Consider the following 72,089-nt stretch of genomic DNA (forward strand, 5'->3'; position numbering starts at 1 on the left):
TGAAAGGTGAAAAAATGATCAAATATTTAGAAATTGTGAAGGAATTAGCAAAATCCTTCGAGTTGTTTAGTATCATACAGGTACCAAGAGAAGAAAATGTTGGGGCTGATGCCTTAGCAAATTTAGCCTCATCCTTGAAAATTCCAAAAGATACGAAGATCCCAATCATCCATATACTCTCGCCAGCAATAGGAGAACAAGAAGTTGGAGAGATAACAATGATTGTGGTAATCACACTGGAGGAAGAGCCCCATTTTCTAGGATTCTTAGAACAGGATACCTCTAGCCAAAAATGAAGAGAGATGCCATGGAATACTCAAAGAAATGTGATGCTTGTCAAAGGCATGCAAACATCCTACATCAACCAGCAGAACCTATGTATCCTATATCCTCATCATGGCCTTTTATGAAGTGGGGCATGGATATTGTGGGTAAACTGCCTAAGGAACCAGGAGGAAAAGTATTCATGCTTGCAATGACTGACTACTTTTCAAAGTGGATGGAAGCAGAAGCTTTTGTTCAAGTTCGCGAAAAAGAGGTGATATCCTTCATTAAATGAAATATTATTACTATATTTGGCATTCCTTCTGAAATTATTTGTGACAATAGTTCCTAGTTTATCGGGAAAAGAACCACTAACTTTTGTAACAGTTGGGGCATCAAGATGATTACATCTACTCCAGTATATCCTCAAGCTAATGGCCAAGCAGAGTCAAGCAACAAGATCATCATCAAGAACCTAAAAAAGAAGCTAGGATCCAGGAAAGGAAAGTGGGCTAAAGAACTTCCTTATGTTCTTTGTGCTAACAAGACAACACCCAAGAATGCAACTGGCCAAACACCCATCTCATTAGTGTTTGGATCAGAAGCGGTAATCCCTACATAGATGGTGGTTCCTACAGCCAGAACAAACATTCGTGATCCTGAGGCCAATGAAGAAATCCTTCTTAAAGACTTGGATACTGTTGAAGAGCTCAGAAACCAAGCCAAGATCAGAATGGCGGCATATCAAAAAAGGGTAGCTGGGTTATAAAAGAAAAGCATAAGGATCAGAAGATTTAAAGAATGAGATCTAGTCTTGAGAAAAGCCTTCCAGAATACAACCAATCCGGCAGATGGGAAGCTAGCACCCAAGTGGGAAGGTCCTTATCTGATCGAGTCGGAGGCAGGAAAGGGGGCATATCACTTGCTCACTATAGAGGGCAACAGGTTACCAAGAGCATGGAATGCTATCCACCTCAAGAAATAATTTTTTCTGATCAGGATCAAGTATCCTCTGAGGATCAAATATCCTAGAAGGATCAAGGATCCTAAAATCGGTAATATTTATCTAATCACTTATTCATTGTTGATTTTTGCTTATTTAAAGATAACATATTCTTAACATTTGTATTTTCCAAGTTTTAAGTAACAATGCAGGATATTAATGAGATATTCAATGATCAAAAGGTTGGCCACCTCTCCTTTACATTTAAGGTACTAAGATATTTCCATTGGCCTAGCCCATGATTGGGTATGACCCCCGATGGTCATATCCCCTAAGGTTTAAAGGTTTTCACCTTTCTTATAAATTAGAGTTTCTACACTCTCTCCTGTAGCGCACGATATCCAACGTATAGTCCGGGGCAGCGGGGCCCGTACACGCTTAGTGGCTGACAATTTCATTGTCTTCGGCTATACGGAGGATCCTACGATTTATGGTAGACGTACCATACCACCGGTTTATAACATTTTCATGTAATATCACATTTGGACTAAATCCCAGTTTGGACGAGTCCTCATTTGACATCCGTATCACTGGGCCAATCCCTAGTTTGGGCTTGTCCCCAGTATTTGGGCATGTCCCCGTTTGACACTAGTTTGGGCTTGTCCCCAGTTCACGGGCTTGTCCCCAGTTCACGAACTTGTCCCCAGTTGTATGGGCTTGTCCCCAGTTTATTATTTGGGCTTGTCCCCAACTTAATGGGTCTAATCCCGATTAATCTTATAAGTTGCTTGCAACAGATATTCTAAGTTCGTTACGAAGATCAAGTCTCATGGATTCAAAATCCTTAAATTACTCCTGCAAAGATCACAGAAGATTCTGCACTTATGGTAACTAAGGTCCATTTAGACCTTGTGGTACAATTCGTACTTATAACTTTATTATAAGTATTTTTTGTTTAAAGACTTGACAGTTTTTGAATTATTCCTCTAAGGATATTGAATCCTAAAAATTTCTCCTTATTTTTAAGGATATTCTATCTTAAAGTTTGGGCTTAAGAATGTTTTTTCCTAAAGTTTTCTTTTTATTAATTCTAAGGATATTCTATTTTAAAATTTTTTAAGAATATTCTATCATGAACACTTCTCTCAATCAAGAACAATTTTTAAAATTTTCAATAAAGCTAAATCTATATTAAACAAACTTTCACAATAACAAGCAAATAGTTAAAAGTTTTATTTTATTAAACATAAGTCACGAAGACTTATCCAAAATCCTTAACCCGGATTTCTCCATACGAAAGATGAACCATCTACCCGGGTTAAGCAAGTGTTACTAATTGTTCTTAAGGTGCAGGAAAACAAAAGTCAGAGATACCAAAGGCTTCATCCCCACAAACAGAGGATCCATCCACCTTCGGTACCCCTGAGAATTGTCTTGAGGATCAGTGATCCTTAAATCCTAATTACTATTGTCTATTACAACCGAATTATCCATCAAAACATCAACATAAAAAAAATTGGCTCGGGCCTTGTCTTCAATATCATTCATCGCCCATTAAAGCTTCTTCCTCGCCCTCCGCAGCACCCGCTCCTTCATCAGCTTCCGCCACATCCTTGACTACACTAGTCCCAGCTTCATTCTTCTCAGCCATCTCCATATCCTCATCGCCACCGAGAGCTGTCAGAGTAGTTTTCCACTTCTGCACATTCCAGGTTGCCCTATCAAAAGCATGATCACCAGCCTCCATTGCCATCCCAATCCTTACCTGCAGCACCGACCTGGCAGCCCACATCTTAGCCTTTTCTGTAGCCTGCTTAACTTCCTCTTGGCGCTGGGCATCCGCTGTGGATACTTGATCCTCTAGTGCCTCTTGAGCTAATATAAGGCTTTATCCTTGTTGACCACCGCATTCCCTAACCCAGACATCTTATCACTCATTTGGCTCACAATCTTTTCATAATGCTCTTTAAAAGCATTCACAGCCTGTAACCAACAGTTAAGCAAAGGTTAAAAGGATATTGGATCCTCAGATTCATAATTGCAGGATACAGGATACTTACAGTAAGGATCACGTCAAAGTGGGTTTCGGGCTCAGAGGACCTCTTTCTCTTGGAAGCAGCTGACTTGGCTCTGATAGTTGCAGTCTTAGGCTTGGAACTAGTTGCTGCCTTCAAAGCTTCTCTCTTGGCATCTTGGGGAGTAATCATACTGTCGATATCCTCCAAGGAGAATTTTCTAGCAGACTTTTGAGACTTCTTGGCGCCTACAAGAATAAACTAACAGATAAGTATTCTATCTAATTTTATTTACTTTGAAATTATTATACTAAACAAACTTGACATATTGGAATCTGAGGAGATCTCACAAAAAGCTTCGATGAAACGGGCTTGGAAAGTTCTGACCTCGGTATCCAGTGCAAGGAACCGTTTTTTTTCTCTTCTGTACCAGGTAACTTAGGCAACGGAGCGAAATTCTCAACTGCAAACAAAAAGAGGATGCAAAGTTAGATTAGTCATCAAAGATCCTATCGTTACTAAGGATCCAGGATCCTACCCTTTCTGACCCATTTTGAAGGAGGGTCAGCCCCTCTGGGTATGGAGTCACGTTTCACGAAGAAGAATTGATTTCTCCAGAAGGAATCATTCAAAGTGACTTTTAAAATCGGATGGGGTTGTCGAGTTTTGGATTTCAAAAAGAATCGGGCTGGACCATGGATAGTGAGAGTATACAGATAGGACAACTCTGGAAAACTGAAGTCGATTTTTTCGTCCACAATAATTCTTTCGATGCTGCCTAACACTCTCCAAAGCATCGGCATATCTTGGATGTAGGATATGCCAGTGGATTCAAAGAAGCTTTGTGTGAAAGAAGGGAACGGATAACGATAGACAATCAGGAAAGGACAAGCCGGAAAACACACCCAAGCTTGTGAATATATGTCGCAACGGACGCCGGAGTTGTACGGTCGGAACACGGTTTTTGGCGGAAACAAGGGATAGAACTCATCGACTTCGGGATCTATGAGTTTGTAGATTTTGATAGATGGATTGGCGATTAGATTCTGTGGTTGCATCTTCGTCAACTCAGAGTCGTCAGAGGATTGGTCGGGAGGCTTAGAGGGAGGTGAAGAAGACGAAGCGACTGACATTATTATCAAAACAAAAAAAGTAAAGAGAAAAGAATGGATACCTGATGTGTTGTCTGGATATGTGGTTATAAAAGAGATATAACGACGGCATATATAGGCAGTTATGATTAATATCAAGGGCTGGATAGTAAATATTTCTGGCAACCGTCTAATCACTCAGTTTTCGCAGAAGATTCAAATTTCAAAACTAAGGATATTTTATCCTTGAAGATGTGTCTGGATCAGTTATCCTCTTGAAGAATTCCAAAGCCTTGTCAAAGATTAAGGATCCTCAGAGGTTGGTATTATTAACAATTATCTCATGTGTGTAGGTTAATATTCAACAGAAAGTAACGACTCTATGACTGAGTCTACCTTAAAATTCGCTACTAGAAGCTCCCAACACGTGGTCAATGAACGTTGGAGGAGTCGTGGAAGAGTGGCGGGTAGATAGGGATTATTGTTAATTGTAATTTCCATTATAAACATTGAGATAACGATCGATTAGAAGACACTTGTATTTACACACACTCAGAGCAGAACTCATAATTCTCTCTACACATTAGCATTCGTTGTAACCTCGATCGTAATCTCCAAAACACTTGTAACTTTTTTTTATTAATAAATTGGTGATTGACAAGTTGTCTTGACCCGAGGTTTTTTTCCTTTGATCCAAATAAGATCAAAGGGTTTTTCCTCGTAACAAATCACGTTGTTCATTCCATTTTTATTCATTCAATCGTTATTATTAGCATAACACTATACCTCACTTTTACTGATTTGGATACATTATCCTTAGCAGATTTTTATCCAAAACAGGTACCACCTGATTCGTTAACCTATTCGTCAACCTAATTCATTACTTTGACTTAATTCATTGACCTAGTTCGTTATAACGTATTCCATGTGACACTGTTCCAGATTCGTTAAACTTCAAGATTCGTTAAAGCTATTCCTGATTCGTTACTATCAACTGGTTATCTCAATTCGTTAGAATTACTGTTCACAATTCGTTAAAGTTACTGTTCACAGTTCGTTAAAATATTTTCAAGTTTAACCCTTGAAGTTTGATTATCTTGTTATTTCTCAAAATGGCCGGTATGTATGCATTAGCTTCCCAAAATACGCTAATGCAACAAATGTTACAACTGGGTACCAAGATCGGATCACATTCCAAGTGTCCACATTTAATGAAATTTAGCGATGTTTCTAAGTGGGAACCCCGTTTCCGTTCTCATCTAGGGTCGGTTCATCCCGATTTTTCGTATTGATTGGATGAGGTATATACCATTCCGATGATTGGAGATGAGACAATCGGCTTCACACCTAAAGCCATCTCACAATACTCTTAAGAAGAAAAGAAATCGTTGGTAATTGAAACGAAAGCATACTCTACTCTTACAATGGTGTTACCTGAAAACATCTTTCATCAAGTTGGTAGCATCAATATTTGTGCTTTGCTATTTCATCATATTCGTATGAGGATTATGGGTAACACCGCTGAAAGAAAGAAGGTGATGTTAAAGTTTCAGTTCAGAAACTTTAATTTACTTAAAGGTGAGAATGTCGAAGAGATGACCACACGGTTTAATCATCTGATAGCCGAAATGGACAAGATGAAGTTGGAACCTACTGAGATTGATAAGATTGATACACTCAATAGTGCATTACCCAGTTCTTATTCCACCTTCCTGATGGTTTTGAAGGAATAAAAACTACTTCAGTAATGAAGATCTGACCGCAACTGAATTCATACAAAAGATCGAAGCTTGTGAGTATGATCTTAGGTGTTAGAAATCATCCAAGGATAGCCAAGATCCGGCTTTTTATGGTGGGAGTATGCCATTGAGTTCAACCATTTATCCAATCACCGCACTTCTTTCACAACATTCAAGTGATAATGCTTCAACTATCTATAGTGATCCATGAGCATGTTTCTACACTGCTGGAAGTTCTGGGTCACCTGCTGCTTCTGGTTCTTCTAGTGGATCTGAATATTCTTCCACTGCAAATCCATTCTCATCTTGATCGAATGTAAACATGAAGGAAGCTGAACAAAACTTTGCTTTCTTGTCTGCTTTCATGACCTTATATGAGAATCTGGTAAGTAGTAAGATTGTTACGAGTGATCTGACTGATGAAGACTATGATCAAATTGATCCAGATGAGTTAGAGCTTATGGATTTGAAATGGAAAATGGTTATGATTGTCTGAAAGGTAAAAAGATTTATGCAAAGAACCGGAAAAGATCTTCCTGCTTTAAACAAGAAGGTTGGATTCGATAAACTGAAGGTTAAATGTTATAATTGCCAAGAGTTTGGTCATTTTGCAAAAGAATGTGATAAACCGAAGAAGGAGTATACTGGTTGTGACATCCGTGGCAAAACCGAGTACACCTTAGTACTTAAAAACTCGAATAAGCGTTTAACCGCTTATTGCGTAACGAACAAACGAATAACCAAACGGGTCTGGTTATGGTCTGGATATCCCAGGGTGCTATCTATAAGCGATATATGTGACATTCGTGACAAAACGAGGTATACTATATTCATTACGTAACAAGTAAACGATAAATCGGTTAATTCGTAGTGCTTAATCGAGTAACCGAACGATACTAATTATGACCCGTATATATACTGAGGGGTCATATACGAGTTATATATATATTATAGAGGCTAACATATTGAAAATTTAGGCCCCAGTACGTTTAAAACTCTTTAAACGAAAAAGGTTTCGTTTATCGATACGCTATAAGCTTAAACGCAATCGTTAATATCAAAACGAGCATTGTAGCATCCGTTAAGCCGAAAAAGATTTATAAAACACTTATATGACATGTTCTAAGCAATCCGTGAAAATATTTTGGAATTTTACAACGAGTCAGTACGTTTTTCTTATTTTACAAAACGAAGCTGAAAAACACTCGTTTTTGCGTTGGTTTTCGCACTCGAACTAGTTTTCTTGCGAAAAACCAAACCCGAACTAAATTTTGGACCGACTTTTACGTGTGGCACGAAAACCGAGACACCATTGGGCCAAAAAGAGGCCCAATGGGCCCTTATTAGTTGCGACCGCAAGTTGGGGGGGTGGACCCCTTTGTATAGCTTGTTACATAAGCCACACTTTAAAGATATTTTTCACATTCCAAACTATCCAAGAACAATCTCAGCTGACTTCTTCATATTTTTCAGCCCAAACCCTAAAGGTAAACCTCTAAATACATGAGATTACATGCTTGATTAGTAAGGTTTAATCATGGAAAATTAGTCCTTGATTAGTTTTAAACATGTTTAGCCATCCAAAAACCATAAAAATCAAGTAAAACCATGTTTTGATGTTAAACATGTTTACAAACCAGGAACATATACTTTTTTGGTCAAAAACGCGGATTAGAACATGAATACAACGTTTTTACGGTTTGAAAGTTCGGTTTGAACCCAAAACCGAAACCCTAATTATCAAGGCTGTCACATGGATGATTTATGCTTTTTTTGATGTTATATGATATGTAGATACACTGAGTTTTCAACCCGAGACCCGGAAAGTCGTTTAAGCTAGCAAAACTCATCGAAAACCGACAAGGTAAACCCGTAACACTCGTTTAAGGGCTGTTTAGTATTAGGTTATGACGTGCTTGTTGTTAGCTTGTGAAAATTTTCAGGGACATTAGGGATTATTTAAATGAGTCCCTGTTCAAATTTGGTAATTTTTCGATAAACGAAGAATATTTGGTGAATTTATTTCCGTTTATGAGCGTTTATTTGGGAAAAATAGCTAAACATATTGAAATATTATTAAACTTGGTTTTGGAGATTAATATGTGATGGTAAGATCATTGGTAAAGTTTGGGGATCATTGGAAATGCCTAAGTATGGTTTGTGCAATTATGAATTAACCGAATTTTAACAACGGAAAAACGCACAAAAAGGCATTTTGTCAAAAGGGTTAGGTTCTAGGGATTTTGCAGAGGCTATGTAATAACATTGAGGCCATTTGCAAAAATTATCGGATTTTTCTGAGGTCGTTTGATATAAACGGGCCATTTATTACACGACTATAACCTATTAAATGAATTTTTATAAATAAATAATTAATCATAAAATTTCTGAAAATATTTTATAAAATTCTCCATATTTTAATGTATTTTTACAAAAATTTACATAATTTATATATAAGCACATATTTAGTTATGATTAATCGAAGATTAAAATTATAATTGTTTTAACGAAACCGGCAGTTTTGTGTTTAACGGACTGACTGGTATGTCAAAATGTCAAAAGTGGTCAAATATCGTATTTTTTTAATGAAATTGATAAAAACGAACATTTTACGAGAATTCCGGACAATTCGGGTGGATTGTACGTGTTTTGGTATAATCAAACCCGTGTGAAAACGGAAACGAACCCTGCGATCAAACCAGATACCGAAACCCTAAAATTCTTTCATAAATCAAAACATTTTATCAATCAATATATTTACTTAAATTTTTATGATCTTACCTATTCCCGAAACGCATAAACGATCAACTTGGCTAGGCTCGGGAAACGGCGAAACTGAGCCAAGTCTGATTTTAATCATTTCATAGTATACAACGTCACAATCTAAGACTATGGTCATGTTCTGGGCCTAACAGCTATAACCAAACTAGTTATACATCCCGATTTGGTTTAAACACTGTACTAGTATTAACAGTACGATACCGTTTATAGGAATCAGGCTATAAGCGAGGCACCTGACCTATTGATACATAATTTCTGTGCGAACTACGATAAGGTGAGTTTCATGACCCCACTCTTTAAACTATTTTACGAACTTTTGGGGTGGAAAGCATGTTTATACACGTTATTTATCTAAACACGGATCAGGATATAAAATATCTGAACATTTATATATGAAAAGTCCCTACAAACATAATGACTGACTACGTGCTGATGAAAGATGATTATTATCGTTGATTGATATATTGAGTGGAGATAATACGAATTGCAAAACATAATGAAATTACACGTGACAGCATGTTTATACAAACACGTTATGTAATGTTAAACATAACTAATTTGGGAGACAACGTGGTCTGTAATGGCCATGGGGATAACGTGGTCTGTGATGATTATGAAGCTGTTGTGGGCAGAAGGGGGGCCACAATAGTAACAAACTAAAGTTGAGTATGGCCTATGAGCCAAGTTTTGCTGCAACTTATAAACTAAAGTTGAGTATGGCCTATGAGCCATGTTCTGCTGCAACTTACTAAACTAAAGTTGAGTATGGCCTATGAGCCAAGTTCTGCTACAACTTATTAAACGAACTAACTTGATTATGATATGAATGTTAAGAAAATAATGTGATTATGCGTATTGTGGGCGGATGGGGAGCCACAGTATTTGGTGATACGTGATAAATACTCTATGTCTATATGTGTCTATATACATGCTAGGTGATTAGCCGTAGGAAATACTATGTGTAGAATATACTAATTATTTGCGTGTATACTATATAATGTTTGAGTTTACATGGAATCATTGTGGGTGGAAGGGGGACCACAGTGGTTGATGTTAACGCGGAACCATTGTGGGCGGAAGGGGGGCCTCAGTGGTTGAGTTTATGTGGGACCGTTGTGGGAGAAAGGGGGTCCACAGTGGTTGGTTAAACACGGAAATTGGAAACAGGTAGTACGAACAAACAATCACGATTTTACCGAAATTTCGAATTTATATTATAAACCTACATGTGTGCATATGCACACACAAGGATATGGCTGTACATATTTATACAACCGTAAATACATATTTTTACATACGCGCGTACATACAAACTATGACTGTATGGTGCGTAGAACTGATTTCGTTAAAACTTAAGAAACTCACCAACTATTCGTAGTTGACCTGTTTTAACATGCTTTTCAGGTAATCAGATATGAGAAGTAATTTCCTGTGCGTTACGTGTCTGATTGGTGATTGATGTCGTGGGCATTTGAGTTAGAAGTAAAGTGATTGAAGAACAGGTTAAATTGTATCACCTAGTTTGTAAAAGATGTTAGAACGATGTAATAAATTGTAAATTAGTTAGTAATGTTTCTTTATGAACAATGTATTTGATACCAGTTGTATCTGTTGCATTTCCATTTTACGCTTCCGCAATTCGCTTAACGGGGTGTGACAGAAGTTGGTATCAGAGTCATTGGTTATAAAGAATTAGGTTATCCCATAGGATACCTATAATATAACCGTAGGTTCGATTATCACTGGGAAAGTTAATAATGAGTAACGATAGATATTGATGGATGCCGGGATGAACTCGATGGGCAAGTGAGTTATTATGGTCCGGAACGTAATAACAGACTTGCTTGTACGAGGGAATTCAGGGAGAAGTCGCGGAACATATTGATAGGTAAAAATGGCAACATACATGCATAAAGGTGATGTGAAGTATATATGCCATGTGCATCGTGCTTATCTGAGACGAGGTATAGGGATACGTGTACGTACGGTACTACGGATGACATTGAATCTTATCATAACCAATATTATATTCGGTTATAATCACTATTAATTCCTATTCTAATCAAAATTATATCTTACCAAAATTAATATTATATTTTATTGTAATTAATATTATATCTGTTCATAACAAATAAAATATTTATTTATGCCCTAATTAATAATATCTTTTGTGCGGATCTAAACTATCGAAAAACATTCTCTTCTGATTAGCGATTGCACCGAAAGATGTGAGTAGTTTTACAATTGATGAAGAACCGGTGTTGCCCGTGAGTGAGAATACAAGAATGCTTCAACAAGTTTAAACTAAATCTGGTGTTGTGACCGAACCACAAAAGGGGCTTAATATATAAGGCCCGAGAACAAACCGTTGGAGGTGTGACTTACAGATAATAATTTCAAGAAGACATATATATATATATATAATACTCCACAGTTTGAATCCAATCCTATCTTATAAACTAGTTCCTTTGACATTAATCTAAACTATTTTCCGGTCATCCTTCCAATTCTGTTTTTCAGAAACAAACACCATCCCTAGGGTAAATACCTAGTGATGAGCCCGATTTATCAAATTATAAATATGATAATTACCAAAACTGCGTTTTCAATTATAATATGAGAAATCGTTACTACCGGTACATATAATGTACTAATAATATTTCAAAAAAGAAATATTAATAATAGTAATTTCCTTTACATATCACCAGTACAACTAACTCTGATGAACCTCCCTAACTAGCAAACTCTTCGAACCATCTATGAAAGACAACCTCCAACCTCTCCTATATTTTGCTATTCCAATTGGTTATTATAGGAGAGAAATCTCATGCTCACGAAATGATGACGTGCCCCGACTGGAATGGAACCTACTTACCTCCAACTAGTAAACTGCTACTTTTATTAAGTCCGACATGCCTACGAAAACCGAATGACCTGGCGAAAGAATATATTTTACGATTATAGTTAACAAACATTCAGAAGTTAGGTGGAATGTACACGTGCATTCCCATTATAACGTACTGATTAAACTCGTAATGAGCAAATATCTACCTACAGGAGAGACCGAACAAAAACAACTTCCCAATAATGGGATCGTATAGGAACAATTGTCGTATAAGTTGTGAACTATTTATAATTGTTATAACGCGTGCTTTGATAGATAAGGATAGTATGGTATTGTTGTGTATAGCTTCTGATACTCCATACAAGCATATGGTGGTGCGCTATGCTAATATGGAGGACGATTTGGGCATTTTTAATACAAACATTGACCCCTATTGGGTTAAAAATTCTTGTCATGAGATGACAACTTTTAATATATAAGCAAACTTTGGTGTTTGCTAGGCTAATTTTACATACTATCCTTAGTATTCAGACTCGAGAATAAACCAGTGTGATATATACGTGTTAATTGAAATACCTGATTACTTGTTATTGTAATTCCTTTTGTGATCATTAGTGTATGTGAATTTTGTTAATTGTTGGATAACTGGTTATTGTTATAGAATGGCCCCGAAGAAAGTAAACATGTTGTCTGAGGCAGATATAGCCGAGATGATCGCTCGACAATTACAAACAGTACTTCCGACAATAGCAGCACAATTCGCTGCTGGTATACATACAACTATGAATACAAATCAAGTGCCGAACGCTAACGCGGCAGTAAATACTAATCCCCCAACAAATACTAATACAACCACAAATGCTCCCCCGATAAATACTGATACTATCACAACTAATACTCCCCCGTTGAATACCAATATTACTTTCAATAATGATAATCTCCCACCGAACTTGAACAATAGTTGTAACAATCAAAATCCCCCGCAACACGGATATCAACTTAAGAACTTCATGCTATATAAACCTATGGAATTTAGCGGTACTGAAGGACCAAATAGACCGGTAAAGTGGATCGAAAAGGCTGAATCCATCATTAATATCACTAACTGTCCACCAGATTGTATTGTCAAATTTGCTACTTCTACATTTGTAGACCACGCGCTAATGTGGTGGAATACTGTTGTGCAAATTAGTGGACAAGAGGCAACCAATCGTATGTCTTGGACATAACTTAAAAATCTTATGATAAAACACTTTTGTCCAATAAACGAAATTCAGAAATTAGAGCAAGAACTTTGGAATCTAGAAATGAAGGGTGCAGATCACTTGGAGTATACCCATCGCTTTAACGAACTGGCTCGTCTAGTCTCATGGTTAGCTACTCCAGAATCTAAACGTACTGAACGCTACATTTGGGGTTTAACCCCCGAAGTCAGGAGTTTGGTTAATTCAACTGGCCCTGTAACTTTCGAAAATGCCGTGTTACAAGCTGGCATTGTAACTTCTGATTTGATTAGAAGTGGTGCGTTATGAATGCCCGGGGAATCATCTGGTACAAAACGAACCAATTATGGAGCGGGAATACAAGAAAGACAACAGAATAAATGTGCGCGCCTTGCAATACAAAATTACACTATGATCAGTTCTGATGTGAAGCAAGATAAGTATAACGGGCCTTTGCCTAGATGTGGAAAATGTGGTTATCATCATGTTGGTGAATGTCGGACCAATGCGTGTCATAAATGTGGGAAAGTGGGACACTATGCCCGAAATTGTAGAAGCGTTATGAATACTATAAATCCACCAACCCAACTCCAGGACTCACAACTACCCCAACCGCAACCAACACGACAACAACCAGGATACCAAAACCAAACCATAATAAACCGTAATGCCTGTTATGAGTGTGGTAGTGTGAAGCACATCAAGAAAGACTGCCCTAGATTGAACCCAATTGCGACGGGAAGACAAAGGCAAGGACCGACATCGACGTCTAACTCGACTAGGGGTCAAGTATTGTGAATAAACCGGATAGAACAAATGTAGTAACAGGTACGTTCCTCGTAATACCTAATATACTTTAGTTTATTTATTACGGACACTAATAGACGTTTTGTTCCTACAAGTTATTACCTTGGAAAATATACCATCTAGTAAAATAACAATTCTGTATACTATAGAAACCACCAAAAGTAAGACTATAAATACTAACCATATTACTCGAAAAACTACCCTCTTAACCTAAATAACTAGCTATTCCCTATCGATGCACTCCCGGTGGAAGTGAGGAGTCATTGTGTAATAGTCAGTATGGACTAGTTGGTTGAGTTCAAATGAAGGTTATATATAGAAATAGAACTGTTATACTGCCTCTTCTAGATAAAGAAGTGATCCCGTACACGGATTACAACCTAGTACCTCAATGATGAAACACGGATGAGGAAAACTATACTATCCGTAACCGAAACTTGAACTTTAAACTTTTATAGCCTTAATAACTGAGTGATGAACAAGGAAAAGTCAGGCCATATGTTTGGATAAACTGAGTACTAGTATAAAGATGCAAGCGAAATCTATGAAGGAATCATAGGCTCATGTGTTGTAAAGTGTGCACTATTATAAGTTCTGGGGGAATACAAAAGATCCTCGGAGATGCTACAACAATTCGAGATACCCCATTGGAAGTGGGAAACAAACTAAAAAAGAACCTTTAATATGTGTTCCTTAAACATCCCAAGAAAGCAATTCAAGCTGAATGATAGTTCCCTGACTAATCCACTCCAAATACCTTCTTCTGATTTGTAACAACTATCCAACTGAAAAACTCGCCTTAACAAATTCTTACTCTTGGTGAATTGTGTATGAAATTTTAGATCCCTAATTGGCCTAAGCACGGTCTATAATCCTCTATAAACCAATCAAATCAAATAAACTATTCAAACAATAGAGGGAAGTGAGACCAGTAATTTCAATCCTCGTACATTAACAGTCATCATAATATTATACAAGTGGTAATATACTATATTATACGAGCAAGAATGTAACTCGCCATCTTATTAAAATTGAAAAAAATTGGTGACATCCAAAATACAAAATCCGATCCGATTTCGAGAATCATAAATAAAGCTCGTAATATTAATAACAAACCGAAAGCCGCCTAAGGCTAACAAGAGGGCTATATTGAGAAATACGAGAAGTTGTTAGTTGAGTTGAGGAACGGTGAGTTGATTCTAAAATATATAGCACTGTACAAAATTGCATTGAAAGTTAACCCCATAACGTATTAAACAAAATTATTTCACTCCCGATATTTCATATATCGAATCAAAACGAGTGCCTTACTGACAGGGCAGAATTAGTATTATTTGAAAACTTTTATACAACTAAACTCTATAAAGAGACTCGTGAAAATTCTGAGCGGGGAAAATCAAACAGTTGCGACACAATAAAATCTCATTGAATAAAATTCAGTGGAATCCACAACGGGGAATCAAACGTGTTCGGAAACAGAAAAACGAATTCCGAAAAAAATGATTATAAAATTTTCCCTAAAAAGAGCATATTTGGCATATTGAATTTCGGGAACGAAATTTCTTAACTGGGGGAGAATGTGACATCCGTGGCAAAATCGAGTACACCTTAGTACTTACAAACTAGAATAAGCGTTTAACCGCTTATTGCGTAACGAACAAACGAATAACCAAACGGGTCTGGTTATGGTCCGGATATCCCAGGGTGCTATCTATAAGCGATATATGTGACATTCGTGACAAAACGAGGTATACTATATTCATTACGTAACAAGTAAACGATAAATCGGTTAATTCGTAGTGCTTAAACGAGTAACCGAACGATACTAATTATGACCCGTATATATACTGAGGGGTCATATACGAGTTATATATATATTATAGAGGCTAACATATTGAAAATTTAGGTCCCAATACGTTTAAAACTATTTAAACGAAAAAGGTTTCGTTTATCGATACGCTATAAGCTTAAACGCAATCGTTAATATCAAAACGAGCATTGTAGCATCCGTTAAGCCGAAAAAGATTTATAAAACACTTATATGACATGTTCTAAGCAATCTGTGAAAATATTTTGGAATTTTACAACGAGTCAGTACGTTTTTCTTATTTTACAAAACGAAGCTGAAAAACACTCGTTTTTGCGTTGGTTTTCGCACTCGAACTAGTTTTCTTGCGAAAAACCAAACCCGAACTAAATTTTGGACCGACTTTTACGTGTGGCACGAAAACCGAGGCACCATTGGGCCAAAAAGAGGCCCAATGGGCCCTTATTAGTTGCGACCGCAAGTTGGGGGGTGGACCCCTTTGTATAGCTTGTTACATAAGCCACACTTTAAAGATATTTTTCACATTCCAAACTATCCAAGAACAATCTCAGCTGACTTCTTCATATTTTTCAGCCCAAACCCTAAAGGTAAACCTCTAAATACATGAGATTACATGCTTGATTAGTAAGGTTTAATCATGGAAAATTAGTCCTTGATTAGTTTTAAACATGTTTAGCCATCCAAAAACCATAAAAATCAAGTAAAACCATGTTTTGATGTTAAACATGTTTACAAACTAGGAACATATACTTTTTTGGTCAAAAACGCGGATTAGAACATGAATACAACGTTTTTACGGTTTGAAAGTTCGGTTTGAACCCAAAACCGAAACCCTAATTATCAAGGCTGTCACATGGATGATTTATGCTTTTTTTGATGTTATATGATATGTAGATACACTGAGTTTTCAACCCGAGACCCGGAAAGTCGTTTAAGCTTGCAAAATCATCGAAAACCGACAAGGTAAACCCGTAACACTCGTTTAAGGGCTGTTTAGTATTAGGTTATGACGTGCTTGTTGTTAGCTCGTGAAAATTTTCAGGGACATTAGGGATTATTTAAATGAGTCCCTGTTAAAATTTGGTAATTTTTCGATAAACGAAGAATATTTGGTGAATTTATTTCCGTTTATGAGCGTTTATTTGGGAAAAATAGCTAAACATATTGAAATATTATTAAACTTGGTTTTGGAGATTAATATGTGATGGTAAGATCACTGGTAAAGTTTGGGGATCATTGGAAATGCCTAAGTATGGTTTGTGCAATTATGAATTAACCGAATTTTAACAACCGAAAAACGCACAAAAAGGCATTTTGTCAAAAGGGTTAGGTTCTAGGGATTTTGCAGAGGCTATGTAATAACATTGAGGCCATTTGCAAAAATTATCGGATTTTTCTGAGGTCGTTTGATATAAACGGGCCATTTATTACACGATTATAACCTATTAAATGAATTTTTATAAATAAATAATTAATCATAAAATTTCTGAAAATATTTTTATAAAATTCTCCATATTTTAATGTATTTTTACAAAAATATACATAATTTATATATAAGCACATATTTAGTTATGATTAATCGAAGATTAAAATTATAATTGTTTTAACGAAACCGGCAGTTTTGTGTTTAACGGACTGACTGGTATGTCAAAATGTCAAAAGTGGTCAAATATCGTATTTTTTTAATGAAATTGATAAAAACGAACATTTTACGAGAATTCCGGACAATTCGGGTGGATTGTACGTGTTTTGGTATAATCAAACCCGTGTGAAAACGGAAACGAACCCTGCGATCAAACCAGATACCGAAACCCTAAAATTCTTTCATAAATCAAAACATTTTATCAATCAATATATTTACTTAAATTTTTATGATCTTACCTATTCCCGAAACGCATAAACGATCAACTTGGCTAGGCTCGGGAAACGGCGAAACTGAGCCAAGTCTGATTTTAATCATTTCATAGTATACAACGTCACAATCTAAGACTATGGTCATGTTCTGGGCCTAACAGCTATAACCAAACTAGTTATACATCCCGATTTGGTTTAAACACTGTACTAGTATTAACAGTACGATACCGTTTATAGGAATCAGGCTATAAGCGAGGCACCTGACCTATTGATACATAATTTCTGTGCGAACTACGATAAGGTGAGTTTCATGACCCCACTCTTTAAACTATTTTACGAACTTTTGGGGTGGAAAGCATGTTTATACACGTTATTTATCTAAACACGGATCAGGATATAAAATATCTGAACATTTATATATGAAAAGTCCCTACAAACATAATGACTGACTACGTGCTGATGAAAGATGATTATTATCGTTGATTGATATATTGAGTGGAGATAATACGAATTGCAAAACATAATGAAATTACACGTGACAGCATGTTTATACAAACACGTTATGTAATGTTAAACATAACTAATTTGGGAGACAACGTGGTCTGTAATGGCCATGGGGATTACGTGGTCTGTGATGATTATGAAGCTGTTGTGGGAAGAAGGGGGGCCACAATAGTAACAAACTAAAGTTGAGTATGGCCTATGAGCCAAGTTCTGCTGCAACTTATAAACTAAAGTTGAGTATGGCCTATGAGCCAAGTTCTGCTGCAACTTACTAAACTAAAGTTGAGTATGGCCTATGAGCCAAGTTCTGCTGCAACTTATTAAACGAACTAACTTGATTATGAAATGAATGTTAAGAAAATAATGTGATTATGCGTATTGTGGGCGGATGGGGAGCCACAGTATTTGGTGATACGTGATAAATACTCTATGTCTATATGTGTCTATATACATGCTAGGTGATTAGCCGTAGGAAATACTATGTGTAGAATATACTAATTATTTGCGTGTATACTATATAATGTTTGAGTTTACATGGAATCATTGTGGGTGGAAGGGGGACCACAGTGGTTGATGTTAACGCGGAACCGTTGTGGGCGGAAGGGGGGCCACAGTGGTTGAGTTTATGTGGGACCGTTGTGGGAGAAAGGGCGTCCACAGTGGTTGGTTAAACACGGAAATTGGAAACAGGTATTACGAACAAACAATCACGATTTTACCGAAATTTCGAATTTATATTATAAACCTACATGTGTGCATATGCACACACAAGGATATAGCTGTACATATTTATACAACCGTAAATACATATTTTTACATACGCGCGTACATACAAACTATGACTGTATGGTGCGTAGAACTGATTTCGTTAAACTTATGAAACTCACCAACTATTCGTAGTTGACATGTTTTAACATGCTTTTCAGGTAATCAGATATGAGAAGTAATTTCCTGTGCGTTACGTGTCTGATTGGTGATTGATGTCGTGGGCATTTGTGTTAGAAGTAAAGTGATTGAAGAACAGGTTAAATTGTATCACCTAGTTTGTAAAAGATGTTAGAACGATGTAATAAATTGTAAATTAGTTAGTAATGTTTCTTTATGAACAATGTATTTGATACCAGTTGTATCTGTTGCATTTCCGTTTTACGCTTCCGCAATTCGCTTAACGGGGTGTGACACTGGTCCTAGAAATCAAGATCCAAATTCATCGAGTAATGAATATTCTTCCACTGCAAATCCAATCTCATCTTCATCGAATGTAAACATGAAGGAAGCTGAATAAAACTTTGCTTTCTTGTCTGCTTTCATGACCTCATATGAGAATCTGGTAAGTAGTAAGATTGTTACGAGTGATCTGACAGATGAAGACTATGATCAAATTGAACCGGATGAGTTAGAGCTTATGGATTTGAAATGGAACATGGCTATGATTGTCTGAAAGGTTAAAAGATTTATGCAAAGAACCGAATAAGATCTTCCTGCTTTAAACAAGAAGGTTGGATTCGATAAACTGAAGGTTAAATGTTATAATTGCCAAGAGTTCGGTCATTTTGCAAAAGAATGTGATAAACCGAAGGAGTATACTGGTCCTAGAAATCAAGATCGAAATTTATCGAGTAAAAGTGGAAATGATGATGTTAAAACTTCTGGAACCACGTCATCTTCTTCTGGGTCACAAGCTATGCTGACTAACTTGGATGGAACTGATTGGTCCCAAAGACTTTTGTGTAATGATAATCAAGCCTATTTGGTTATGTTCAAGACAAATTAAGTTTTTCAAGATGCAAGCGGAAGTGAGCTTTCGTCTGATAATGATACTGAATTGGATTCTGATGATTCATGTGACAAGTTTCCAACCACTTTTGCTTGCATGGCTAAGATCAATGAGGTTAGTTCTTCTGTTCCTATCTCTACTAATGCGTTTGCTAAAGTAACTTGTGTTGAATGTGAGAAAACAAACCTAAGTTAGAGTCTTTGAAAAATCACAATGATTGTTTAGTGAGAGAAATTGCTTTACTAAAATATACTTATCAACAATCTTTAGAGTCTCAAATGAGATATAGGGAGAAAATTGAAGCATTGTCGATAAGTAATCATGATCTCAAAGCTGAGTTATCTATTAAAATGACAATCAATGATCAAAAGTTTCAAGAAATTTTGAAACATCGTTCGAAGATAACCGAGCTTGAGAATGAGGTTCTTGAGTTGAAGAACAAGTTGGGCAAGTTTAGAAATTCTTCATTTTTGCTAAATGAAATAATCGAAATATCTGGTAAGCAAAAAGATTCAAAAAAGGGTATAGGTTTTATTGAAATACCACCATTTCAAAATGATTATATAGCAAATCCTTTTGCTAGGAAAGAAGAAGATGTGATTGTGAATGAACCAATTGTTGCTGACAAACCTAAACCAGTAAAGTCTGAAAATGTTAAAGCCTAACCACCAACTCAAAAACATCATGTCGAAAGCAATAAAGTATTTGTAGAAAATGTTGAGAAGGTGATCATTGAGGATGTGTTTGAACCCGAGGTTATACACAAAAACCAGAACATTCCAAGTTCTAATCATATTTTATGTAAACCTCATGAATTTGAAGAGGCTGTGTATGGTTCACACACAACTCAAGTGAAAAAGGAAGAACAAGTTAAGGTTAAACTGGTGAAGGCTAAGAAATCAGGAAAACCCAAAGTTTCTTATGCGGATTTGATGCGCTTTATCAATCCTACTGTTTCTAAGCCATCAACTGGTCATGTGTTTATGTTGAAAGGGATAGAGAAGATGTTCACTGAGAAAGACATTCCGATTAGCATTATCAAACCATAACTGATCGAAAGTGTCTTTCACAATGAAACATTCAAGATACAAGATCTTGAACGTCAATATGCTTGTGCCAAAGCATCAAACACATCAGACCCATTGATTTAAGCTAAGCAATTGTTAAAAACTGCTAAAAAGGTTCATTTTGTGAAATCAACTGGAACTGACACATTGCAAAGTTTTTCCAACTGTTCTAATCTCGATTTCTATAAGAAAAAGAAATATGTGTCGTCTGATGGGTTGGCCAAGAGTTTTACTTAGAATGTGAGTCATCAACCTTCTGTGGCATCTGTTTTTTGCTAAATCTCAACATGATCGTATGGACATGAGAAGTTGTTTTCTGTGTGGACAACAAGGTCATGTGGTGAGAAACTATGGACAGAAGAAATCTCAGAACCTTCATCCATTTGTCAAGGACCAATCGAAACCGGTTCCTGTGATAAAGGAGATTCTGAAACGACCTTTGTCGTGTGATGATAACACTCACATCATGTTTTCAAATGTGAATCCATGTAAGGTCATTCATGTGAATGAAACATATGGTCAAGTAAAACCAAAGTTTGTTCCAACTGAGCCAATCTGCAAAAACGTGAACTCAAATGTCGTTCAAGCTGCTTATCTAAGACGAAAGTCTAAGAAGCCTGTCACATATTCTCAAGTTGCTGAACAACAATTGAATTCTGTTAAAGTTATTCTTCCAAGAGAAACTTAAAAGGTACCCAAGACCGAGGCCTGGGCTTCCTTTTTGAACTAATCATTTTCATTTGTGTTTAGGGTACGTCCAAGACCGTGTCTAGTGAAAACTGGATAATGGACAGCGGATGTTCTCGTCTTATTACTGGAAATCTCAACCTCTTAACAAATGTGAGAAATATTCAAGGGGGTTATGTGGCTTTTGCTGGGTGAAGTTTCAAATGGTCACATTACGTTTGAGAAAGTCAATTATTGTGACAAAGTTGATCATAATTTATTGAGTGTGTCGCAAATCTGTGACAAGAAGTACGCAACCATATTTACTGATAAAGAATGTCTGATTTTAAAACCGGGATACGTCCTTCGCGAAGACATGGTTGTCATGCGATCCCCTCAATCAAATGATATTTATGTCTTGAATATGTCTTCTAAGGCGTCAACTTCCGTGGAAACGTGTTTCGTTACTAAGCCAACTGAAAAAGACTCTATTATATCGCATCGTAGGATGGCTCATATTCATGTGAGGAAGATGAATTATTTAATGTCGAATGACTTGGTTGAAGGTGTTTCTTTGAAGAATATTAAATTATCTGACCATTGTGTTGCTTGAAAGAAAGGCAAACAGAAGAAAAAGTCACATCCATCTAAGTTATTGAATTCCATTGATACTCCTCTTGAACGACTTCATATGGATCTTTTTGGTCAAGTGAATCGTGCTAGTATCTCTGGATATTGGTATTGTCTTGTTGTTACCGATCATTATTCAAGATATTCATGGGTTTTATTTACGAGTTCAAAAGATCAAACACCTGTTCAGGTACAAAACTTAATCACTAAGATCGAATCGCTATACAAGCAAAGAGTGAGGAGAATTCAAAGTGATAATGGTACTGAATTTAAAAACACTGTATTGGATTTATTTTGCATTCAAAAAGGAATTCACCGAGAATATAGTGCCCCTTATGTACCACAATAGAACGGTGTTGCTGAAAGGAAAAACAGAAGTTTGATTGAAGCCCCTAGAACTATGCTTGCCGATTCTAAGCTTCCGGTCCAATTTTGGAACGAGATTGTGAATACTGCTTGTTATACGCTTAATCGAGTTCACTGTTAAGAGAATCCAAAAGACAAGTTATGAACTCTTGAACAAACGAAAGCCTAACTTAAAGTACTTGGAACCATTTGGGTGTCTATGTACTATGTTGAAAAGAGATGTGGGTAAATTTGAATAAAAATCCGCTAAGGGTTATTTCTTGGGTTATGCTTCTCCAAAAAAAAGGGTATTTAACGTTACTTCTGGTTGTGTGGAGGAATGGTACCATGTGGATTGTCAAAAGTACACCACACCTCCTCAAGGGAAAGGTCTGCACTGGATGTTTGATTATGATGGTTTATTTAACTCGTTTACTCCATCAACTGAACAACCAGATGAAGACCTAGTTCGTGCATATTTTGAAAATCAGTTGGTAATTCCGAGGTTTTCAAGTTCTAATGATGTTGAAGCTCCAACCGTTGCTCCAACTTAAGATCCATGTGATGATCCTCCAACTTCTTCTGATAATGTCTCTACTTCTTCTGAGGATAATCCTGATGTTGCTGATGCAGTTGAAAGTGATGACTCATATCAGCTGGGAGAACATTACACTAATTTATTCGACAATGTTGTTGTTCCTTAGAATCCCACTCTTAGGATTCATAATTATCATCCAAAGGAAAACATCATTGGAGAACTTGATGTGGGAGTTCAAACACGTCATCAAGTTGCTTCTTCGGGTGAGAATAATGTATTGTGTGCTTATCCAGATTTACATTCTTCTGGAATTGTAAATGTTGCCAAATTCACTTGCTTTCTATCCCAAGTTGAGCCGACGACGACTCGTATGGCACTTCAAGATCCCTCTTGGGTAGAAGCCATGCAAGAGGAATTGCAGCAGTTTGCACGTTTGGGTGTTTGGGATCTTATCGACAAACCCGCTAGAGTCAATAAGGCTATTCTGACTAAGTGGGTATTTAAATGTAAAAAAGACGATCGTAGTGTGATCGTGTGAAACAAAGCACGATTAGTGGTGCAAGGTTTCTATAAGAAAGAGGGTATAGACTACACTGAAGTATATGCTCTGGTTGCAAGATTGGAGTCTATACGAATCTTTCTGGCATGTGCAGCTTACAAGAATATAAAGGTCTATCAAATGTATGTGAAAAGTGCTTTTCTCAATGGTAAATTACACGAGGAAGTGTTTGTTTTACAGCCTCCTGGCTTCGAAAACCCTGATAATCCGGACCGAGTTTACCGCTTAAACAAGGCCCTGTATGGTCTCAAGCCGTGAGAGCTTGGTATGGCACGCTTGCTGACCATCTGATTGATTACGGTTTCAAGCTAGGAACTGTCGACTGCACTTTATTTTATAAGAATATTGGTGATGATCTTCTCCTTGTTCATATATATGTCGAAGACATTATCTTTGGGTCTACAAACGACACGTTATGTAAGGATTCCGAGAAGTCAATGCAAACAAAGTTGGAGATAAGCTCGATGGGAGAGATGAAATTCTTTCTAGGGTTGCAAGTTCACCAATCTGCAAAAGGAATCTTTATTCACCAGACTAAGTATGTGAACGATGTCTTGAGCCAATTCATGATATCTGCCGGAAAAATCCCTTCAACTCCTCTCCCAGTGGGTCACAATTTGTCACCAGATGAATTAGAGGACATCGTCGATCCGACCCTCTATCGTGCTATGATCGGATCTTTAATGTATCTTATGGCTTCTCGCCCTAACATTATGTTTGCAGTTTGTCTTTGTGCTAGGTATCAAGTTGGTCCCCGAGTGACTCACCTGGCAGCGGTCAAGCGTATTTTTCAGTATCTGAGGGGCAATCCAGATATCGGGTTATGGTACCCCAAGGACGATAACTTTGAACTTACCGCCTTTTCAAACTCAGACTACAGAGGTTGCAAGATTAACTTCAAATTAACTACGACAGGGTGTTAATTCTTAGGAAACCGGCTTGTTTCCTGGCAGTGTAAGAAGCAGACGACGGTCTCCACTTCAACCGCTGAGGCAGAATATGTTGCAGCTTCGAGTTGCTGTTCCCAGGTTTTGTGGATCCAACAACATCTGCGCTTACGGTTTGAAGTTTCTTACTACTCCAATTTAATTGATAACTCTGCCGCCATTAGCATCACCAAAAATCCCATACAAAATTCTAAAACGAAACATATCGAAATTCGATATCATTTCATACGGGATTATTTTTAATAGAAATTAATTGACCTTGAGAAAGTACATACTAATTTTCAAAAAGCCGATCTATTTACCAAAGCCTTTGACAAAACTCGATTTAAATTTTTGCTTGGTTTAAATGGATTGAAGACCCTTGCTGATATCATGAAACAAGAATAACTATCTTTATTTTCTGTTTAAATTTTGTTTTCAATTTTGTTTTGGTTTTGGATTTTAGGGGGTGATGTAAGGCCCCGTTACCGGTAGCCCTACTTTCGTGTTGGATTTACTCATAAACGCAGTTCTAAATATCAGAGTTAATTAAAACATTCGCGAAATATAAAAGCTTTCATAAAAAATTTCATAACAAAACACCTCTTGTCTTAAAACAACATCTTGTCTTTCAAAATAAACAAAACATTAAACTTAAACATCTTGAGTCTTCCGATGCCAGCCCCTTATTCAGTGCCACGTGTCTCCTCAAGCATGCTACCTCATCCTACTCACCTGCGTGCATACTAAAAGTCAGCTACGCTGAGTGAGTTCTAGTTAATCACATAATCATACAATACCTTCTTACATTTCATACTTAACCTCTTAACTTTCTTACATACACACATAAGTGCATATACTTACATTCTTACCTTCATACTTCCTTTACATACATAATCATACATTTTAAAGAGCCTTTCGCCCTATAACCTCACAGATATTATAAGGGTCTGGTCCCTAACATCACAGATATTATAAGGGTCTGGTCCCTAACATCACAGATATTATTAGGGTCTGGTCCCTAACATCACAGATATTATTAGGGTCTGGTCCCTAACATCACAGATATTATTAGGGTCTGGTCCCTAAAATCACAGATATTATTAGGGTCTGGTCCCTAACATCACAGATATTATTAGGGTCTGGTCCCTTTGTTTCGTGTAACTGTACCGTACCTGTTCATACATACTTTCCTTGACAATACGTGCAATCTCCGAAGAGCGTTCACGTACCATCATCATAACATACATACATTATGCATACATCATATATTCATACATACATCCTATCTTTCATCATACTTATCAATCATATCTTAACTACCACCTGACGGTACATGCAATATCCGAAGATCGTTCACGCACCGTCAAACAATCATCATACATAAATCATACAAGGCATACACTTACCACTTAAGATAAGTGTATTAACTATCACATCGAGTATGCACACAGCCCCGAAAACATAACAAGGAAGTGGGGCTAGAAACTCACCTCAATGCGGTTGCGTTCACCGTTTACGGTTATTCCCTTCTTGAGCTGTGCACGACTAACTATATAATAATTATATGTTTCAGTAAACTATCATTACACATATCGCCTTTCTAGTTTAATCATTACACTCAACGAATGGGGGTCCGGGGGCAGCGCCCCTGGCAGCGGGGTTCTAGGGGCGACAGCCCCTAGCGGGGTCCAAGGGGCAGAGCCCCTGGCTGGGTCGAAACACATTTTCCATTAACTGTCGTAACACATTTTCCATTAACATTTTGAATCGTTAATTAATTTGCTACTTAAAAGTTCAAGGGCCTAATTGTAATTAAATCATTCTTTTCTAAGTCCAGGGACTGTTCTGTCATTCTTTCAAAGTTCTGATTCATTAAGATGCTCTTTAGCGAATTGGTGTTCATTCGTTACTTCTGTCCTTCATAACAAACTAGCTAATTTGTTACTTCATAACGAATTCGCCTGTTTAGCGAATTGGACCCTCATAGCGAACCAGTCCTCATAACGAATTAAACCTTATAACGAACTGGTTGACATACGAATCGGACTTAACGAACTGAAGCTAGTTCGTCAGTTTTTCCTTAACGAATTAGTACACGAATCAAAGCTAGTTCGTTATATTCCCTTAAACGAATCAACTAGCGAATCGCTTCTAATTCGTCAATTACTCCCTAGCGAACTAGGGTTAGGTCAGGGGATGTCAGAATATTCCCTGACACCCGTAACCTCGTATTAACTTTTCCGGCGCCGCCATTGCCGGAAAGCCGCCGGAAAAACGCGAACTCACCGGAAAAACGAGTTTTAACGCGTTTTTTCGCCGTTTTTCGCCCTGTTCGATCCAGATATGAGCTAGGGTGATCCCTAAGCTCATCATAGGTTCGGTTTATACCCGATTCCACCCAGATCTCGTGATTTAAACGGTTAAACGGTGTCGGCTCGTCGTTTCGCAACTATATCTAACGGGTTAAGCTCATACAATATAATACTATCATTACCTCGGGTCGGTTCTCGGTTTCCTTCTTGATATCGGTTTAGAGAGAGAGAACTAGAGAGAGAATCTTAAGTGTGTTTTTTGGATGGTGTAAGGGATTTGTGTAAGTGAATTAAATGGAGGATTAAGGGTATATATATTTTTGATCATGGGCTTAAGCCCATGGTCTTTCCTTCATTCCTCCATAACCCAAGTCCATAACCCATATCCATTTACCCAACACAAGTCCATCTAGTATTTTATTCAACTAAACCGATAACGACCCGCTATAAAATAAACGAACTTTATTTTATTAATATAACCGAAAGTAGGATGTTACAGGTGAAAAATAGAAAATACAACAATATTGTGCTTTTCGTTTGTATAGATAAAACCCAAAAACATTAAAAACCTGAAAAATAAAAAATATTTTTATTTCTTGTTTTTAATGTCTTTAAAATATTTTGAAAAATCCAAAAACATTGAAAATTTTTGAAAAAGACAAAAAGATTGTATTTTCAGTTTGTATAGAAAAATCCAAAAATTCAAAAAGATTGGGAAGTTTTTATGTTTATAAGAATTCAAAAATTGAAAAAGACAAAAAGATTGTGTTTTAAGTATTGAAAGAGAAAATCAAAAAGATTTTTGCATATGTTCGCTGAAAAGTATGTCAATTACTCATATTTGAAAGACATATACTTGTATATGTTTGGTGCTAAAATTTACTTGTAAATGTTTGGGATAGCCATTCACCTGATAATGGAAGTAGTTGGGGCGTTTGTTATGTGTTTTACTTTATTTTCTCGCTGAAAATTATGTCGGTTATTTAAGTTTGTGGAGCATGTTTGCATGTCTTGGTCCTATTATTCACTTGTGAATCGATAGAATAGCCATTAACTATAGACTGAAAGTAACTGGGGCGATTAAATTCATTTTGTTTTATGCTTCTCAAAATTTTTAGTTTTGAAGCAAAAAGAGAAAATGATAGTACATTGATTGTTTTGATGTCACACCCTCAAATCCACTAACGGAGTTTTACCGTCAGAGGGTGTGAACTAACAGGATCGGAATCATTAGTTATAATCAAACCATAAGTAAAGTTTTCAAACCACGAAAACATTTAAGTGTAAATAAGTGCGAAAGCGTAAAACCATAAACCAAGTGTTGCGTCAAGCAGGACGACTTAAAAACCCAATAATAATAGTTTAAAACAAGTTTGCATAAACGGTAACGTTCAAAGTAATGCATGATCCTATACCGCGCGCCCGCCTCGGCTACCTGAGAATGACATACTAAAAGTGTCAACAAGGGGTTGGTGAGTTCACAAGTGTATATACAATAAAGCGTTTGCGTTTACGTTTGCGTTAGCGTTTTGCGTTTAGCGTTTTGCGTTTCCAGATAGTGTTAAATTAATTATATATCTATAGGTAGCTAGCCTATAAAGCAAGTATTACTAAGTGTTTGACACCGAAGCTGACTGTTTATCATGTGCCTTGCCACCAGGTCTATCCCGACCATGGTAATGTGTTAGCCAAAATTACACCCACTCGACCTCCAGTCGAGCTTAGCGTTGGGTGGGGTTTGTCAAACCCAGTAGTACTACTCAACAGTGACTCGCTATTATCCAATACTAAACGGTTCGATGTGTAGGACTTCAGTTGTTTCGTTTGCCACTTAGCCTTTACAAGTGATATATAATCTAATAACAAAATCTAAAAGCGTTTCGGAGTATGTATTCTCCCCCAAGTGAAAAACGCTTAAAAGAGTTAAAAGGGGAAACGTGAAACTCACTGTTTGCGAAGAATTCCAAAAACAAGTCACCCAAGTGATGCGCGTCACAGAAAACCCTCACTAGCATTCTAAAACAACAAGGAGATTTTCTAAGTGTTGGAACTATTATCGAGTCTCTAGACTCGGCACATAATACCTATGCACAAGATACGTTTCGTGTTTCGTTTGTGAATTGTGTGTGTCTCAACAAACACATTTGTGATACGTTACATGTGTGAACAACTACTTACATATCATGTATTAATATTGTACATTACTAGAAATTATTCCCCGCAAGGGCAATTTGGTCAAAACATAACAATTATCTAGTACTTAGCACGTTTCATGTATTTTCACAAAGTTCAGCAGCTAGTTTCATCAAGACAGAATTATACTTGAAAGATTACTCTATTCAACAGATCATAACATCTCAATTAATTCACCAAAAATCGTCACAAAAGCATACATAAGTTAGGTTTCCAGAACATATTATATTGTATTTTTATTCCACGTATATTTCTCACAATGATCAAAACATTACAGCAAACTCACAGCAGTCAAAATCATGCGCAACAGAATGTTATTTGTTATTCCCGGTAAATGAAAAATCCAACCAACGCAAGACCAATTGGGTTAGGTTCTTAACTCAACAAGTTAACTTCCAGAAGTGGAACCAACCCATTTGGTCTTGTAGTTCATGAGATATGATAATTACAAAACAACCTAACAGCAGGTCTCACAATTCAGAATTGCACTTCAGTTTTGTAAAATAATAAAAGTTAACTTTTACTCGTCCAAAAATTACAATTTTGGACTTAATAGAAACTAGACTCAACATAGCACCTTGTAGTGTTAACAACCTCGACCAATTTCCACATTAACATTTAGTTAGAGTTGTCTAAACATAACTCACAATCTGTCCAGTACCAGTTTTGACCTTTAATCACATTTAAATCGTTTGAACAACCAAAACAACTCCAAATTAGGCGTGGTTGGGTTTTCTGGAAACTAGACTCAGAGTACTACCGTTTAGACTCATAATTAGCTCAGTTTGCTTTTATATTTGACAAGTTACATGTTGTTCAAGTTTAACAATCTCTGCTGTCAAAACTCAGCAAGCCCAAACAATCGTCTAACATGCATCCTAAGCATACGACATATCTCCAACATGCAATTAAACATCATTAATCATAAAAATCAGTAGTAACCCTCTAGGGTTTACAAATAATCAATGATTTAACAATCTTTCACCGTTCAAAATCGCATATGATTATCTAAACCAATAACCAAAGCATAATCAATCATCCTCTAATCAAAATCAAACATATAAGCACTTAATACATGATTTACCAAGTTAGGGTTTCATGTTTATACCTTAAAAACGCAGAAACAACCAAGAGAAAGATGAGAGATGCTTAGAAACGAGTGTGGGATGCTCTGATTACGAAGAACAAGTTCAAACGGGTATGATATGAGGGTGGGTGTTGGCTGCCGTCGCAAGGAGAGAGGGGAGGGGGGCTGTCCTATCGGGTATAGAGAGAGGGAGGGAGGGTTAGGGTTTATTAATATTATTTAATAATAATATGTTACACATAGGTCCCTCAACTTTTAAATATTACTTTTCTAGTCTAAAGTAACTTGTTTGCATCTTGAGTTAGTGTTTTAAATGATATTATCAAATAACACATAAGCCTAACACATAATTATCACATAATTATTGTTTGGATGTTTTTCTTTTATTCACCAATGGTTTGCGTCAACTCGTTTGCGTTTCAGTGCAATCCCGAAAGACTACACATGTAGTAATTATCAAGCGTCATTTAAAACTCTATTTTAAATGTAATGAGATGTGCGTTATAGATCAAGTGATCTTATGTTTGAATTGACGGAGTTTGGATTAACGGAGTTAACCTGAAATTGACGAGTGTCACATCATTCCCATGTTAAAGAATTTTCGTCCCGAAAATTTGAGGCAAGTCGCGATGAGTGTCTGAAAAAGCAAGAAAAAATTTTCAGTTTGTCATATCATTCCCTAGTAGAAAGAAATTTCGTCCCGAAATTTAATTCATACCTCTGGTGATTTCTGACGGTTTGACGGGTTTCGCGGTTTTCGGTGTTTGGTCAACCCTTCAAAAAGGTGAGGATACTTTTTCATCATTTGATCCTCGCGTTCCCACGTGAACTCCGGTCCACGTCTCGAGTTCCAACGAACCTTAACGATTGTAATCTTGCTGTGCTTGAGTGTTTTGGTTTCCTAATCCAAAACTTCGACTGGTTCTTCAATGAAGTGTAGTTGTTCATCAACTTGCAATTCGTCCAAAGGGACTGCTTGGGTTTCATCGGAATGGCATTTCATCAAGTTGGATACATGGAATACATTGTGTACGCCACTGAGTTTTGTTGGTAAAACCAGTCGGTACGCCACCGGACCAATGCGCTCAGTTATCCGGTAGGGACCAACATATCGTGGGTTGAGTTTGTTTCGCTTCCCGAAGAGAACCACACCTTTCCAAGGTGAGACTTTGAGTAATACTTGGTCGTTCACTTGAAATTCAAGAGGCTTTCGACGCTTGTCGGCGTAACTCTTTTGGCGATCTCGTGCTGTTGCCATACGGTTGCGGATTTGAACAATCTTTTCAGAGGTTTCGAGTACTAGTTCCGGACCAGTTATTTGGCTATCACCCGCCTCTGCCCAGCAGAGAGGTGATCGACACTTCCGTCCGTACAACGCTTCAAACGGCGCTGCCTTAATGCTTGCGTGGTAGCTGTTATTATACGAAAACTCTACCAAAGGTAAGTGAGGTTCCCAACTTTTTCCGAAATCCAATACGCATGCACGCAACATGTCCTCCAAGTTCTGAATAGTGCGCTCACTTTGCCCTAGTGCCCTCTGCAGTGACTTCCAGAAATGCGAAGTGAAACGGGAATCTCGATAAGATATGATTGAGACGGGCACTCCGTGTCTATACACTACTTCTTTCATGTAGATGCGAGTCAATCTTTCCATTTTGTCCGATTCTTTGATTGCTAAGAAGTGTGCAGACTTAGTGAACCGGTCAACGATCACCCAGATGGTATCGCATCCCATCGGTGTTTTGGGTAATCCCGTGATGAAATCCATTGAAATGTATTCCCATTTCCACGTTGAAAGTTCCGGTTGTTGTAGCAGACCAGATGGTTTCTGATATTCTATTTTGACTCTTGCACAAGTCAAGCATTTGCTCACGTTGGTGGCAATGTCGGCTTTCATGTTTGGCCACCAGTAAAGTGCCTTTAAGTCATGATACATTTTATCTGAACCAGGGTGGATGGAATATCGGGACTTGTGTGCTTCGTCCATCACTAGAGTTCTCAACTCTCCGTATCGTAGAACCCAAATCCGGTTTTCGAAATATCGGACCCCGTCCGATTTGGTTTCAAGTTGCTTGTTCATGCCCCGCATGAATTCTGATGGGAGATTATCAACTTTCATTGCTTCGAGTTGCGCATCGCGAATCTGATAGGGTAAGTTGGCGTGGATCATGAGTTGTAATGCTCGAACTCGTCTGGGTTTATCGGTTTCTTTTCTGCTGAGAGCGTCGGCCACTACATTGGCCTTGCCAGGGTGGTACTTGATTGCACAATCATAATCCTTAAGCAGCTCGACCCAACGACGCTGTCGCATGTTCAGCTCCTTCTGATCGTAGATATGTTGGAGACTCTTGTGGTCGGTGTAAATGGTAAACTTGGTACCGTACAAGTAATGCCTCCATATCTTAAGGGCAAACACCACAGCTCCGAGTTCCAAGTCATGGGTCGTGTAGTTCTTCTCGTGAATCTGTAGTTGTCGAGAGGCATAGGCTATAACTTTCTCGAGTTGCATCAGCACACAACCGAGACCTTGTATCGATGCATCACAATGTACCTCAAAATTTTCTGTTCCCTCGGGAAGGGCTAGGATAGGGGCACTACAGAGTTTGGTTTTCAACAATTGGAAAGCGGATTCTTGCGCATCACCCCAATTGTACTTAGTACCCTTTTGAGTCAAAGCGGTGAGGGGTTGAGCAATCTTTGAAAATCCCTCGATGAAACGTCGATAGTAGCCGGCCAGTCCTAGGAATTGTCGCACCTCAGTAGGAGTCTTAGGTGCTTCTTAGTTTTTGATGGCCTCTACCTTACCGGGATCGACATGGATACCATTCTCGTTAATCACATGTCCTAAGAAGTGAACCTCGCGAATCCAAAATTCGCATTTCGAGAGTTTAGCGTACAGTTGTTCCTTCTTTCGTAATTCTAGAATTAACCTCAAGTGTTCTTCATGGTCGGCCTTGTTCTTGGAGTAGACGAGGATATCATCAATAAAAACGATCACAAACTTGTCGAGGTACGCCTTGCATACTCGATTCATGAGATCCATAAATACGGCTGGTGCGTTGGTTAAGCCAAAAGGCATAACCGAAAACTCGTAGTGACCATACCGAGTTCTGAAAGCCGTCTTTGAAATATCTTCTTCGCGCACTCTTAATTGATGGTAACCAGATCTCAGATCGATCTTCGAGTAGTAACTCGATCCTTGAAGTTGGTTGAACAGATCCTAGGCTTGGTAAGATTCCTCAATCTGTTCTATCTACTTTACCAAGACCTACGACTGCTACTTCGGTAATCTCTCCTACACCGATGATGATGCCTCCACCACCAATGGATTTTTCATATTTGAGGCTTAACCGAGCTCAAGGTCCTGTTCAACCATCCCTTATTCATTCTTGCATGTCTCATGATCAACAAATGAATATGGTTTTGAGTCTACAATGTTGGCACTTATGTTTTAGACCGACGCATCGAATTAATTTGTGGGTGAAAAATATATTTTTTGGTCTCAACCAAGGGTGGATGGCTTGAAGACCAAGTAATGCTACACTAGTATATATAGATGTTTTTAGTCATTTGTCTAGTATGAGTGAGTGTATTGTGTATTGAGTGAGATCTAGGGTTTTATCCCTTTGAGAGAGTCTCCGCCTCCAGGATGAGCTCTCCTGTTGGCGGATGATATTTCTTAACTAATTATATGTATGAATGTATGTATGAGTGATTCATCTTTATGAGAATCATTCGACTATTATTATCATACTACCATTTCTATCTTATTGTGTTTTGATTACAACTGCTCATCCTATTATTGATTGTTAATCAAATCAGCATCTCTCCCAATACACCTCATCCGTCCTAACATATTTCAAGAGTTAATATGAGTGAGATTCGATCCTAACCCTATATCCGAGCTCCACACCGTTGTTTAATACCGATTATTCACGCTTCCGCACCAGGGCTCGGTTCTCTCAATTGGTATCAAAGCGGGGTTACCGAATCATTCAGACTTACCGCAGAACTGATTCATTTCGCTCTTGAATCCATCATGGACGTTAAACGATGAAGTTCGTTGAAATTATTTTTGGGGTTTTTGAAATTACTTGATGATTCGGAGATAATTTTATGGATTGTTGTTTTGGTTGGTGACTCGTTTGGAGATCCAACATCAGTTTCATGTTTATTTGGTCAGAATGGTCCAGATCTGATGTAATAGTGTTATTTGGCTCGTTTTGGGGCAACTCTGTTCATTTGATGATTTCCTGATCTGAAAAGGTTGATTGATGATATGAAGATAGGTTTCTTTGATTTTGAGACAACATGGATATTGCCACATCGATTCTTTTCGGATTTCGAAACCAGTTTTTCGATCTGAAAGAAATAGGGTTTTGTTTGCTCGATATTGATTTTGATAAGTGTGCTGCACAAACAGGATATGGTATGTTGGAAAACGTTGCAGTTGGTATAAACTGATATGAAGAAGGTACAGGTGAAGAATGAACAGGTACTAGAGGCAATATTATCATTGTTTGTTGTAGCAAATGCAAAGTGAATATTCAAGCAGGTTGTGCAAGGGAAAATCAGTGATCAATGACGCATAAATAAATTTTTGATGTACCGGGTACACAATGAATATATAAGATTGATCTCGAGTAATGATAATGGTTAAGTGTTGCTTCGGGCACAGATTGTGTTTTGCCCAAGCACAATTTTTGGTTCGAGCACACTTTATCTCAGGCACATCAAGTTCCAGTGTCAAGTAACCCCTTGCATATCTTTGGTCTTCTGAAGAAAACTATCTTTAAGTCCCAAGCACACTTTGTGCTAGTAAAAAAAATAAAAAATCACAAGTGTTTTGCTTTTCGGGCACACTTTGTGCGAGGAAAGTGCTCCCAAGCACACTTTGTGCTAGTGAACACACTTTGTGCTAGGAAAGTGCTTTCTAGCACACTTTATGCTAGTTAAGTGCTCCCAAGCACACTGTGTGCTAGGAAACAGAGTTTGTGAAACATTTCAATGTTTTGATAAAACTTTTGAGATTTTTGGTGCCGTTGACCGTTTGACCAAGCTGTTCTCTACGGAAGATATATACTCAGGGGTATTTTGGTAATTTTTCTCCAATCATCAACAAGCTTATGGAATTCAAACCTCATCCAATTTCACGACTTCATCAAAAGCTTTACAAGAACAAGTGTTGATCACGCTTAAGGATTTAATCACTTTTAGTGTCAACCAACATATGAATATGTTTACATTCAGATTTTTACAATCTTGATAAGGATGGTCAAGATTGTTTCACCCACACTTGATTTGAAGACACATTTATTAAAGACAATTGCAACGAAACTGGGGGAGTAAAAATCTTTGAATTTCATTGCAAATGGTTAGCTTCAAATCAAGTAAAAGACTCATGTTAAGAATTGAAGATTATTTGATGATCACATTGAGTTTATTTCTGTTTGTGGTAACCTTGCTACTTGAAGTTGATCTTTCAAGTTCAAAGCCTCATTCATATGCCCATACAACTATATCCAGAAGTGGTATAAGAGTGATAATTCGAAACGAACAATGGGAGAAGCTTAACGTGAGGGGGAGAATTTCAACGAAAGACAACAAGTTATGAGGTGATCATGGAAGAAATTCGATGGCATCGGTCTAAGGGGGAGATTGTTGGAACTTATGTTTTAGACCGACGCATCAAATTAATTTGTGGGTGAAAAATATATTTTTTGGTCTCAACCAAGGGTAGATGGCTTGAAGACCAAGTCATGCTAGACTAGTATAAAGAGATGTTTTTAGTCATTTGTCTAGTATGAGTGAGTGTATTGTGTATTTTGTGAGATCTAGGGTTTTATCCCTTTGAGAGAGTCCCCACCTCCAGGATGAACTCTCATGGTGGCGGATGATATTTCTTAACTGATTGTATTTATGAATGTATGTATGAGTGATTCATCTTTATGAGAATCATTCGACTAATATTATCATACTACCATTTCTATCTTGTTTGTGTTTTGATTATAACTGTTCATCCTATTATTGATTGTTAATCAAATTAGGCTCTCTCCCAATACACCTCATCCGTCCAAACATATTTCAAGAGTTAATATGAGTGAGATTTTACACTAACCCTAGATCTGAGCTCCACATCGTTGTTTAATACTGATTATTCACGCTTCCGCACTGGGGCTCGGTTCTCTCATACTACATTTGTATGAAAACCAAATGTCTGCTGACCGAATGACTCAAGAACATATGTTGGAGAACCAAAAGAAGCTGGTGAGTTATGTGTCCTTTTTCCAAAAAGAGATTAAAGCCCTCCGTGAGATTGTTGAATCTCACGGGGTGAAAATAAAACAACAAGAGGATCTTATCTTGCAGCTAACATGCAAGGATGATGAACTAAAGAAGCTTAAAAACTATGATGAATATCCAGATGCTTCGGGTACTGGAGGAAGTGAGCCTAAACAAACTCACGGCTCGTCTTCTGGTGCTCGTACAAGTGCAACTGGTGATTCGGGAAAATAGATAATTGCTTATCATGATTCTACAGCTGTTATACCCATTGAGATGATCAAGGCTGATACTGTCATTTTTGTTGATAGTGCAGGGGTGGTTAGAAGCATTGTTAATGCAGATGAGATTGTTATGGGACAGTTTGTTGAGAAATCCCTAACACGAGAGCAAATTATTATTTTGCTTGGTCTTAATGATGATGAGTTAACCGAATTAGAGGGCGAAGAGGATGTGGAGGTCGAGAACGATGAAGAGATATTAAATGATCCAAATATTCAGATGAATACTGAGTTTATTTATGAGGACGAGGAGGTGGAGATTGAGGATGTAACGGCTGAGGAGTATCCTGACTTATTTCAACACTCTAACATTGATCAGGGTGCTCGGGTATTTACAGAAGAAAACATTAAAGCAGTCGAAGACCATCTGGATAAGGTATCAAAGGGCAAGAACGTAGTTGATACAATATTCGATTCAAAGCCCGATCCGTTTTTTGCTGACATTCAAAGATGGTTTGATTATCGGGACAAGAAAGCTCATAAGATTATTGATGCATTCCAATATGTGGATCAAGAGCTGAAAGTTGAAGCTGTCACTCGTGCTAAGCTAATCAGATGACATCCTTTAAGGCCGTATCTAAAGTGCGAGGTGACATTATTTCATGGCTTTATGATTCCGATTTAAAGGTCTGTATTATCAAATAGAAGAACGACATTCAGTATTATGAGAAGATTACTGACATTCTTTCATTACCGCGTTGGGACGTTCGGACCCTTGCTTTTCGACCGTTTATTAACTGTGGCGGGAATCACCAAGAAAGTTGGTTTCACCAACATTTTCTATTTGAGGTTAACCACGGGTTCAAATTCTTTAAACCGCATGTTCCAACTCGCAAGCATATCGATGAGATTGATCCAAGGACAGGTTGGAGGAAGTTAGTACTTAAGGTAAAGCTGCCAAGAACTATGAAGCGTGTACCGATGAAGACGCTAAACCAACATATGTATTTATCTTTCAACCGCTGATATTACGACAACAGAACTGGCGAGGCCGTTATTGTGTTGGGTAAAGGCTTAAACACTGAGCTGATAAAGATCATTGATCCGATGTGGCTCGTGAACTTGACAGGGACCGACAATGACGTGCTATTCAAGAATAAGATATTGATAGAGCGTCGTGAAAACTATGACCGAGCAATGCAGTTTCAACGCGTTGTTCGTGTGTGTCATGAACATGGTATTCATAGCTGCAGAGATTGGCAGACAAGACGCTTCAAATAAATTAAAGACAAAGAGCTCAAGACGAGGGAGTGTTTGTTAGTACACGGTTTTGCGTCTCGAGTCTTTGTAATTATCGTTTAATTTATTGTAAAAGATATTATTAATTAAGCTAGTTTGTTAGAGGATCAGTCTAGTTCATTAAGGATGATTAACAAACTAGGCCATAAGTTAATTTATCTCCTGATTCTTTAAGGATGTTTAACGAATCTGGGGTGTTTCGTTATATTTGTTTATTTAATGTATTGTAACGAAGTGGGAGGCTAGTTCGTTACTGAATGTGTAACGAACTAGACCCATCTTCCGATAATTGAGGATTCATCCTCTGCATAAATAAATTTTGGTAATTAAAGTATTGAACCTCTGCCTAAGTTTCTTCTCGATCCAAACTTCATTCTCTTAGTCTATTCCATCTAATATATAATATATACACCTAATACAACTAATAATATATATATATATATATATATATATAAAATATAAGAGAAACAATGAACTAGATCCATTTATTGATTAACTAATCCTTAGATCTGAGATCTACGGTTTCACTTAACCGGTGTAAAATAAAAATATTTATAAAATAATACACAACGGTTTCCTAAGTATTAACCGCTCTTTATTTTCATTGTATTTTGTACATGTTAATTGTTTTTTGTTTATATGTTATAAACTAAGTTTTAATCGATCTTTATCATTATTTTCATTGGTACCAATTTTTTTATTTACTATTTTTTTAATGTGTATATGTATGGTAATGAACTAAATTCATATTAACAAAAAACATCAATTTTTAATTAATAAAAAAGGTTGCATACATTCATATTTCATTTTCATCCATCACTTCCGATTTATAACCGATAAGATCAACTTCTTGTTCATTAAAATCAGCAATATTGTCCAGACAATAGAATTTAAAAAGTCATCATCTCTACTAACAATCACCTTCCTCGTATCCTCATGCCATTCCCAAATTGTGATCATTTCAACTTCAACCTTGTCGTCATCATCATCATCATCATCAACAATGACGGGGAAGACATCGGGGAACCAATGGTGGATCAGTTGCATAAGCTCATCAGAGGCTCTGGCTCTGGATGTGTTATCATGAGTCACCCTGTAGTTGTACATCTGCCTCAACACACTCTCCGAGCACGTTACCATTACCTGCCTATGGTTCTTGCATATTCCCTTTATCCTGTTGGTAAATTTGATGAAAAGTTCATCATGTAAATATTTCAAGTACATAAGTTGTAGAGAGATTTCGGAGAAAATTGAGCAAATTATGCAAATATTTATCAACTGAATGTGATTATTTTATAGCAGTTAATCTTCATTTCATATTCTACTTAAATTTAATGCGAATTCATCGAGTCATGCACCAATTAGATTTGATCGTTCTAATTAATGCGCATATGCAAAAGAATTAATTTAATTGACAAGATGTTCATTTATTATAAAACCTGAAACAATGTAAACTGATGTTTTTGACATATTTAATTGGTGTAAATGTTAGATATTAACAACGGTGTTTTCAAAACTGGACAAGTTATTCAGAAAAAATAACGAAAATTTCATAGTAACAGTTGTGTATAAGTTAAAATGTTGTATTTTTAATATAAGTTTTATTAAATTGACATTATACAATTGTGTTGTCAAAACTGGTGTAAATTATTTTATAATAATCGTTGTAAGATTTGTTCTAATCATTTTTATGTTTTTCTTTTAATGTTACATTTGTAAAAAATCTGTTTATCATATAATTTTCAATCTATAATATAACTTATCAAATATTAAATCAAATAGTATATAATATCCAGTGTCTAATGGGGACCCTACAATGGATTTCATTTTATATCTATCTATCCTACAAACATGGAGTGTGAATCAAACCCATGTTTGAATTGAAATTGAGATACTGATACAAGTTCTTCCCTTCTGAATCAGATAGATTCATATCTGAAAGAGGTTGACAATAAGTTCATTACACAAATTGTATCACAAAAAATCAAGCAAATATTCTTTTAACATTCCAAAGGTGACATATCAAACTACACTAATTTTACTAATGTGAATCACGTGGCATATCCTCCTGATCCTATTGAGCACGTCCAATGCAAACCACACCGAGCAACTTGAGAACAAGATATAGTGGTCTTAGAACACAAGGATCTCAATATGTATTCCAAGACCACCAATTCCATCGTTGTAATACACTTCCACCGTAGCACTGCCTGCTCCTGTGTCGCCGTGTGTAGTTTAATACAATTCCATCATTGTAATACATGTATGTATGTATGTATATGTAGGTATGTATGTATGTGTGTATGTATGTATGTATGTATGTATTTATGCTTATTATAGTTTGTAAACAAACATGTTAATAGATCGGTGTAATTGGTGAAAAAAGAATGGTTACCCCGTGTATTGTTTACAATATATAACGGTTTTATGGACGTCCTACAAATAAATAACGGGCTTTTGTCAATAACAGTTGTAAATTTACTACATTTCAATAATTTATCTTTTCCCACATTTTGTGAAATTGAAGGGCCGATTCATCTAAAATAAATTCTTTATCCAACTTCACACACTTTTCATTGCTGTTTCACACAAACAAAAACGCTAACACCCCTGTTTCAAGGCGATGGCATATGACGCCTCTCGACACACTTTTCCATTAAGTCATAATTAGTGAATGAGAACCAAAGCCAAGGAAGACTTTGAGGACTTCAAAAATATGATTAAGTTGCTAAGACTGAGTCCTACAGCCTACGCCCAAAATAATCAAGTCAATGTATATCGACGATGAATACAGAAATTTTGGGATTCTTATGTTATTGAAACCTATACATTAAACTGACATTTAAAATGTGAAGTTGATGGTGTGGTAAGTGGGTCAAAAATCATTATCAGTCAAGCGGAAGTTAGTGCTACTGAATGAATAGATGATGCTCAGTCCAGAGAGTTCTTCTCTCAAGATGATGTGCGCGGAGATGGGATATACAAGAACATTTCAACATAACAAGGTGAACAAAAAAACATCTCTGTGAAGGATGGCAATTTTTTTGTTCACAACTTTGTTTGTGTTTTTCACACAATAAATGCAACAAATAGTTCATGCTATTGTGAAATAACAACCCTACAACTACTCCAAGCATCTCCTACGATATGTGTGACAACATTGAACAGGAACGAGGGATACTTTTATATCCCATATTCATCAAGATAATCATTTTGTCACAAGGGCCATGGCCATGATTGTCAGACACTCAATGAAGAATTGAAATGATTAATCAAAATAATGATTTTTTGCCAAGTGCACTTCCTATTAAACCTGCCTTAAGTTTTGATACACATTTATCCATCACTCTACTAGAAATATTAGAAGATTTGGAATAATAATATTTGTCTACTCCATATATTTTTCTACCTTTATTAATATTACTATTAGTTATAACTATGTCAATTCTATAATATTTATAAGTGCTTTTAGATCTTTTGTGTTAATCAACGGATCAAGTTATTTGATATGTGTATGTGATTAATAGATTATGAACGAAGTGTATGAGTAGCAAATTGGGCAGCGTAACGGCTAAAGAAAAATAGGTTAAAACACTTGTTGAATTATCTAGACTGAATCAGTCTATATATAGAAGATGAATGCCATTCATTACACATTCTGTAATGAATGACCTTCATTCGTCTTTATTACATAAGTATATTAGTGGGTATAAAGAATGATCATTCGCTATACCCCATTCGTCAACATTCCATAACGAATGGTAAAGAATAATAACGATTAGATGTTCATTCGTTAAACATCCTTAACGAATGAACATTGATAAATACGAATGGTCTCATTCGTTAAACATCCTTAACGAATGAACATTGATAAATACGAATGGCCTCATTCGTTAAACATCCTTAACGAATGAGCCTTTAGAGTAACGAATGGGACTTATAAATTACCAAATTGCCCTTACATTAAACATAAATAATTACAAATGATTACAAAGACTCGAGACGACCAAAACCGTGCACTCAAAACACCCCCTCGTCTCGTGCTATTTGTCTTTAAATTAATTGAATCGTTTTGCATAGCGCAGTTATAGTCTTTACGGTTTGCAAAAAGAATAATACGTTGGAATTGCATAGCGCAGTTATAGTCTTTACGGTTTAAAAAAGAATCTTGTTCTCGAACAGCACTGCATTGTCCGTATCGGATAAGTTAACGAGCCACATAGGATCTATGACTCGTATAAAGTTAGACTCCGGTCCTCTTCCCAAAACAATAACCACTTCGCCCGTACGGTTGTCGTAATACCACCGGTTGAATGAAAAGTGAAGATCTTGCGGAAACGTCTTCACTGGCACTCGCTTCATCATTTTTTGCGGCATGTACTTCAACACGAGCTTTTTCCAACCCGTTTGAGGATCAATCTCATCAATATATTTCCTGGTTGGCACCTGCGGTTTAAAGAACTTAAACTCGGGGTTGACCACGAGGAGAAGATGTTGGTGAAATCATCCTGCTAACTAATTTCCACCACGGTTGATGAAAGGCCGATTGGCGAGAGTCTGCACATCCCACCTCGGCAGTGAGAGAACGTCAGTAATGTATTGAATGTACTGAACGCCGTTAATTCAAACCCTCAACTCCGAATCATACAACCAAGATACAATGTCACCTTTAACGGTTGCCACGAATTTGAATGTCGTATTCTGATTTGCTTTAGCGCGTGCACTGACATCCAACCGGTGCTCTTGGTCCACATACCTATATGCTTCGATAATCTTCGCTGTTAGAGACTTGTTGTGGAACCCGAACCATCCCTCAACATGAAGATCCAACGAAATCGACCCCTTTTCTGATAGTTTAGCTTTCTTCTTTGTCGTTCTCTCCAAATGGTCTTCGGAAGCATTGCATGTTCTTCAATAAATATTAGAACACCCTGATCGACATTTGAATGTGTGTATAGATCAGGGTACTCCTCTGCCATCACGTGTGGAATACTCGTATAAAACTGACTTTTTTATCGTTAATTACCTCAACGTCCTTCTCTGCCTCTAACGCATCCATTTCTTCATCATTTAACCCCAACAACAACAAAAATTTGATCAGGAGACAGGGCATGATCAATGAAATCCCCCTCCATGATCTCACCGGCATTCACGAAGATCATCACAATCCCAATTATGTTATCCGTAAATAATCTGGTGTTGGCTTTAATCGACTCGATAGGCGTGGCATTAGTAGTATCCTGATAAACTACTACATGTCGATCATTACCAGCATAAACCTGCAGCAGATGAATCATGAGCTTGTTTCGGCTCACTGCCACTTGCACCAGTAGCATCAGGATCTTTATCTTCATCATCATTCTTCAGTTTCTTCAAAGCGTCGTCTTTACAGGTCAACTAAAGAATGAGATCCTCTTGTTCCTTTATTCTCTCCCCCTGAGATGTAATAATCTCACGGAGTTCCTTCATCTCCTTCTGGCAGTAGGAGATGTAACTCATCAGCGGATGTTGATTCATCAACATGTGATCTTGCTGCTAATGGTTGGCTGCCATTTGATTCTCATATAGATGGATCAAACTCAGTAACATATCTATCTATTAAGTATGTGGAATTGTGTAAAAGTTAGGAGGAACAGGTTGCACCAGACCTTGTGGATGAGTAACTCTCGTATAAGATAATGTCGGAGGTTGTATCGGCATTGTCTTAGTAACAAGAGAAGTTATCATCGATGTAATAGGAGGTGTGGGCAGCGGAGATAGCAATGATTGTGGAATTGAAGTGAATCTCGGGTCGTACGATACCGTCGTCGTGAGAGTGATAGCCGAGGTTCTAACAGTAAGCGACACCACCGGCCTCTGTTGAATTGACGACCTAGGAATTTGTGGACCTATCTCCACACCAAAACCACGTCTAACTCGACGTTTTGGCGGTTGTTCAGTCATTGCCACCTTATCATTTCATTTCCGTTGAGCAGCAGACGAACTAGCTTCCTCAACCTCTAAATGTCTACCATCACTCCCATTTCCACCTTCTCCATCATTTCCATCATTACCACCGTCATCACCAACTACGTTCCCACATTGTCCCTCTTTTTTTCGGAATCTGAGTCGTCGTGGATCCAACGGTCATTAGAAGGACATTCATAATTATAATTAACTAAATGAACAATCAAGCGTTTGGTCCTTGGACGATCCTTTGGTGATTGTGTACAATAAGTCTGCATTCATTTCATCATGTCAGCCGTCATGTGTTCCAACTTCAACACGTTGTCTTCCAACGTCTGATCAGTCACAAGATTAGGAATTAGATCTTGTATAATTAACTAAATGAATTATGGATACATCAGAAACTTGCTCCAACGATTCTTGACCAAACAATTCTCCTTAAGATGGTAGAAAATAAGCTCGGAGAAATTGAACGGTTTGTTCAATATTAACACCATGAATGTGGATTGCAGCATAATCCAACATTCGTCAAAGCCACCCTTACGTACCCCAAGACAATGGATATATACGTGTAATAAATACTTATATGGTACACATAAGTAAGCCTTGTTGTGTTGGGAAGATCCAGGTCTCCCGTGTAGAATAACCTCCGAGATAACCCAGGGATCAACGTCCGGTCAAACTCACATGGGTTATTCATGTTATCCACAAACCTAAGAACCCGACGTATCACACCAGGAGTAATTGTGATAGTCTTCTTTTCAATCTCAGCAAAGATGTGGTTCTCCGACTCCACATACTTAGCAGTGTCCCAAAACTGACAGATCACGCTAAACTGGGACATTTGAGGATATAACATAGTAAATCTGGTGTTAGCGTACGAAAACAATGATATCCCCAAAAAAGTCTTAATCAACAAAATTCTCCTGTACGAACACACATATATTATGCTTCTTATCATAAGCCAATTCAGGAGAAGCTGATGCCTGTTGTTGTTGTTGTTGTTGTTGCTGCTGCTGCTGTTATCCACAAACCTAAGAACCCGATGTATCACACCAGGAGTAATCGTGATAGTCTTCTTTTCAATCTCAGCAAAGATGTGGTTCTCTGACTCCACATACTTAGCAGTGTCCCAAAACTGACAGATCACGCTAAACTAGGACATTTGAGGATATAACATAGTAAATCTGGTGTTAGCGTAAGAAAACAATGATATCCCCAAAAAAGTCTTAATCAACAAAATTCTCCTGTACGAACACACATATATTATGCTTCTTATCATAAGCCAATTCAGGAGAAGCTGATGCCTGTTGTTGTTGTTGCTGTTGTTGCTGCTGTTGTTGTTATTGCTGCTGCTGCTGCTGTTGCTGTTGTTGTTGTTGTTGTTGATCTTGCTGCGCAACAACTTGTGGTTCAACAATTAGGGAAACATGATCTTATTGAACTGGAGCATCTGATATTATCTCGCCAGCCATTGTTGTAATCACAAAACCCGAAGATTAGTAAATACGAACTTAATTAAATTTAAAATAAATATTTATTAAAGTTTTAATGAAAATTTCATTTTGGTTAAATAGCATTTGCTATCTCATTCGTTATGACGAACGGCTTCATTCGTTATAATGAACGGTTTGATTCGTTGTCTCATAACGACGATGTAACATCCTACTTTTGATAATAATAAATATAAGGAATTTTCGTTTATTTAATGGGGTGTTATTATTAAGTTAAGTTAGATATAACTAATGGAGTGTGGGATTGGTCAATAAAAGATAGAATAAGGGATGATGGGCCTTGAGTCCATGGGCTTTTGTGAATATATACCTCTTAAACCTCCCTAACACTGCATTCTTGAGTTTTTTAATGAAGTGATTGGTAAAGAAAAGATAAGAAAACTTTTTTTTTTCATTCTTGAGTTTTTTCATTAAAAAAAAGAAAGAGAATGGAAAGAAAACTTATGCCTTTTTTCCTTCAAAACTTTCCTGCCAGATATGGCATGATTGTGAAGGAAAGTTTATAACTCATTACAATATTACTAATTTATCATATATCAATTTTTGTTTCCATATTGCTATGAGGGCATAATTGTAAAATTACAATTTTTTCTCTATCTTTTCCTTCCAATCTAACTCAAGAATGTAATTAACACTTTCTTTTCTTTTCTTTTATTTTATCTCGAGAATTTATTTTAAGTATATAATTTATTTTCCTTTCTTCCCCTATCCAATCTTATCATTTCTTTTTCTTGTACTTTAAACCCGAGAATGCAGTGTAAAACCCTAAAACCCTCATTTCCACCAACCTTGCCTCCCTACACACTCAAAACACACACACAAACACCTCTATACTTTATGGATCAAATTATAAACCAAAACAAGAAGGGTTTGTGCTAGATCTTCCTCATACAAACAAGAAAAACGTCCTTAGTCACGTGTTGAAGCTAAACCGTAGTTAGAAGTGGGCTAAGGTACGTTTTAAATTAAAGGTCACGTTTTTAAGGTCGGTTTGCCCTAAGATTTGATACTAAGGCAAATCGGGAATTTTTATGCAAAAAATATATGTACTTGGACGTAAACGAGGTGTTTTAGAATGAAACAGGACAAACGGGTAAAGTTTGGACCGGGTTATTGAAAGAAAACGATGTCGTTAAAGATCAAAGCTCGTTTCTTATGAAAGACGTGCAAAACAAAGGCTGGAAAGTTATAAAAATGGAAACCATATATGAATCGAGTCTTTAAGAAACCTGATTCAGTAAAGTAATCGAATCGAGTTGTAAAGTAATCGAATCGAAGTGATAAGTAATCGAGTTGGTAGAGTAATCGAATCGAGTTGATAAAGTAATCGAATTGACACAAAAGTAATCAAATCGAATGGCAAAGTAATCGAATCGAATGGTCATTCGATTAGAATTTTTATTCGATTAGAATTTCCATTCGATTAGAATTTTCATTCGATTAGAATTTCCATTTGATTAGATTAGTTTAAACTTCAGTTCTTCTGATGACTTTTCTTTAAAGGACTGTTAATGTAAACAAAATTTTTCCAAGCTGACCTGGCAGCTCGACCCCATTCAGGGGCTCTGCTCCTTGGACCCTGCTAGGGGTTGCTTCCTCTAGACCCCGCTGCCAGGGGCGCTACCCTTGGACCCTAGTAGCTAGGGGTTACAATAACATAGAAATACAACATAGTTAGATGTAGTTAATTGATACTTATAATTATTAGACAGTTAGCCGTGCACAACTTTGGAGGGCTATTATTATAAACATAGAAATGAATAGGGCACAGGTGAGTTTTAAAACCCATTTCCCTGTTATTTTTTCGGGGTTGTGTGCATATTCAATGTGATTAGTTAATACACTTACCATAAGTGGTAAGTGTATGTTATATAAATGTGTATAACTGATGGATGTATGAGGTTAAGGGTATGTATGAAAGTATATAATAAATCTATATGTAAAGAAATGTATGTATGTATGTATGTATGTATGTATGTATGTATGTATGTATGTATGTATGTATGTATGTATGTATGTATGTATGGAAAGAAGGGACCCAACTCTAATAATATCTGAGATAGAAGGGACCAGACCCTAATGATATCTGAGACAATAGGGACCAGACCCAAATAATATATGAGATAGAAGGGACCATAGCCTAATAAAATCTGAGACAGAAGGACCATACCCTAATAATATCTGAGATGGTAAGGGTAGTTATGCATGTGCATGAAAGTATGAAAGAATGTATGTATGTACGAAAGAAGGTAAACAGATAAAGTATATAATATGTATCTTTGGATGGGTATATGTAAGTAAATGTATGAAATGAATGATTGTCTGATTAACTAGAACTCACTTAGTGTAGCTGACTTTTAGTATGCATGCAGGTGAGTAGGATGAGATAGCTGGCTTGAAGAGGGGCACATGACAGAAGGATAGAGAAGTTGGAATTTGAAGACTTAATTTATGATGTTTTGAACTTAAAGACACATTTTATATTGTTTAAATTATAAGACTTACGTAATGAATGGTTGACAATTATCTATTCCGCGAAAGGTTTTAATTCACTCTGATATTTAGAACAGTGTTTATGTGTAATCCAATGCCAATGTAGGGCACCGGGACCGGGGCCTTACACGTTGGTATCAGAGCATAAGTTCGAGAGAAATAAGCATCCTACATGCTTAGACTCGAACAAAGAATGGGATATAAGTTAGGAAAGAAAGAAGATGCCAGTTCAAGAAAGCCATGTGTTACTCAAGCAAGCTAAGTATAGGTAAAGTACATGATTAGTTCATGTGTAATGTGAGAATGTGTAAGAAAGTTAGCTTAATTGCTAGAGCTAGGAATATATGATTATGTGAACTGTTTGATAGTCTAACTGGTTTAAGTAGAACTAGCTCAATTGGACTCACAATGGGAAATTTATAGGACACTGAAAGCAACGTGATAAGCTAATCACAGCTGGCCACTGTTATTGCCTATTAGCCTTACTATCCTAGTACAAAATAGTTCCTTGAGCGATGATGCTTGTGTTTCGTTATAGAATACGAACGGATGGAGCAAGAAAGGTTGTCGGTCAAAGAGGTCGTATGGGACGTCATTGTAGGCAACTTATTACCCGGGAACCTTCTAAAGAACCAGTTACTAACACAAAAGAAGAAGGAAGTGCAACTATGGGAGATCAGAGCAACAATGAAGGGTATCAACTTGATCATGTTGTTCAAGCCGTCATTACTCAAGTTGTAGCTGCCGCAGTAAAGAACCTACATCCAAAAGGGTCTACGGGGAGCCATGAAAGGACTACTGAGAAGATAGGATAAAGTGGTAAGAAGGGTAATGAGAATGAGAGAGGTGACTTGGGTGAGGTTAGGCATGTGAAAGTTGGAGAGGGAAGGAGGGGCCCAGGTGGGTGCAACTATAAGTCGTTCAAAGGTTGCGACCCGCCGAAGCTGACTAGTTTGGGGGATGCAATTTCTAATCTCCAATGGATAACCGCCATGGACAAGGTTATCCCAAGAAACGAGTGTCGTCCCAATCAAGCGGTGGGTTATGCCACTCAGTCCTTTAGTGATGAGACTATGTGCTGGTGGGAAGATGTGGAGCATAGAAAGACTCGAGAAGAGCTTAAGGCTATGGTATGGGATGACTTAAAGGAAATGGTTATGAAACGTTTTTGTGATGATGCTGAGATTGAGAGGACTGAGATGAAGTTTCTGTATCTGAGGGCAGGAAAAATGACAAACTACGAGTACACTACTGAATTTAATTGCATGTCGAGGTTGGTGCCTGACATGGTGAACACTAAAGCGAAAAGGAGCAAGTGCTACATAAAAGTACTTCCACAGAAGGTCCGCACCTTAGTTAGGGCAAGTAAACTTGCTTCTTTTGACTTTGTTGTCGAACTCGCGAAGATGGTTTATGATGACCTGGCTATGGATGATGTGGTGTTAGAAGAGAAGAAAGAGAAGAAATGGCTGCTCCTGCAAAACGACCCGGTACGCATATGTGGAACCCCAAGGGCAAGCAACAGAGCGTATGGGAGAAGAAGTCATGTAAGACATGTGGTAAGATGCACGGTGGTGAGTGCAAGTGGGGTAAGGGTACGAATGTTTGTTACAAGTGTGGTAAAATTCATGGTGGTGAGTGCAGGCTTGGGTCGAATGCCTGCTACATGTGTGGGAAAGTGGGGCATTATGCTCCAGATTGCACTGCAAAGCCCGCATGTTACAAGTGCGGTAAAACGGTTCATATGGCTAGGGAGTGCAATGATGGTGAAGATGGATGAAGTGGGAGGAGAGATGCTGAGCAAAATAGGCCAAGGACCAAAGCCTACATGCTGACTCATGAGTAGGCCAAGCAGATTCCTGATGTTGTGACAGGTACGTTTCTAGGAAATGGTATTTCTGCTCCTGTATTGTTTGATTCAGGTGCGAATAGAAGTTTCATAGCTACGACATTTAGTAAATTAGCAAAAATTAGATGTTACCGTGTGCCTAAAACATTTATAGTAGTAACCGCCAATGAAACCTTGATTAAGATAATGAGAATGGTTAAGGATTGTAAGAGAGAGTTAGAGGGACGCGAGTTCCTTTTTACCCTATATGTTATGACCTTAGGAGGGTTCAATGTGGTTTTGAGGATAGATTGGCTATATGAGTTTGAGGCTTAGATAGTGTGTAAGAGTAGTTTGATAAGGTTAAAGTCCTTGGATGGTGGTACAGTGACGGTTTATGGTGATAAAGAATGTTCAGGGCTTAATGTCATTTCGATGATAAAAGCCGAAGGATTATTAAGGCGATGGTGCGGTGCCTACCTGGCGTATCTTGTCAAAGCTAAGGCCGAGACAAAAGAAGTGAGTGATGTTCCTGTTGTGCACCACTACCCAAAAGTGTTCCCTGAGGACCTTCCGGGGTTGCCACCGGAGCGTGAGGTAGAATTTCAGATAAACTTAATACAAAGAGCACAGCCCGTTGCAAAAGCACCTTACCGCCTGAGATGAAAGAATTAATGTACCAACTACAATAAATGCTCGACAAAGATTTCATAAGACCGAGTGTTTCTCCATGGGTCACACTGGTGTTGTTCGTTAAGAATAATGATGGAAGTATAAGAATGTGTATAGACTATCATAAATTTAATAAGCTGACGGTGAAGAACAGATATCCGCTACTACGGATTGATGATCCGCTACCACGGATTGGTTCTCACGAATAAACCTTAGATCAGGCTATCATCAACTAAATATGAAAGAATCAGACATCCCTAAATCATCGTTTCGGACACGGTATGGGCACTACGAGTTCCTCGTGATGTCATTTGGTATGACGAATGCTCCAATAACATTTGTGGACATGATGAATAGGGTATGTCGGCCGATGTTGGACAAATCAGTTATCGTCTTCATTGATGATATACTGATTTAATAGAAGAGCGAGTCTGACCAAGCTGAGCATCTAAGAGAAGTATTGGAGGTTCTGAAGGAAGAGAAGTTGTATGCTTAGTTTTTGAAATGCGCATTCTGGTTGTGTGAAGTGTAGTTTCTAGGTCACATAATTAATCCTAGGGGGTTATTGTGGACCCATCTATGATTGAGGCGATAATGAATTGGAAGACTCCGCAAAACCCGACTGATATACAAAGCTTCTTAGGGTTGGCTGGCTATTATTGGAGATTCATTGAAGGCTTCTCCAAGATAGCCGCACCATTGACCGGCATGACCTGAAAGTCTGTAGTATTCAATTGGGGTAACTTTCAAGAAGAAGCTTTAGAGGAATTGAAGAAGAGACTCACACAAGCTCCAATCATTGCTTTACCCGATGGTGACGAGGATTTGGTTGTTTGTACTGATGCCTCGCATCTTGGGTTTGGTTGCGTGTTAATGCATGCAACGAGGAAAGGTGATAGCTTATGCGTCAACACAGTTAAAAGTCCATGAGAGTACTTACCCGACGGATGACTTAGAGCTAGCAGCAGTAGTGCATGCTTTCAAGATCTGGAGACACTATCTGTATGGTACTAAGTGTACTATTTATATAGATCATAATAGTTTGAAGTACTTCTTCGAGCAGAAAGAGTTGAACATGAGACAGAGGAGATGGTTGGAGTTGATCAAGGACAATGACTGTGATATTAAATACTATCCTGGTAAGGATAATGTGGCCGCCGACGCACTAAGCCATAAGAATGAAGAAGTCATTGCAGCAGTGAAGTCTTATAAGTTGATCATTAACTCAAATCTCTTCAGAGAGATCATCAAGGTACAGTCGGAGGTGCTTATAGATGAAAGGTTAATGACAAAGGAAAGAATCTTCGGATAGTAAGACGAGCTGATGAACAACACTCATGGTGTGAAGACTAGGATTGATCGTATGTGGATTCCACGCCATGGAGGTCTTAGAGGTTGAATTCTAGGTGAAGCTCATAAGTCAATATACTCTATTCATCCAGGATTCACCAAGATGTATCAGGATTTTAAGAGAGACCACTGGTGGTCGGGTATAAATGATTGAACACCAGATCTTAGATCTGATATATATATATATATATATATATATATATATATATATATATATATATATGTTATGATAACTCAAACGGATCTAGTTCATTGTTGCTATTGATTATATGTTGTTGATTGTATATATTATTATTAGTTTATATTAGGTGTATGTATAATAATAGATTGAATAGATTAAGATGAAGATCGAAAGAGAAATCGGGCAGAGGTTCGATATACTTTAAGTCAATAATTAAATTAACTGTGGAATAACACCACTATATATACAAGACGAGTCTGATTCGTTAACATTCCATAACGAATCAGACAGCGCCTTCGTTATAATACATAATGAAATAAACCTTAACGAAACACCCCCTGATTCGTTAAACATCCTTAACGAATCAGAAGGGATCTTAACTTAAGTCTAGTTCGTTAAACATCCTTAACTAACTAGACGACTCGTTTAACGAACTACATTAATAACTTAAACTTTATTACATAAATAAAACGATAAATACGTTAACGATAAATACAAAGACTCGAGACGCAAAACCGTGCAGTGTCTAGTTCGTTAAATATGCATAACGAATTGAATGTCATTCGTTACAGAGTGGCGGAAGCGAATTTGGGATAACGAATTAGGCTGTAATTCGTTAAAATGACCTAATTCGTTATTCATAATTAAAGAAGTACCCTTAATTTAATTTTAAATGAATAAACTAATCAATTAAATTTAAATATAAATTAAAGAATTAAATAACGTAAATTTAACTTAAAAAGGAATTACCGAGGACCTTTATCTCGATAATCGTATACGTTAACATGTTTTTCGGTTAAAAACACTTAACTTAAAGAAATAACTAAATAATATGTAAAAATAAAATAAAATCTTATTGGAAATTTGAATATTTGTTAAAACGAAATATTTACCAGAAAATTATCCGAACATTAAAATATATAACAGGAAAATATTTTTGTTTTTTTTGTATGTTTTTTCAAAAGCAATGCATATTTTTGGATTTTTTTGTCGAGTTTGAGCAGAGAATCATATTGACCAAATTGATCTTCTATCACAGATTTATATTTTAGCGATATAGTGACTGGCGTTAAGTTGGTCATTTGTATTATTGTCCACTTAAATCTAATAACAAACTTTCAAGTGTTTTTGTGATATGATTAATGGTTCAATTAAAGCACAAAATATCAGAAACTATCAGCCTCTAATCTCGGTTCAAGCTTAATTTGATTTTTGTCATATCACCTCAACTTGACTTAAACCATTATATTGTTGATCAAAATTTTAGTTTTATAAAGATTTAAGAGCAATGCACTGAGTTTCTTTTATTATGAGTGAATACGCACAAGTCCATCTGTCGGCTTACATACACTGTATCCCCTAGGGTCCGTTTCTTAATGGTATTGAGAAGCGCGCAAAGGAGGAACAATGTATGACTACAGCGGATTTTGATCAAGTCAATAATTTAGATTTGTACGAAGTACAACAGTGATCAAGTTTAATGACTTTGGGTTTGCTCTAAAAGCGAGTGAAATATCCATGCATATGAATACCCAGATGATTAAGCCGTATAAAGACTCACAGTATCCAGAACCTCAACGCTTGTTATTTGCTTTATTTTATTTTTTGGTGATCAAACAAATATAAGGCTTGAGTATGATAGGTTATTACATTTCTGCCATCCTCACCGAGATTTTTGCTAGAGACTAAAACCTCTTTCAATTTGGCATTTCGTTACGTTTATATCACATACTTTACTCTAATTTTTTGTTTTAAGACCTACCAATGCACCAATGCAATTAAGCACACAGTCTTTTAAGTTTATTTCTTGCAGGATTTAGGGTCAAAAACAATCAATGTACTATCATTTGCTCTTTTTGCTTCAAAAACTCGAAATTTTGAGGAGCATAAAATAAAGATAAATTTAATCGCCTCAGTTACATTAAGTCTATAAATAAATGGCTAACCTATCAATTCACAAATGAATAATAGGACCAAACAAGCAAGCATGCTTCACAAACTTAAATAACCGATATAATTTTCAGCGAGAAAATAAATCTAAACGCATAACGAACGCCCCCAACTACTTTTCATTATCAGGTGAATGGCTATCCCGATCATTTACAATTAAATGTGAGAACCAAACATATACAAGTACATGTCCTTCAAATTTGGGTAATTGATATACTTTTCAACGGACGTATGAAAATATATTTTTGGTTTTTCTCTATACATACATAAAAACACAATCTTTTTGTCTTTTTCAAATTTTCTTATAAACAAAAATAACTTCACAATCTTTTTGGATTTTTGGATTTTTCTGTACAAACATAAAAAACACAATATTTTTGTCTTTTCAAATTTTAAAATGTTTTTGATTTTTCAAAACATTTTAAAGAAAAACAGTAAAGAAAAGAAATCAGAATATTTATGATTTTTCGAAGTTTTCAAATGTTTTTGGATTTCAAAATTTTTAATGTTTTTGGGTTTTAAAATTTTTAATATTTTTGGGTTTTATCTATACAAACGAAAAAAACACAATATTTTTGTATTTTTGTATTTTCTACCTTTTCACCCCTAAAACCTAAAATCAAAATAAATTTTCAAATAAAAGTTAACAGAAAAGAAAGATAGTCATCCTTGATTCAGGATATCAGCAAGGGTCTTCAATCTATTTAAAACAAGAAAAATTGAAAACAAGTTTTATCAAAGGCTTTGGTAAATAGATCGGTTTTCTGAAAGTCAGTATGTACTTTCTCAAGGTCGATTAATTTCTTCTCAAAGCAATCCCGTATAAAATGATATCGAATTTCGATATATTTTGTTTTAGAATGTTGTACGGGATTCTTTGTGATAGAAATGGCAGCAGAGTTATCAATCAAAATAGGAGTAGTAAGAATATCCAAACCGTAGTCGCGCAGATGTTGTTGAATCCACAAAACCTGGGAACAGCAACTCGAGGTTGCAACATATTCTGCCTCATCGGTTGAAGTAGATACCGTCGTCTGCTTCTTACACTGCCAGGAAACAAGCCGGTTTCCTAGGAATTGACACCCTGTCGTGGTTGATTTGAAGTTGATCTTGCAACCTCCATAGTCCGAGTCTGAAAAGGCAGTATGCTCAAATTTATCATCCTTGGGGTACCACAACCCGATGTCTGGATATCCCCTCAGATACTGAAGAATTCGCTTAACCACAGCTAGGTGAGTCACTCGTGGACTTGCTTGAAACCTAGAACAAAGACAAACAGCAAACATAATGTCGGGGCGAGAAGCCGTTAGATACATTAAAGATCTGGTCATAGCACGATTGAGGGTAGGATCAACGGTACCCTCCAATTCATCCGGTGATAAATTGTGACCCACTGGCAGAGGAGTTGAAGCGATTTTTCCGGCAGATATCTTGAATCGGCTCAAAACATCGTTCACATACTTGGTCTGGTGAATAAAGATTCTTTTCGTAGACTGGTGAACTTGCAACCCTAAGAAGAAATTCATCTCTCCCATCGGCTCATCTCGAACTTCATTTGCATTGACTTCTTGAACTCCTTACACAACATGTCATTTGCAGACCCAAAGATAATGTCGTTGACATAAATCTGAACTTGGAGAAGATCATCACCAACAGCTTTATGAAAAAAAGTGCAGTCGACAGTCCCTCGCTTGAAGCCGTTATCAGTCAGATGGTCGGCGAGTGTGCCATACCAAGCTCTCAGGGCTTGATGTAGACCATACAAAGCCTTGTTTAATCGGTAAACTCGGTCTGGATAATCAGGATCTTCAAAACCAGGAGGCTGTAAGACGAACACTTCCTCGTGTAGTTCACCATTGAGAAAAGCACTTTTAACATCCTTTTAGTAGACTTGATACTTTTATTAGTAGCATATGCCAGAAAGATTCGAATAGACTCTAATCTTGTGACCGGAGCATATACTTCAGTATAATCAATACCCTCTTGCTGATGAAAACCTTGCACCACTAATTGTGCCTTGTTTCTTACGATCACCTCACGGTCGTCTTTCTTATACTTAAATACCCACTTAGTCGGAATAGCCTTCTTGACTCTAGCAGGTTTGTCAATTAAATCCCAAACACCCAAACATGCAAATTGTTGTAATCCTTCTTGCATAGCTTCTACCCAAGAAGGATCTTGAAGTGCCATACAAGGTATCGTTGGCTCAACTTGGAATAGAAAGCTAGTGAGTTTGGTAAAATTTACAATTCCAGAGGAATGTAAATCTGCGTAAGCACACAATACATTATTCTCGCTTGACGAAGCAACTTGATGACGTGTTTGAACGCCCACATCAAGTTCTCCAATTATATTTTCCTGTGGATGATAATTATGAATCCGAAGAGTGGGATTCTCAGGAACAACAAAATTATCAAATAAGTTAGTGTAATGTTCACCAAGTTCGGGAGATGAAACATCACTGTCAAGTTCAATAACCGAATCATCAGCTTGATTGTCATCAGAAGAAGTAGATACATTATCGAAAGCAGCTGGAGAAGCATCACATGGATCTTCAGTTGGAGAAGCGGGTGGAGCTCCAACATCATTAGAACTTGAAAATCGGGGAATGGTCAAATGATATTCAAAGTAAGCTCGAACCAGGTCTTCGTCTATGTTTTCAGTTGATGAAGTAAATGAATTAAATAAGCCATCATAGTCAAACATCCAGTCGGGACCTTTCCCTTGAGGAGGTGTGGTGTACTTTTGATAGTCCACATGATACCATTCCTCAACACAACCAGAAGTGACATTAAATACTCGTTTCTTTGGAGACTCATACCCCAAGAAATATCCTTCAATGGCCTTTTCTTCAAACTTACTAACATCCTTCTTCAACATTGTACAAGGACACCCAAAAGGTTCCAAATACTTTAAGCTAAGCTTTCGATTGTTTAGAAGCTTGTAACTTGTCTTTTTGAGTTGTTTAACAGTTAAAACCCGATTAAGCGTATAGCAAGCTGTATTCACCGCTTCATTCCAGAATTGGACTGGAAGCTTAGAATCAGCAAGCATAGTTCTTGCAGCTTCAATACAAGTTCTATTCTTCCGTTCAGCAACACCGTTTTGTTGTGGTACATAAGGTGCACTATATTCTCGGTGAATTCCTTTTTGAATTCAAAAGAAATCCAATACAGTGTTCTTGAATTCAGTACCATTATCACTTCAAATTCTCCTCACCTTTTGTTTGTATAGTGATTCGATCTTAGTGATAAGGTTTTGTACCAAAACCGGTGTTGATCCTTTGAACTCATAAATAACACCCATGAGTATCTTGAATAAACATCAGTGACAACAAGACAATACCAGTCTCCAGAGATACTAGCACGATTCACATGACCAAATAGATCCATATGAAGTCGTTCAAGAGGAGTATTAATGGAATTTAATAACTTAAAAGGATGCGACTTTTTCTTTTGCTTGCCCTTCTTGCATGCAATGCAGTGATCAGATAACTTAAAGTTCTTCAACGAAACACCCTCAACTAAGTCATTCTCCATTAAATAATTCATCTTACGAACATGAATGTGACCCATTCTACGATGCCATAGAATAGAGTCCTTCTCGGTTGCTTCGAAGACAAAACATGTTTCGATAGACGTTGATACTTTAGAACTCATATTTAAGACATAAATATAATTTGATCAAGGTGATCGCATGACAACCATGTCCTCAGGAATCACATATCCCAGTTTCAAAATAAGACACTCTTTATCAGTAAATACCGTGGTGTACTTTTTATCGCAGATTTGCGACACACTCAATAAATTATGGTCCACCTTGTCACAGTAATTAACATTTTCAAAAGTAATGTGACCATTAGAAACTTCACCCTCTTGTGTTATCATTCCCCCTGAATTCCCAGCAAATGCTACATAACCCCCTTGAATATTTCTCACATTGGTTAAGAGGTCGAGATTTCCAGTGATATGACGAGAACATACACTATCCATTATCCCATTTTCACCATACACAGTCTTGGATGTACCCTACACACAAAGTAAAAGTGATTAGTTCAAAAAGGCAGCCCAGACCTCAGTCTTGGGCACCTTTTGACTTTATCTTGGAACATTAACTTGAGCATATTTCAACTGTTGTTCAACAACTTGAGAATAAGTTACCGGCTTCTTAGAATTTCGTCTTAGATAAGCAGCTTGAACAACATTTGAATTTGTGTTCTTACATATGTGCTCAGTTGGAATAAATTTTGGTTTCACTTGACCATGTGTTTCATTCACATGAATTACCTTACGTGGATTCACGTTTGAAAACATAATATGTGTATCATCCTCACATGTCACGGGTCGTATCAGAATCTCCTTTATCACAGGAACCGGTTTCTCAGTGAAAACTTTGCTAAGTCCTTTTAATTTAAACACTCGACCAGTGTTTACATTAGCAGAATCAGGATTGATGAACCGCATCAGATCCTAATCAGAAACTTTAGGTTTTTCTGATTTCTTAGCCTTTTTTTAGCAGATTTTGTCTTTTTCACTTTATATGTACTTGAACTGTACACAGCCTTCTCAAATTCTTGAGGTTCACACAATATGTGATTCGAACGTGGAATGTACTGGTCTTTGCGTACAATTTCGGGTTCAATTACCTCCTCAATATATTGTTCTTGAGTTGAAGTTTGAGCAGTTAGTTTTTATAGTTTCATTTTGTGTCGGTTTCTCCTCATGATGTTCATTAACAATTTTGTCTTTTCCTGCAAGCAGATTTTGGGAATAGTCATCATGAAATGGTGAGGAACTTCAACAATTTCTAGACCAAATTTAGAACCCTTTTGTTTACCAGATACTTCAATTATTTCATTCAACAAAAAAGATGAATTTCTAAATTTGTCTAATTTACTCTTCAACTCTGCAGTTATTTTTGTTCTTTGTTTGAGATTTTCTTGAAACTGTTTCTCATACATGGTTATTTTAACTGAAAGTTCGGCTTTCAGATCATGATTACTAACCGACAATCCATCAATTTTATCTTTAGATTTCTTTTGTGACTCCAAATATTGTCTATAGTTATCTTTTACCGAAGCCTGTTTTTTCATCAAAGAATCATTATGATCTTGAACCAAGTCATATTTTGACTTAGATTCCACAAAAATATCACATTTAACAGTTTTAGATAAATTATTAGTCACACTAGAGTTGGAAGTGGAACTAATCTCGTCAATTATAGCCATGCATGAAAATGAAGTCGGTTGCATGTTGGTAGTCATCAGAATCTGATTTTGTTTCTGATTCATTTTTAGATGTCAATCCTTCCCCACTAACGTCTTGAAAATTTTCAGTTTGCTCAAACATTGCAAGATTAGCTTGAAATTCCTCAGCTTGATCAAGCAGTGCAAGATTAGCTTGACTTCCATTGCCCAACAGTCTTTGATTCCAATCAACCCTTTCAACTATTAGTAGAGCTTGACTACCTGCAGCCTTCGAAGAATCTCCCCAAAAGCTTTTTCTGTTGTGACGGTAAATTTCTTTCCCGAGCTTCTGTCTTGAGAAAGGGGACCATTGTATTCCTTCTTTGGCTTATCACATTCCAAATAAAAGTGACCAAACTCTTGGCAATTGTAGCATTTTACTTTCAGCTTGTCAAAGCCAACCTTCTTGTTGAATGACGGTAAATCTTTACCAGTACATTGCATGAACTTCTTCACTTTTCATATGATTATAGCCATGTTCCATTTAAGATCCATCAACTATAGATCATCATGATCAATCTAATCGTAGTCTTCATCCGTCAATTCACTCATAGCAATTTTACTACCTACCAGATTTTCATATGAGGTCATGAATGCACAAAGAAAGGCAAAATTTATGTTCAGCCTCTTTCATGTTTACAATTGGTGGTGAGTAAAGACGTTACTATCTCTAGTTGAACCACCAAAATTAGTATCTGAACCAGACGCCATGAAACACACATTTGGTTCAATGAAGGAAGATGATCCATCTTGGGAAGTTTGAGTGAGAAATGCATTAATTAAAGCTGTAGCACTGCTCAAAGATAACAGTACTAGAAAAAACACCTTTAACAACACGCAATGGGCGTCATTAAATTGTACAGAAGACACAAATGCGTGTCGTTGAAGCCCAAGTCGTAAATAGAATATGACATGCATTAGCGTGCCATATTTTATAACACGCATTAATGACACGTGTTTATGACATGCTTTTACAACCCCATGTACGACTTACATTTATGCATGTCATCGTATTATTTTTTTTTAAATATTTATTTACTTATTTTTGAATAATTACTAATTTTATATTAATGACCATAATTAAATTATCATGGCAAACAACATAAAATATAAATATAGCAAAACTATTCATTTCATTTTATTTCATAATCAAACATCTTAAGTTAAAATATTACAAATATTCTCAAGTTAACAAAATTTTGGTTTTATAGTCAATAAATTACATCGCTGGAAAACAAATTGTGCTACATAACTCGACCATTCTACTCGACTTCCAACAAATCCTCTTTCGTGTATTTATGTTTGCCTCCCCCAACCTGAGAAGAACACTAAACCAATAAAATGTTAAGAAATTTGGTTAGGTCAAAACGAAATGGGTCAACACAAACCAATATAAACATAATAAAACCTGTAAATTACACTACATTGGATATTGAAGAGGACTGTCCTTCACCAATGATCTCCTTAATGAACTTTAACATTGTCAATATGTTTTGGCAAACATAAATCCTAAATTAAAAGTCTTATATTCAAACTACAACAAAACACAAAACACTGGCATTCACTACATGTTGACATCATTTATAACAGCCAAACTACTTTGAAACCAGGTAGCTTATATGATGGTTGTGTTTGGGCTTAAAGTTATTTGTCAAAAGTTTTTATACTTGGTTATATATTTATATATAAATTAGCAAATTTGATCAAACTCGATACTCAATCGGCCCGTTTTGCTACCTCAATGCAATAGAACTATCAATATATAGTTTTTTACCTAAGTGTTGGTTTTAAAATCCTGCTAAGATCCATGCATGAGAAATTATCCCTCGTCTCGAATACTACGGCTTCCAAAGCTGCAAAAAACAAAAAAAAAATGGTTAGCATAAAAAACAACAGTTTACTGAGAATACATTTGCCTATATACCTCGACACTGTTAACCGAAAAAGTATTCCTAAATGTTTAGCCAAAACGTTGATCGTAACATCTATTTTTTCCCCTTTAAGGTCACCTACCAAAACGAGCGGGTGTATAGATTTTCTTTTATACTCACCATGAGTTTTTCAAGCTGATCATTTTGAGCAGGGTTGGATAAACTTTCAAGCATCTGATACATAGATGGATCCTGTAAATAAAACGCATTTGATAGGCTCAACATGACCAACCACATATAACCATTACATTAATTTGATTAAAAGAAACCACTAATAATAAGATACCTACCTGATGACGAAATCTAAAACCGAATCAAGTTTAAACTTTAATTTTCATCAGGTTGATTTTTAAAAGTTAAAACCTCACAAAAGTTTAAAACTTTGCTAAACCAAACATTGTTATAAATGATCTAAACTATGTCGTGTAGTTGTGTCTAACATTCACAGCCTGTTTACATTCAATATTTAAAATTTAATAAGTTTGCAAGTTAAATACATAAAATGTTACTTATATACTGCTATATTATAATACCTTTTAATGAACTATTTCATGGAAGACCCATTTGTTAAGCTCGGTAACGAACTGTTTATAGCAATCTTCCAAATTAAAATCGGTAAAGCAAAAACATAATATAAGAAACATATTGTACTATTAAACAATCAAAATATCATAATATTGTAATTATCAAGAAAAAATAAAAAAGAATAAAGAAACATATTGTAAAATGGTAAAGCAAAGCGAAATCAGTAATATGCATTGCAATATAACAAACATATTGTAATACTAAATCAAAATCATATAATAATTCATCTACCAATATTAAAAATCAGAAGTCATAGAGATTAGAGTAAATTGATTAAATCCATTTTTAGGTAATTATTATTAGTCAATTAATGATAAATCACAAAATAAAATTGAAAAGGTTGCAATATATAAATCAAATATAAACAAGTGATCTGAATAGGAGCAATCTTACGTATTAGAGTGATTTGTGTTGAGTTTTAACAAGATTATCAAAGTGATAAAATCCCTATTTTACCAAAAATGCAGCGGATATAAAAGTTTAAAATCTTGTTAATATGATATTTATAAAACCAATTTTAAACATGCAAAACCCAAACCCGGATCCAAATACGAATTACACACTATTAAATACATGCATGTCACTATAAGTCCATGCATGTTACTACTATCTTTCAATATGACAAAACCGGGTGAAAGAGATGATGATTGAAAGGTAAGAACTTGAATATGGAAGCTCCTCAAGCTAGCATACCCCAAGCTTCAACAACACACCACTTCTAGCTAGGATTTGCACTTGAAATCTTCTTCTTCTTTTCTTTTGTTGGATGAAAATACCCAAGAGAGGAAGAGAGAAAAGGTTACTTGGAAATTATGTGTGTTATGAAAGAATGAAAGAGAAAGACTTGGTTTTATTTAAAGGCATCTTTCTCTCCACCAATAATAACCATTGCATGTCTCCACTCACCTTGCATGTCTCCACTCAAACATATAATAATATTACATTTGAAAGAGTTATTATCTTTTTCTTTTATAAAACTTTAAACATATATATATATATATAAATCCATACATATATACTTTTATAAGTTTATAACTTATAACTTATAAAACCTATTATATGTTAAGAGACATGCTTGGTTATTATTATTCACATATTGTTATTTAACCAACTTAAATAACACTATGTAATGTTCTTTCATAAAACATAAATCATCCATATGATTTGTTTATTACACAAGTACATTTTATTTAGAAACCCCTTTCCAAATAACTCAAGTGTTAATATTCATTTGTTATGATCACATCATATATGAACGAATATTATCGGTGTTTGTCTAGCTTGTTATTTGGTATGACCCGACTTGGATCATAACTTACTAGCCACATCAATTTAATATGTCTCTTGGGCAGACCGAGTCCAACAATCTCCCACTTGCACAAGATACATAGAAGATTGATGCAAGTAGCAAATACCGCCTAACTACGGTTTACTACCCCTAATACGTATGATGAAGTGCCATTCAATAACATCATCCCTTTCAAGTCCCATACTTGAAAATGATTTAGGTGAAACTATCATTTATCCTTTTGCCACAAATGTCATGTTAAATCCAGAGACACAGAGTGATCATTCTCTGTTGATTTAACTTGTCAGGCCTTAGACATTTAACTCTCAACGAATAAGAGGGACAAATCCCATATTGACTACATACGTCTCTCACTATCACCTTGTACTATACTTGAGCTTAGCCTTATGTACTGACATATTTCAGAGCAGCGAAGAACTAAGTCAAAGCATAATAGTCGATGAATATCAAGACCCAATATGTATCTCAGGTAGGAGGATACTATGAAGTTCGCATTTACTCAAATTTACTTATGATTACAAATCCCAAGGATTCCATGCAGTAAAATTGAGAGCGGGTCAGTCCAATATTTATCCCATAAATATCTATGAACTTTGGCAGCAACCCTTTGCTATATTCATACCTCATGAATATCTACCAATCCAAGTTCATAATAGTCTTACTTTCACATTTTTTCCCACAAATAGGAACGACTATGGACGTTTAGAATAATTCAAATTATTCACGGATTTAAACATACTAAAATGGAACATAACTCAAGAACATGACCATAACCAAAACCATATGATTGAGTTAAAATAAAATTGTTCCAATATCCAAATACAAATTTTGATCAAATCCAATCACTAGAATATCGAAGTCCTAAGGCGCAAGTATGACTCTCATGTTTCGGCCTTTCAAGGAGTTTCGTGAGTGGGTCCGCAATGTTTTGATCAGTGTGAACTTTGCGAATACATATCTTTCCCTTTTCAACTTCATCCCTTATGTAGTTGAATCTCCGCTCAATGTGCCTAGTCTTTTGATGTGCGCGGGGTTCCTTGATTTGAGCAATCGCACCCTCGTTGTCACAAAAGATCTCTAGAGGGTCCTGAATGGTACGAACCACTCCTAGATCGGCAATGAACTTTCTAATCCATGCAGCTTCTTGAGCTGCCAGGGAGGCGGCGATGTATTCAGATTCAGTGGTGGATAAAGCTACCACGTCTTGTTTTGCACTCTTCCATGAGACAGCACCACCATTGAGAACGAAAACGTATCCCGATTGTGATCGAGAATCATCTCGATCAGTTTGGAAACTCGCATTAGTGTAACCCTTTACAACGACTTCCTCCTCACCAGAGCCATATATTAGAAACATATCCTTAGTCCTTCTAAGGTATTTCAATATGCTCTTAACAGCCATCCAATGGCTAGTTCCCGGATTTTGTTGGTATCGACTTGTCATGCTCAAGGCGCATGACACATCCGGTCTAGTGCAAATCATGGCATACATGATGGATCCTATAGCAGATGCATATGGGATACCACTCATTTTGTCTTGCTCGTCCTTTGAGCTTGGACATTGAGAAGCACTCAACATCATTCCTCTTTGAATAGGTACCAAACCTTTCTTAGAGTTTTCCATCTTGAACCTTTTCAAGATCTTGTCAATATATGCACTTTGATTCAAACCTATCAACCGCCTTGATCTATCCCTATAGATTCTTATTCCCAGAATATAGGCGGCTTCACCAAGATCCTTTATGGAAAAACAGCTTCCAAGCCAGGCTTTCACACCTTCCAAGGTTGGAATGTCATTTCCAAACAGTAATATGTCATCGACATATAATACCAGAAAGGTTATGATGCTCCCACTAGCTTTCTTATACACACAAGCTTCATCAGCGTTTTTGATGAATCCAAATTTCTTAACTTCATCATCAAAACGGTGATTCCAACTTCTGGATGCTTGTTTCAATCCATAGATTGATTTCTTCAACTTGCATACTTTGTTTGGATGTTGTGGATCGACAAAACCTTTAGGCTGAACCATATAAACATCTTCATTAAGATGCCCATTTAGAAAAGCAGTTTTGACATCCATTTGCCATATCTCATAGTCATAATATGCGGCTATGGCAAACAATATCCTTATAGACTGTAGCATCGCCACGGGCGAGAAAGTTTCATCATAATCAACCCCTTGAGTTTGAGTGAAACCCTTTGCTACAAGTCTAGCTTTATAAGTATCCAAGTTTCCATGCATATCAGTTTTCTTCTTGAAAACCCACTTACTTCCAACCAGCTTGGAATTTAGAGGTGGAGCAACCAAGTCCCATACTTGATTGCCATGCATGGATTGCATCTCAACATTCATGGCTTCTAGCCATTTGTCACAATCAGATTGCGACATTGCATCTCGGTATGTGGTGGGTTCATCCGAATTAACCACGTAGCATCCATCCATGAAAAATCCATATCTCTCAGGTGGGGTGCTAACTCTGCCAGATTTGCGAATGTTTTGTGTGTTTTGATCAACCATTTGATCATCCTCAACAACCTCTTGTTGATTGCTAGTGTCAACCAAACGTGTATCGGCTTGTAGTTCTTGATCCTCTTCGAGTTCTACAGTTCTATCAGTTCCTTCCATAAGGAACCTTCTTTCCAAGAACTTAGCCTTTCGAGCTATAAACACTTTATGCTCGCTTGGATTGTAGAAATAATATCCCATCGAATCCGAGGGATATCCTACAAATAAACACTTAGTGGATCGACATTCAAGTTTGTCAGGGGTGTAGATCTTAACATAAGCCTCACAACCCCATACCTTTAAATATGAAAATTTTGGAGCCTTTCCATGCATATTTCAAAAGGTGTCCTATCCACTTTCTTGGTTGGTGCCATATTTAAAATACGGGCAGCAGAGATCACAGCGAAACCCCAAAATGATAGAGGTAATGAGCATCTAGCCATCATGGATCAAACCATGTCCAATAAAGTTTGATTCCTGCTTTCGGACACACCATTATGTTGTGGTGTTCCAGGTGGAGTAAGTTGTGAGACAATCCCACAACTCCTAAGATGTTCTAGAAACGCATCATTGAGGTATTCACCTCCTCTATCGGAACGTAGTACTTTGATTGTTTTGTTGAGTTGATTTTGTACTTCATTTTGGAAGACTTTGAATATTTCAAAGGCCTCATTTTTGTGTCTTAACAAGAACAAATACCCATAGCGACTATAATCATCGGTAAAGGTAATGAAGTATCTTTCACCATTTCTTGTCATTGTCCTAAAAGGTCCACATACATCCGAATGTATGATACCTAATAAGTTTTTCGCCCTTTCATTTGTTCCATTAAAGGGTTCTTTGGTCATCTTTCCCAATAAACAAGATTCACATTCATCAAATGAATCAACATTTGATTTCAAAAGACCATTCTTTCGAAGTGTATGAATACGATTCTTGTTTATGTGACCAAGACGACAATGCCAAAGAAAAGTATTACTCAAATCCATTTTGAGTCTTTTGGTGTTAGCTTGGTACAACGAGTTATCAATGTATGAGTCATCATGAATTAATTCATAAATGCCATAAAACGGCATCGCTTTAAAATAAAAGACATTATCCATGAAAACATAAATACCATTATCAAGAAACTTAAAGTCATAACCAGATTGTCTTAATACAGAAACAGAGATAATATTCCTAGTCAAACTAGGGGAATATAAAATGTTTTTCAAAACAATTTCCAAACCATTTGGAAGCTTTAAAACATAATCTCCTCGGGCTTGGACGTCAACCTATGCTCCATTGCCCATGAAGAGACTTATATCTCCTTTTTTCACCTCATTTCTTCTTTTGAACCCCTGCAATGAATTGCATATGTGAGTTCCACATCCGGTATCCAATACCCATGTGTTAAAAGAAATAATATTAAGATCAATGTGAATCATGAAATTTGTACCTGAGGTTTGCCCCGCATCCCTCTTAGCTTTCAACTCCTTGAGATAGGTCGGACAGTTTCTCATCCAATGACCTATCTCACCACAACCAAAGCACGGATCCTCATCGCTAACCTTTAGCTTCTTTGGCTTTGGCTCCGCCTTTGCCTTTCCCTTGAACCCCTTCTTGACTTGCCCCTTACCAACGGCAACCTTTGCTTTTGGTTCCGAGTGATGCCTTTTCTTTGAGCCACCTTCATTGATCGCAAGAACGGGTAAAACCTTTTTACCCATGCCGGCTTCGGCTGTCTTAAGCATTGCGTGAAGCTCACCAATGCTTTTGTCCCATCCATTCATGTTGTAGTTCATGACGAATGTCTCAAACCTTTTTGTTAAGCCATTTAGGATTAAATCCGTGGCTAACTCTTTTGAGACGGGACAGTTAAGCCGTTCAAGCCGATCAATGTGGCTCTTCATCTTAAGTACATAAGATGAAACAGATTGGGTTTCTTCCATATGACATGCATGAAGCGCTCGAACCGTTTCGAATCGCTCAACCCGAGCTTGAGTAAGGAACATTTCCTTAAGTTGGGTTATCATGTCATACGCCCCATGATTCTCGAAATCCTTTTGGATCTCGGGAATCATTGTTCCCAACATGAGGCAAGAAACTTGCGCCGAATCCTCGGTGTATTTTAACCAATCCGCATAGGCATCCAAGTTATTGACATCGGGTTCATCGGGAATAGGATCGTCTAAAATATAAGACTTCTTTTCTTGCTTGAGAACAATTCTCAAGTTTCGATACCAATCCATGAAGTTGTTAAAGTTTAGACGATCCTTATCCAGAATGGATCTTAGTGATAGATTATGCACGTGTGGGATAATTGCGTTCGGTGCGTTGCTTGCGGCCATCTAAAAGAATTTTAACAAAGTTCAAATTAGTATTTTAGATATTAATAAAATTTTAATCTTTAATACCCTTTAAATGTCTCTAAGACAATTATTGATTAAAATCTAGAACCCAATGTTTCATTCAAATAGTAGTTAGGTGACCTTTATCCTACTATTCGAATTAACAAGGTAGTCATCGTTTGACAATTGCAACCCTTTGCAACTTCTAGTTTTATGGGATCGGTTAAACATCATATGTTTAGTTGGTATGTTAAATCCCATCAACACCTTTGAACGCCATGTTAAGGTGATCTTATAGTCATGGTTTCAAATCAAGTCGTCCTACTTATACACACGTGTGAGTTTACTCATAAAAGTGGTTAGGTGATCCTAATGCCAAAAGTACTTGTAAAATCACCTTAAGATCACAAGTTTTCTTAAAAGTGCTTAGGTGATCCTAACTCACTTTCAAGTCTACAAGTGACTTAAGTGTCGTATAAAAGGATGGTGTTTAACTTGTTTTTAAAAAGGGATTTTAGTTTTCTAAATTCTAGATTGGAAAACTATTTATTGTACATTTCATTTGCATGCATTCAAATGTATGGTACTTAGTTGAAAAACCCATTTTCAAAGTTCCAATTAATAAAACCCATTTTTATTATGAAATCATTAGTTATTAATAAAACCAATTTTTATTACCTAACGATTTCTAAGGAACCAATTTTATGCTAGTTGATTTTAAGTTGTTAAGCAAACCATATTGCAAATAATAAGTAAATCAACCATGCAAGCATAAAATATACACAACCACAAGTTCATAACCATAGCCTCCTAATATTGACCACACTTGTTGACCGAAGACAAGTGTGTCAAAAAGTCTCTCCTAAGGGACCCAAAAGAACATGCACTTGTGTCGTTGAACTCCCACTTGATTCCGCATCCATATGCTCCAAGTGTTTACTCCCGGTGTTGTGGTCTTCATTATTTTATTTGGGCTTCCATCCATGCATCTTCTTTTACAAAATATATCCTAATACATTTTTCTAGTAAAAGAAATACATCTAATCTACTTATTATTACAAGCCATATGAATGAATAAATAGATTACAAACCCAAATAAATATTACAACCAAATCGAATGAACAAACAACTAACACAATCATTCAACCAAACACAAGGCCATGGCTAGGTTATGAACATCTATTACACATCCAAATATGCAATAATACAAGACCAAAATGGTTCCCCTTTTGCCTCAAAACTATCGGCCAAAGCTTAAGCAAACCGAAAGTTTCGGGTTTTGTCCAAACAAACTAAACAATCATCCAAATGACTTGGTTTTTCAAGATTACCACATGCATGTAAAGTATAACCTTGAAAAACCATGGGGTAACCAAAACCCCAAAAAGTTTCGGCCAAATGGTGAAACCCACCATAAACCCGAAAAATTTTGGGTCTAATGAAGCATGCATTTGTATAAGCGGCTCTTGATGCCATTGTTGAGTTTTAACAAGATTATCAAAGTGATAAAATCCCTATTTTACCAAAAACGCAGCGGATATAAAAGTTTTAAATCTTGTTAATATGATATGTATAAAACCAATTTTAAACATGCAAAACCCAAACCCGGATCCAAATACGAATTACACACTATCAAATACATGCATGTCACTATAAGTCCATGCATGTTACTACTACCTTTCAATATGACAAAACCGGGTGAAAGAGATAATGATTGAAAGGTAAGAACTTGAATATGGAAGCTCCTCAAGCTAGCATACCCCAAGCTTCAACAACACACCACTTCTAGCTAGGATTTGCACTTGAAATTTTCTTCTTCTTTTCTTATGTTGGATGAAAATACCCAAGAGAGGAAGAGAGAAAAGTTTACTTGGAAATTATGTGTGTATGAAAGAATGAAAGAGAAAGACTTGGTTTTATTTAAAGGCATCTTTCTCTCCACCAATAATAACCATTGCATGTCTCCACTCACCTTGCATGTCTCCACTCAAACATATAATAATATTACATTTGAAAGAGTTATTATCTTTTTCTTTTATAAAACTTTAAACATATATATATATATAAATCCATACATATATACTTTTATAAGTTTATAACTTATAACTTATAAAACCTATTATATGTTAAGAGACATGCTTGGTTATTATTATTCACATATTGTTATTTAACCAACTTAAATAACACTATGTAATGTTCTTTCATAAAACATAAATCATCCATATGATTTGTTTATTACACAAGTACATTTTATTTAGAAACCCCTTTCCAAATAACTCAAGTGTTAATATTCATTTGTTATGATCAAATCATATATGAACGAATATTATCGGTGTTTGTCTAGCTTGTTATTGGGTATGACCCGACTTGGATCATAACGTACTAGCCACATCAATTTAATATATCTCTTGGGCAAACCGAGTCCAACAATTTGTTCCAGAAATTAGAAATTAACAGCGAAAACCATAGAATTTGGGGAATTTATTAGCAGCAATGGCATGAGATAAGTCATCGAACAGGCTTGTTGTGCCGATCTAATCGTTTATCCAAGGGCAAAGAGCGGCAGCGAGAAGCGATTTGTGAATTATGATGGAGGAGAGGGATGTGGCGACAACAGTTGGATCTTGAGAGGTGGTTGGGGGTGCTGGGGAGGGTTTATGTGAGAAAATGAGCTATATGGATTAGAGTTCTAACTTCTAAAGGTTTGATAAAGATATTTAAAATTATAAGATGACACGCATAACTTTTTTTTCTTTATGACACTAAATCAACGACGTACAAAAATATGTGTCAAAAAATTTTCAAATTTTAAAAAATATGACTTTTTTATGATAAACACATTTGCATGTCATAAATTCCCGCGTGTCATGGTGCGTATGTCATTAAAGGTGTTTTTTTTTCTAATAGTGTAAAGAAACTCCATATAATGTCGGGTCTTGAGCTTCCTTAGAATACTTTTGGCATTTCAAATCATACTCTCTATCTTCAACTTTCTGCATGAATTCCATAGCAGTTAGATCTTCATTCTTAAAAAAACTATTCTCTTTAAGCACCATGAGAAATGTTGAATAAGAACTCGGTAAAGCATTCTTAACAGTGTCAATTTTATCAACCTCACTAGCTTTCATCTTCAGTTTATTCATATCAGCAATTAGAAGATTTAACCTTGTCAGCATCTCCTCAACAGTTTCTCCTTTCAATAGATTAAAATTTATGAACTGAAACTCGAGCATCACTTTCTTACTTTCCTCGATATTTCCCATACTTCTCATTTTAATATGCTGAAAAAATGAAGCACATATTTTAATGTTTCCCACTTGATGGAAATTATTGTCGGGTAATGCCATCGTCAAAGTGGAATATGCCTTTGTTTCAATCACCAAAGCTTTCTTTTCTTCTTGAGAATAATGAGCAAAGTCGTTTGGTTTAAAACCAGTTGTTTCATTTCTATCCCTGAGTACAGTGTAAACATCGTCAAGATATCTCGAACAATCAGGGTGTACAGACCCTAGATGTGCTCGGAATCTTGGTTCCCATTTTGCAATATCACTAAACTTCATTAAAAGTGGACATTTTGAATGTAACCCGATCTCAGCATCGAGGTGAAGCATCTGTTGCATCAACATGTTTTGAGATGCCAGTGCATAATAACCAGCCATCTCAAAGTGTAGATTAAATTAGAGGTTGAAGTTGAAAATTTTTGTCCAAACTTGATACTTAAAGGTTGAAAAGGTAAATACCTGTAATGAATGGTTGTAACAAACGGATGTTTTGTAACAAATGGTGAGCAGTAGTTAGTCAAAAGATGAACAGTATAACGAATGAAATAGATTAACGAATGAAGAACGAATCATGTAACGAATGAAGTGACGAATGACACTCAGTCTTCACGGTTGATAACGAATAACTATAACGAATGAAGATTCAATGTTGACGAATCAACACCCGAATAGCTTAACGAATGGATGGCGAATGTGGTAACGTATGGTATGATGTTCATGTCACGAATGATCTTGGCATGAATGGGTTTCTGTGATGAAAAGGTAACGAATAAGTGATGAAGAATGTGTTTCTATCATGAATAGCTGATAACGAATTAGCTACAATAGTGAATGAGGTTATTATTATGTTGTAACAACTTTGACACGTGAAACAAATCAGTTAGAAACTGATAGCGAATGACTATCAATCTTGTAGCAAATGAATGAATTCAGCGTAACCAATGAATCTTTAAACATTCAAACCTTCAACAATGGAGTTTTAGATCTGATTTTTACAGACCCGAACCATAATTCGGACAAACACAAATCAATGGATTAAACAATCAATTCTCAACCAAATCGCACAAATCAATACTCAAATCGTTCGTCTCAATCCCGCGGACAAACCCAAACTATTCCGAACACTCAATTCCAAATCAAAACCAGCCTGAAATCCAATAATCATC

Source organism: Bidens hawaiensis, unplaced genomic scaffold (genome assembly GCF_021521415.1).
Source record: "Bidens hawaiensis isolate Kalapana, Puna unplaced genomic scaffold, B.hawaiensis_p1.1 tig00016269_1, whole genome shotgun sequence".
NCBI classification, from domain to species: domain Eukaryota; kingdom Viridiplantae; phylum Streptophyta; class Magnoliopsida; order Asterales; family Asteraceae; genus Bidens; species Bidens hawaiensis.